This window comes from Lissotriton vulgaris, chromosome 11 (assembly GCF_964263255.1).
Source record: "Lissotriton vulgaris chromosome 11, aLisVul1.2, whole genome shotgun sequence".
Taxonomy (NCBI): domain Eukaryota; kingdom Metazoa; phylum Chordata; class Amphibia; order Caudata; family Salamandridae; genus Lissotriton; species Lissotriton vulgaris.
Genome location: NC_141699.1, coordinates 502,561,679 through 502,633,767, shown reverse-complemented (window position 1 = coordinate 502,633,767; position 72,089 = coordinate 502,561,679).

The window sequence follows — 72,089 nt, the reverse complement described above, 5'->3', positions numbered from 1 at the left end:
CGGATCCATTTGGATCCATGCCACTCAGGGCTACAGTATGAGCACAAAGTGGAGCAACAAAAGCGGACAGCCCTGCCTAGTACCAAGATGGAAAAGGCAGACTTGGGAGGCTCTGCCAATGACCACCACCTGGGCTAGATGTTCGGTGTATAAACCCTCAGCCATGATAGAAACTTAGGGCTGAAGGACATGGGGTCCAATACTTTGAAAATGTAGGGCCATTCGACCATGTCAAAGGCCATACAAGCGTCTAGCAAGAGGGCAAGAGTGCCCTCCCTGATACCATCAATCTGTCACAACTCCCCATATACACACCACACATTGAGCACTGCATTTCACCCTAGCATAAAGCCTGGTCAGAGTGTACTAGCTTAGAGATGATTTCGATAAGTTGGGGGGGCAAGTGCTTAGCCAGGATTTCTACTTCCACATTACGGAGCAAAATAGGCCTATATGAAGCATAGCTATCAAGTGGCTTACCCTGTTTGTGGGTGACTGAATCCAAGCACAGGTCTCGGGGGAGGGCTCCCCAGTGCAAGCCCATCTTGTACATTGGCAACCGATGTGGTGTTGTGGTGGTGGCTGTGAGTTTATAAAATTCTATTGGGATGCCGTTGGGGCCCATTGCCTTTCCTGCACTCATGTCATGTATTGCCCAGGAAAACTCATCATCGATTAGATAGCTCTTCATAAGCATTGTATCATCCCCTGAGAGGGTTGGAGGATGAATATATGCCAGTAGTTTCCAGGAAACTTCCACAGTAACTGTCCCTGCAGGAGAATAAAGTCACTCCCAGTACTTGGTGACAAGGTCGGCTACGGATTGTGTATCTCTTATTTGTTCACCGTCATCAGTGCAGATCTCAACTACCCATCGGTTCGCCTTTTCATGCCTCTATAGCCACGCTATCAACTTTCCCACAAATTACATTGGCCGCGCTGCAACGCAAATGGCGTTGCAGTGCGCACAATTTAATTAGTTTTATTTATTCATTTATGTACATAACTCCGGTCGACCATATGCCGGGGTTTACTACCCCCACCCTGCCCCTCTCCCTCCTCACTGCCCTGCAGCACTCCCTCCACGAGCCGCTACTGCTCAAGGTATGCTTTATCATTTTTCATCTTTATGAGTGAGGCTAGTCTCGAGGGTGAATATCTCATGCTCCTTCACCTCTATTCCGGCTTTATTGTTTCTTTTATGCTCTACTATCAGCGGTAGTTCCTGCCCCTTGATGACTGTTTTAAATGCCTCCCACAGGTTGGGATTGGAGGTCACCAAGGTATCATTTCCTGGGAAATAAAGTTTTGTGGTTTCCACAACATCCTTTCTAACACTAAGGATTTTAAAGTACCATGAACTGAGGTTGATGGTCCTAGGGTCTCGCCGTCCGCCAAGGCTGAATATTGTTCGAAGCAGAGAATTATCAGAGCTGCACGGCACCAAATGCTGGACATCTCAAAAATTGGAAAGGCGATCAGCCAAGGTAAAGATATAATCAATCCACAAAAGACTTCCATGGGCAGTGGAACATAAAGTGTTGTGCCAAATAATTGAGAGTCTGCCATATATCAACTAGGCCCATCGCAGTGAGGAAATTAGCCAATAGGCGAAAAGAGGATGTCTGTTGTTTTGGGGTAAGCAGTCACAGGAGCGCCACATTAAGTTCACCTCCTATTAAAAGCTCCCATTTCAGTAAGCTCAATAGGAGAGCACTAAGATCAGGGAGTGTGCCTTTGTGCAAAGTGGGTAGTATGTACGCTGATAATATATTCACAGTGTCTCCCTCACACGTCCCTGAGAGGGTTGCGTATCCGCTATGTTTGTGTCAGTCGAGATACCGTGCATAATGAACCGCAATTGTTTCCTCCTGAAAATCCCTATCCCTCTGGAACCAGAGGTGTATCCTGCATGAGGTACCATTTTGTACCAACACCTGGCTAGTGCCTTGCAGGCTTTGTCCATGAGGGGCGTTTCCTGTAGGAGCATCACATCTGGACCATGCCATTTTATATACTGCAGCATGAAACCTCACTTGGTTTTGCCTCCCAGACCATTGATGTTCCAAGACAGAAGCTAAATGTTAGAGGCACCTAGTGCTGTGGTCATTGTGGATAGTTAAGACCAGTGTCACCCCCCCCCCCCTCTTGAGTGTGGTCAGGTTGAATGTCCAGGACCGAGTCGTGCTTTGGGGTGTCAAATACCTGTTGTATAACAAGCCAGATTCTCTAATATCTCAGCCTGCCCTACCCCCATTCCCCCTTCAAGGCTGCTGGTAGCAGTCATAAAACTTGTCTTAAAATATCACCCCACCCTGCCTCCCTGGATCATGGACCTAGAACTGCCTGCCCCCTCAACTCTGCAGAGCACCTGTCGCCCCTACCCAACATGTTTAACCATAAGGTAGCTGTGATTTTCTCAAATCGCCAACATCCCACCCCCACTCAATGAAAGTAAGAGCGTTACCCATAAAGCTTCACCCCCAGTTAGCCCAGGCCCCAAACCCAGAGGACCAGACTCAGGGGATGAGCCGATCACTCAGACGTTGTTTGCGAGGTCCATCCCTTTGATCCAGGGGCAGTTTGCACTGTGAGCCGGTGCCTTGGGGACCACCAAATATAAAATGCAGGATTTCAAGATGCATGGTCCTGTGAGGAGTCACCCCATTCCTGACTGCTTTCTGCCGCTTCATGCCTGTCTGTTGGATCAGGTTGCCGCCTCCGTCCCCGCACAGAGCCGCTCACCATTCTCCATCCATCAAGCCATGCCCAGGCGTCCTCGGATGATGTGAAGAACTAAGTCTTTCCTTCTGCTTCGACCCTCTGTTTCTCAGGAAATATCATTGAGTATTGTATCGCCCTATGTCTTATGGCCCTTTTGACTTCCATGAATCTACAACACTGCTTTTGGACGTAAAAAGTGAAATCTTGAAAAAAGGTTACATTGGCATTTTGGTAGGTCAGCGGGGAGAGCTGCGGGCTGTCTGAAGTGCCATGTTGTGGTTGCAATATTTGAAAACAGGGATACTATGGGACGAGGTGTGGCCTCCGGTCTAGGTCGCCTACTCAGGACTCATGGGCCCACCCCCGAAAAGTTCTTGGAAAGGCCCTGGGCGGCAGCTTTTTAAGGATAATATCTTCCAGAAACAGGTCCACTGTGGGCCACGCCCCGTGACTCCTACTATGCAGATGTGGTTACGTTGAGAATGGCTTTCATAAACCTCCAAACGAGCTTTCAAAGTTTTAGCTGCCGCACTTAGTTTGACAGCCTGAGACCACAATGTTGTGTGTCACCCTTAATAGACGCTGCAGAATCCTCTGCTTCTTTCACTCTAGCGCCCATGTTGTCCGCTCTCACAATCAAGACTTCCAATGTGACTGAATCGATTCTAGCTTCCACAGAAATGTGCCCACATCCTAGATTGCAGTCATATTGTAATGGAGCCTCAGTGGACCTCCTCAGTAGACAATGGAACTGTGGTAGACTTCTGGTCTCGGGCTCCCTACATTGTTGCTGTCTCTTTGGGGAGAGTGTACTTGTCAAGCTTAGTCTGGTGTAAGCCCCTTCCACCTCTGCCGCCTATGATGACCGATGTGTTCCATTGGTAAGCGCTGCAGCTCCAAAAGATAATGAGAGGAGTAGAGGAGTGGGGCCAAGGGAGTACTCACCAGCTCCTGCCTGTGGGTCTACAGAAGCATTCCATTTGGCCTGTCAAGTTTCCTACCACATGCTCCCTGCACCAGCAGCTCCTCAATAGGCATGAGCGGATTTTGCGGATTGGCAATCCGCGAATTTGCGGATTTGCGAACTCGCAATCCGCAAAATCCGCGAATTCCCGCGAATTTGCGGATTTTTTTTTTTTTTTGTGTTCGCCCGTGTTTCTGCCAGTTCGCGAGGGTTTTTACAATTTCGCAATTTGCGAACTTACCTGTCGGGTCGCAAGTTTTGCGAACTTGTTGTTTCTACGTGTCCAACCTGTTTGGGACACTCTTCTTCATCACTGCCACTCTCTGTCACCACTGCCACTCTCTGACTACTCATGCCACCCTCTGGCCCACCCATGCCACCCTCTGTTTCATCACCACACCCTCTGGTTGTCCAGTGTACATTATTTTCGGCAAAGCAAAGCACACCTTCCCTGCCTCAAGTGACCTGAATTAATTTGGGGCTGATTAATGTGTCACAGAATATTTTTTTAGCTGGCACCTGCTTCCTTAGTGCGCCCTGATTAGTGATCTTTTGCACTTGCTAAGTGCTTTCATTGTTGCAAAATTAGTTACAACACCTGCCCTGCCCCAACTGACAATAATGAATTAGGGGCTGATTAATGGATTTTAACTTCCAGCCTGGCTCCTGCTTGTCTCCCTTAGCTGTAATTCATGACCTTTGTGGCATATGTGTAACTATTCTGAGGTTCAGAGCAGGGTCACATAATAGTTTCAACTGGCAACTGAACTCTGGAGGGGCCCCTCAGGAAGCACTACAGGAAATGGCTACTAATGATGTGCCTGAACTTTTGAACCTGGTAAGTAGTTACTTTCAGTTTTGCTTAGAACGTATTTCTGCAATTTCGCACTTATTCGCGGGGCGCGAACTCACGCGAACAGTGCGAGCAGTGCGAGCAAAATCCGCTGCTCGCGGATTTGCGGATTTTGCAGGAAATTCGCAAATCTCGCGGATTGCGGATTTCCCGAAAATCCGCAAAATCCGCGAGCGGAACGGATTTTCCGCCCATGCCTACTCCTCAACTCCATATAGCCAGACTGTCCTTTGTGTACACCAAGGTCCACCTGTTGTTCCCAGTCACATAGTTGGCCAACAGAAGGGGGCAGGCCTAGGGGCAGGGGATTGGACCCTCACACATGTTATCCTCACCCATTGCCCAGCTCAGCACCCCACAGGAAAATCACCTGCCTGCTGGCCTGGGTTAGTCTTGATGCACCAGGGCACAGTCAGAGTGAGTCTAAAAAAGGAGGATTGAGTAACTGATGAATTTGCCTCCCCTTGCAATGTGCGCTCGGGGCCGGTGGCCCAGGACCTTGCCAGGCCTCTGTGACTTTGCCGGATGTCTCACCCTAATGGTGCCATCGCCACATGGGGGAGATCCTCCTTCCTTGCTGGTAAGGCCTGCACAGGGCCCTATGGCGACCCTGCTGTTCTCACCATCTGGGTCCCTGAGGGTTTTGATACAGTAAGTTCTTTCAGTCTATTTCTTCCCCCATGCTGGCCATGACAGTGGTCGCACCTCCAGAGTGATGACGCTTCACAATATCCTGATGGGTATTGGCGCCCTGTGCACCTACTGCATTGCCTGTCATTGCAGCGGGATTCCCCCCCCATTTCCTGTTGAAACCTGCTCAGGGCTTTCCTGCAGCCTTGCACTACTTTCCTGGGGTTGGCTGGCTCATCGCCTGTGCCCTTAAAGTGAAAGTGCCACACACTGCCACAGGGGGTGCTAACGTCAAGGGCACTTACTGCCTTGCACGTCTTCAAGTCCAGCCAGATCACTGCTCTTTGGTGTCGGGGCAGAAGCAAGCCTGGATGGATGCCCAAGCGCTCATCAGCAGCCCCGCTTTGCTCCATCACAGTCCCGGTCCTCACTCAGTCTTTGTTCTTCTCGCCGGTGGAGGCTGCAGGATTCGGTGGGGCAGTGGACACTGGGCTGTCAGGGCAGTCACTGCTTCTCTACGCCTCTTTGCCCCCCCGATCACATGCTGCGCAGCAGTCGGCCTACACCACGCACCAGGTTGGGGACCCGCCCTACTACACAGGTTGCAGCTACTATTTTTATGGTTAGGCACTGATTTTTGGAAAGAAAGGTTTATTGGTAATCCTTATGAAAAGCGATTGGAAGAGTGTAAACCAATCGCTGCTTGGTGACAGATCTTTTGACTGATTTTTAGGGAATGAGTCAGCCAATCCCCAATGCCGCTCTAGGAAGCGGCCATCTTTTCCAGTGATGGGCCACTACCTGTTGGATCTTTCCACACCCCAGCTCACACCACGGAAGCGAGGATGACCCCAGCCCTCTACCCTCACTCGAATCGCCCCACGCACTCTTATATCGCGTGACAGCGACCCGAGCAAAGAGAGAAGGTAGGAAAATAATAAATCAAAGAAAGAGTAACGTCCAAGCTCTCTCTAAGAATCAGCTAGACAGCCCAGCGAGCAAAGTAACAGTCTTTTTTCCTGCAGTCAGAAAAGAAAAGAAAACACAGAAAAGAAACAGATCAATACCTCAATGTCCAGTGTTCTCTCCTCTGCATCCCCGTTCCCAACCCTGGCCCAACACCCCCCCAAATTCCCTGCTTACTTGTAGGTCCAGTTGATAGTGCCAATAGAGAGCGATAGTCCAACAAAACCCAGAAATGAATGACTCCAACTTCTAGGACGTTATTCACAGGAAGGGGAAAAAAAGTCATACGTCTGACTCAAAAAACCCCTGAACAAAACGTGCAGTCCAAAACTCCTACACTAGATTCAATAATAGCACACTATCTGTGGCCACAGACTAAAAGCGCATCAAAAATGGAAAGTTTCAGACAATGTGAAAGCTCACTTGATAAAACACTTCCCAGCGCTTACACGATAACGTACCTCGGGTACACAAACAACCCGGAAATCCGATTCCCAGTAGCTCCCTCTGATGCGAGGAAAACCATCGAGCCCAAAAAGAAACATAGAACACACTTATTTCCCCAGTTTGTAATAGCGCATTTTGACACGAAGGCTCTGCTTACGCGTCCCGTGAAGTTGACTCCAAAGGGAAGGCGTCAGTGTTAGCACCCAGCCGGGCCGCCGATACGAAGCCTCGTCCAGCGAACACGCCTCCACCCGAAGTTCGCGTTTAGCAGCAGCTCCTTCCTCCAAGCGCTCACAAAAAATACACGTATCCCAACACCAGGCTCAATCCAAGGAAAAACGCCAACCGGGTTAGAAACCAAGCACCGAGACAAGGTGCCGAGGTTTCTTTATCAACTTCCGAGGGAAGGGGGCGGGGCTACCAGAAACAAGGAAACAGAGGGAGGACACCGGGGACATTCAAAGAAACGAAGAGAAAGGATAGTTCAGTCTGACTAAATCCTAACACTACCCCCCAATAGGCCACATTATTAAAGACTGAGCAGTAGGGGTATTTTGCTCCTATTATGGATTTTTATCATAAATTTTTTTGAATATATAAAAGACCTTTCAAAATTATCTCAGTTTTCAAACTTTATGCCACTTCTTCAATTGAGAAGAAAGTCCACCATGTTTCCAGTTTTCAAGTTTCTAGACCAAGGAGATACAGGTCAAAGCAGCAGGAATTGGTTAAGGTGAACTTGGCTCTCGCGGTTGGTCAACTTTCTTACGTTCGGATTTAGGAACTCTTACAGAGCTTATTCTAGCGGGGTCTCTTCTTGCTCTTCACCAGGCCAAATTCAGTGGGGGTTTGCTGGTTTGGGTTTCCGCTTACTCCCGATCGAACTATGGAAGTCAGACCTCCGGAGTTTTTCAGCAGGATGAACCTGGGTGGCAGGCAAGTTTGCTGTTGAGGGTCGCCGGGTTGGCTGGCCAGGTCAAGTCGCTCCATCTATGGAACTTTTTTCCAAAGTTGCTCCAAACTTCTCCAAACTTCTGAAACATATTCCTGAAGTTCCCCAAGGGGTACAAATGTGTCCAAAACCTACTCCAAGGGTGTGGAAGCTCCATGATGGCCCTTGAAAGTTTGGGACTTCAGTTCCAACAATCCACTTGATCCAGGTGAGCTCTGTTAACCTGTAGCTTGCAGGGAGTCCCCTCTTTAATCCTTTTGAAGCAAGTCAGGTCTTCAGGGCTGTAGTTCAGGTTGTGCAGCATGCACAGTCTTCAGAGTGCATGGACTGGTTGGTGCTAATCAAACTCCTCAACATGGACCCTTCTTCTCTCTTAAGTTTCAAGCAGCAGATCTGATAGGTGCTACCCCTCTCAGATACTTATTCCAAGTTCTCTGGGTCAAACAGGAGGGAACTCATGTCCAATGAGGTACAGGGAAACACCCCAGGGTTTGACCACATCCTCCAAAGTGTGGCACCATTTTCTCCCAGATAGCACAATTTCTCCAACATTCTTAATGGCTGATTTTCCAGCAGGGAGAGAAGAGTTGGCTAAACACTCCCCAAGGATGGTTAATCTCCATATTCTATCCCCTTGCTTCTGCTCATTCCTTCCTCAATTCCAAAATCTGGCTGGGTTCAAAGAGGAGATGTATAAATTGAAACTGACTTATTTTGCCTTCATCCTCCTTCCATTGAAGAATATGGTTAATGACCCCTCCCCCTGCTCTGGCATTACTATGTAGCAGAACCCTGCCCTCCCAAAAGAGCTGTCTAACCCAGGAGCTATTTATTACCTCATTAAAGCAGTCTGGCTAATCTACTTAACTCTGACCCATCAAGATAGACCACTGGAAGGCTGCATTTTGGCTTACAGAGAAGAAAGTCTTATAACTTCTTGTCTGTACACTTTACATGAAATTCAACAATACAATATTGTTGGATTTATCAATACAATTCTATTAAGTCTTTGAATAGCATTTTATGATTCTCCTAGCAGGAATTATTAGGTAATAACTTCCTGCCATGTTAACCTATGTGGCAGGAGATTTGCAATGGGAAAAGTGACTTGGGCCATTTTTCCGTCACAAGGGCTTATAAAAATATATTTTATAAGGACCATACCTATAGCTATAGGACCTCACACCCATAGGATGCCTAGGAGAGACTGTAGGGGGTTTGAATATGTAAAACAAAATATTGCAGATGCTCACTCCACAGTGCTCCTAGCACAAAAGTCGATTTTGTGAAGCACTTTATCACAATGTGGGGAGTGAAATGTGCAATTTCAGTTAATCAAGGGCATATAAAACTCAGTTTTTTTAAGGGTCCTCGTTATATTAAAACATGATCCCCCACCCCTGGAACACCTAGGGGAGATCGTGGGGGTACGTAATATGCCCAAACATTGTAATTTATCAAGTTTTTTATTGCCCCAGACACCAAAGTGGAGTTTGGTTACAATTCACATTTTAAAAGCAGTCCGGCAACACAGGTCTGCTTTTAAACTGACCTCAGGCTTCATCAGTGTACACATGTAAGTGCAGAAAGGGCGGCTAGCCTCTAAACTGCCATGCCCTATTATATACTGGGGCAGATTTACAAGCCCCTTTGACCACTTTTGCGCAATTTTTAACATGGGAAAAGTGATGCAAAAGTGGCAGAAGGCGCTTGTAAATCTGCCCCTAGGTACTTAAACGTAGTTTAATCCCCTGCCCTATTATGTGCTAGGGCCTTATGGGGGAGATCATTCCAATCATAGTGGTACCTTAACCCATAGTGTATGTAGGTGTTTTCATTGTATTTTAAGTGTCTCTTTCAGCTTACCACTGGCCCTGGGCCTGATTAGGACGAGCCTAGGGTCAGTCAGAGTCTGTTACTACCAGTACTGGTCTGCAAAATGTTGAGGGTGGTTGCCTAGGGCACAATATGACTTTGCAACACTCTTGAAATTAGTGATTAGCATTATGTACTTCTGTAGTAAGTGCTCAACCCTCCAGAATATTGAAGTAAGGGCACGGCCCAGGGGAACCTTTAAATAAGTACCTGACTGTTCCAAAACCTGAATTTAGAGACCGTCTCTCTTGAGTTTTGGTACATGCGCCAGCACCACCCATTCTTCAAATTACTGCTGTACCGTAGGATAGTGTCAGATAGAATTAAAGCCAGACATATCTACTAAAACTGCCTGACAGACATGAAAACTACAGTCCTTAAACTCAGAGATGAAGATATATGGATAAGTGTCTCTCCACAATAACCTCAATTTTCTTAGCATCCCTGATGGGCGTAGGGCTTCTCTATTACTCTGTTCCTAAAATATTAGATATTGGTGAGCTTGCTCCCAAAGGGTGGGTTTCTTGGTCATTTTCATCAGCACATATGGGAAACAACCTTTATAACACAACTTTTACATTGAATTAACATTACAACGCAATCATTACATTGCAACATCCCTTACATTGCATGCCATTACAACGCAACCATTACATCACATGACACTACAACGCATACCATTACAACGCATGTCATTACAACGCCGTCATTACAACGCATACAATTACAACGCATACCATACAATGCATAGTACCCTTACACTATCCAACACTTACCCTACTGTTGCACCCCCCTGGAGTTAGAATAGTAAATGTTACCCCAACACTATCCAACATTTACCCTACTGTTGCAACCCCTGGAGTTAGAATAGTAATTGTTACCCCTATACTATCCAATACTTACAATAAATGCAATGTAATGGTATGCGTTGTAATGGTATTCATTGTAAAGGTAGTATGCGATGTAATGGAATGTGTTGTAAAGGTAGTTTCTTAAAATGCGATGTCATGTCATGCGATGTAATGGAATGCATTGTAAAGGATGTTGCGATGTGAAAAATGCATTGTAAAGGCATGCATTGTAAAAGTACGTGTTGTAACGTCATAAAACTGCACATGCAGATAGAGCCATTACCCCTAAGCCGAGGGATTACTAACCTCCTCAGGCAGTGATCACTCCATTTTTTAACTACAGGGACAGATATGCTGTATTCTAGTATATGAGAGCCTGTGGAGATGCACAATACGAAGGGCTTCCATTAATGTCTACACTTAGACATATATTCGGTCTCAAGCACATACCTATGTGTTCAGCCAAACTTAGGGTGGTCATGGATGGTAGAAGACATTTATTGGTGTCTCAAGAGACATCTTGTGTCTGGTTTGAAATTATGGGAGAGTCCTCATCTCCCCCAAGTCGCAGCATGATCTGCATTTTATTACCACCCTGATACTGGAGTGGACATTCACCATGAATTGGACATTCATGGTAATGGTGAGATTTGCCCTAACTTTGGGTCCAATATGACTGTGATAGAAGATAGTATACACACTGTGGTACCCTGAGCCAACTAGCATTGTCCACTGTTTATGTTTTTCAGTGAACAAGGTCCTCTCACTTGAACTTTGCTTCTCTCTCTATCTTAATACTTTGCATAAATATTGGTTGGATGATGTAGGTCCCAGTTTTCTAGCTGCTCCCCTTGGTTGGATTATATGGGGCAAAGCCAAAGTTGATTCTTGCATTCTTTGGCACTGCAGGGTTCTTTGTTACCTTTGGTGAGGTTTTAAATATCCGTTCTTCATTTGGTTGTGTTTTGTAATGTTCTTTTTTCATATTTTGGGTGATACTACAGGTTGGTTTCAAGGGTTGGACAGAGAGAGTTGGCATACCAGTTTATCCCCTATGATTTGTGTGGGCAGTCTTTTGTGTTACAGTTCTGCCCTCACTTCTTTTTTTGGGGCTAAATTCAAACAGCTATATTTGCCTAATCACGTCACCTTTGCTTAATCAAATCATTGAACTGTCAAGTAAATGCACTAGAATTGGAAGGCGTTTTCACTCTACTTACTAGTGCTTATCCTCCTCCTGCAACAAAAAGTAATTAATAGCTGTGAAGTTTGGTCGAATATGCAATAAGGGGATGACGAAAACATACTCCAGACATGTGACCCTCATATCTCTATTGGTGTAGTCATGAACCATGAAACATTGACATCATTGTTGTTCTGCATGATAATTAATCCAATACATCAATAAACGAAAGAGTTATGAGGGGCAAGAGGGCAGTTTCAGTGCAAGGGCCTGCTCTAAGCAAGAGGTTAACTTTAGCATATCTACTCAGAAGGACCAGCCTGCTTTACTAACCTAGAAAGGAACAAAATGAGCTGCAATATCCACAGCACTTTACAACTTGTCAAAAGTATCCAGCAAGCAAGAACCACACTTCTTGGGTTTACAAGATACCAAGAACAACTTATGTTTACAATCTTGAAATGATAACTCTAGAATTAATTCAAGATACGGTGCCCACATAACATATATGAAGTCCATTCTAGTGGAATTATGCATCCCCTTCTTATGTACATAGTACGATTTCAGGATATTATGAGGGAGATCAGCCTAATAGGAATGAGATTATGATCAACATAGCGGTAACTGCTGATACTGTAGAAAAAGGGTAGGGCCGATGTCGACCGAGAACCTTTTTAAGTATTGCCCGGCGCTAACCGCCTCTCATACCACTCGAATCTATCAAACAAAGAGGCAGGCGCTGGAGACTGGAAGGCAGGAAACAGAAGTTTTATTCCGACGGAGCAGAACACGTCAACTCAGGCAACAGGGTATCTTCTCGAGGTGCTCTAACCGCATCTCTGAGGCCTGGCCTCTTATACACAAGTTTATTGCTTTATTGCATAAAACACATCTTTGTCAACACTTTGATGTACGGAAAGACATCCTCGGAATCCCCGCTTCAAGCCCGTTTCCACACACATTTACAGTAGAAGTCCCCACCCCGGTCACAACAGGTGACGATTGTCGCGCAGCTGGGCATTCTGCCGATTCCCGGAATGCATGGGGATGATCGGATCTCATGGGGTGGGGGCTTTGATCAGTTGTGGATCCTTTGATGGGGGAAGCTTCCTACTGTATGGGGGCAATAAACAGCATCCGCAGGGCCAGGTGGTGGCCTGGGAACGAGCAGGACAATCGGGCACAGAGGAAAGGGGGTTTATCAAAAGGATACAGGATCATGAAAGGAATGGAGGGAGGGGTTGAGCTGGGAATAGGATGGGGTTACGAGGCAGGGTTGCGCTGAAGAGGGGTTTATGGCCCAAGCATCTGAGAGCGGGGGCTGTCAGCGCGCGGGAGATGCCTGCGAGGTTAGGAGAGAGAGAGAGAGACGCGCTGGCTATCGGCAGTGGGCAGAGAGGCCATGGCATTCAAAATGGCTGCCGCTTACGCGCACGAATGGGCCTAAAAAGGGACAAGATGGCGCCGATAATGTTGATGTCGCAAACTAGATTTTAACAGTCCTCCCTTTTCAACATATCTAGCCAGCTTGTCTAATCGATATCTATCTTCATCAAGTTCCTAACCTCGACGTCGTACAATGCTCTCATGCGTTCTTTTTCAAAGTCCAGAGTCTTAGGGCAGATACAGTTTGCACATAGTGAACACAGAGGCGGCAGGCATTGGATCCCTAGGCAGAGCCCACATATCACACCAACAGGAATCAGTATAATCGTAAATAACCTTCACCCCCAGTTCTTCACAGTACTCCAGAACCAACCACCAAGCGACCATTCTTCTTGTTCCTGGTGAACTTCTGAGGAAAGTCTGTGGAGGTGTTCAATGGCTTTGTATACTGAGGGCGAATTGTCCGGTATATATGTGCAGCAGCTGGACCCAATGATGCGGCATGCTCCTCCACGATCCGCTAGAACCACATCTAGAACAAGGCGGTTCTGGAGAGCCACCAAGCGGACCGCTTGAAGCTCGGCTGTATTGTTCGCAAGGATACCAGCTGTAATGTTCATCGTTGTTTCAACTGCCTGGGTCAAATGTCGGATGGCCCGGCTGTTCGCCATTGGACCCCAGAGTGGAACAAGTCCCTTCATTGCATCGAGGAACTGTGCTCCGGTGGAGTTGGCCTGTTCAATGTCCTTTGCTCGTTTTTGTCTGTGATGATTCGCTGGAGCCACATAGGTTGGAGGAAGGATGAAAGCGATATAACAGGTGCACCCTCAGCCTTGGGGGAGCCAGGTGTAAGCCTTTGTACCACAAACAAAGTACATGTTCGGAGAAGTGACAAAAGAGGGTGGATCAGTGGAGTCCAAAGTTCTGATGATGCGGCAAGCGCTGTGGCCTACCAGCTGTGTCCCAAGCCCTTCGATACACATAAGGCCTGGGACGTTGATGACGGATAGGGCCACAGTCAGGGTGGCGGATGTTCGTTTCCGGAGGTAGGAGAAGGTGGGTCTGGTCGGATTGTTGAACACCTGCATTTCAATCCGTTCTTTGACGGGGATGTCCATGTGGATAGAGTCATTGGATGTCTGTGGGCAAAAGTGTGCAGCAGTTTTCTTCGTTTTGTTCTGCCAGACCTCATGAAAGAAATGTGTCATAGTTCTGCTGGAGGTGGCATTATCCCTATAGCTTTCTTGCAAGAGGATCAGCCAAGCAAGGCAGGAGCCGTGAACTGAGAAGGGTGAAGGGATGAAGGGTATAGAGTGTCCAGTGGCGTGGGGTAGCAACCCACAGATCCAGCAGTTGGTGGCATTGGTGGCAAGATTGTGCTGGTGCAGCAGTTGCACGAAGGAGTTGTTCCAGAACTCCTTATGCCTTTCTCGGAGTTGGGGTGAAAGGGAAATCAGATAATGTTCTTTCATTGTGGTAGACTGTGCAGTGGTCAGGAATGTCTCATGAGCTGGCGCGCTCTCTTCCGCAATCCAGAGGGTGGTCATGAGGAGGAGGCAAAAGAGAAGGGCGATAAAAAGTGCAATAGTCTTTGAACTGTGGATTTTGTCAGTCTTTGGATTTCTGTAGCGAATCTTCGGATGTCCGGTTGCTTCCATCATCTTCTTATCGGGCGCTTCCATCATCTTCTTATCGGGCGCTTCCATCATTTTCAAGGGAGCTCGGTAGCGGGCAGAACCACAAACTTCGTCTGGCTTCTCTCCTGGCAGCCTTATTAGTGTTAGGCCACCGCTCTGAGAATTATGACTTAGTCAGTGGTCTGCTTAGCCGAAGCTCCTTCCTTTCGTCGCAGGTTATACCCTTCTCTGGTTGGCACCGTAGGATCGGGAAATTTTGCCAATTCGAGTGTCTCTGTATCAGGATAACAGTTCAAGGATGGTCGGTCTTTGTTCAGGAGCTCTTCTTGGGTGGCCACATCTTCGGTCGTCGTCAGAGTCGATGCGATTTTCTTGCAGTGGTGTGCATGCACCCAATTGCGCTTTCCTTCCACTCGAAGAGCTGTTTGGGTGGTGAGTAGGACTTGCCAGGGGCCCGTCCACCGGGGTTCCAGACTCTTTGCACGCTGGAAGTTGCGAATCAACACAAAGTCCCCGGGTTGTAGGTTGTGTCCGGGACCCCTGGAAGCATCAGGAATGGCATGCAGCACCTGTTGGTGGATAACAGACAGTGTCTCAGTCAATTTATACAAGTAATCAGACATTAGGACGTCCGGGACGTCATGAATGGAAGTCGGTTTTGGTTCAGACCAGACGCTCATGGGCCGGCCGAAAACGACCTCGTAAGGTGTCAAGTGGTGTTTGGTGGGGGTGGAACGCATTGATAGCAATGCCAGTGGGAGAGCGTCTGGCCATTTCAGTCCTGTGGTAGCCACTAACTTAGCCAGCTTTAGTTTCAGAGTGGCATTATGTCGTTCAACTAGTCCAGCAGATTGGGGGTGGAAGACTGCGTGGAACTTCTGTTTTACACCCAACCCCTTCAAGATGAGTTGGATAACTTCGGCTACGAAGTGGGGGCCATTGTCGCTCCACAAAATTCAACAAAGGCCGTAACGAGGGAAGAATTCTTTCAGTAGTACTTTTGCAGTGGCAATGGCAGTGTTGTCACGGGTTGGATAGGCTTCCACCCACTTGCTAAATGCGCACACCACAACAAGTACATACTTCAGACCTTGGTATCTGTCTAGCTGGATGTAGTCCATCTGCAGGACTTCAAACGGGTGATTGGGAACCCCAAACCCTCCCCGGGGTACTACAGTTCCTTTCCCAGGGTTGTGTTGCAGGCATATCAGACATTGTTGGACCAGACGTTTGGCAGAGTCTGCGATCTTGTCATTGTGCCAAACTTTGGAGACAAGCTCGGTCATAGGGGCCGATCCTATGTGTGCAGGGGAGTGTGCCATGGTTAGTATGGGGATCAGGTATGAATCGGGTCACAACCATTTGTTCGTGTCTTTTGTCCGCCAGCAGCCTTCATCGTCTTTCAGTCCCACCCGTGCCCATTCAGTCAATTCATGTTGTGAGCTGGCCATTTGGATGTCCCTAATAGTTTACCTAGCGTCTGTCCATTTCTCTGCTTGTGACCTGGTCACGTACATGTGTGTTGTCATCCTATTCTCAGCTGTGGTTCGGGCAGTGATGTCGGCTAGTGCATTCCCCTGTCCAATGATGTCTGTCACCTTTTTGTGTGCTTGGCATTTTATTACTGCAAGTTTTTTGGGAAGAAGGACTGCTTCAGTTAGGGCGGAGACTAGATCTCCGTGTAAGATGGGGGTGCCGTGTGAGGACAAGAATCCCCTCTCCTTCCAAAGGAGCCCAAAATGGTGAACCACCCCGAAGGCGTACTGGCTGTCGGTGTAAATGTTTGCTGTGGTTCCTGTTGCCAGGATACATGCTCGGGTGAGGGCAATCAGTTCTGCTGCCTGCGCAGATCGTTGTGTGATTTGGGCTGTCTCTACTACAGTTCGGGCTGTGGTAACTGCATAAGCAGCTGAGGTGGTGCCATCGGGGAGTTTGATGCAAGAACCGTCCTCCCACAGCTCTCCATCAGGGTCAGGGAAAGCCGTGTCTCTGAGGTCGACCCTACTCCTAGTCTGTTCGTCCGTGAGGGTCACACAGTCATGTACAGGGGACACATTGGGATCGTTCTCTGGTAGGGGTAACAAAGTCGCGGGGTTCAGTGTGGTGCATCTTTTCAGGGTGATGTGGGGTGCAAGCAGAGTCAATTCGTATCCAGTCAGTCGTGCACTCGTCAGGTGTTGCGTCTTAGTCTGGTTCAGGAGGGTGTCAACCGCATGGGGTACTAACACCGTGAGGGAATTCGAGAGTACGATCCCCTCACTCTGTCGGATAGAGATAGCAGTGGCAGCTACAGCTCGAAGGCAGGCAGGCAAAGCTCTGGCTACGGGGTCAAGAGTGGCAGAGAAGGAAGCGCATGGGTGTTGCTTTGGGCCAATGGACTGGGTCAAGACAGACAAAGCACATCCCTCCCTCTCGTGAGTGCAGAGGGAGAAGGGCTTCGTGTAATCGGGGGTTCCTAGGACAGGGGCTGAACAAAGGGCATCTCGTAGTTCTTTGAAGAAGGATTGGCATTCAGGGGTCCAAGGGAGTTGGAAGGGAACATCTTTAGCTAGCAGAGAAAGCAGTGGTTTTACAATGAGGCTGAAATTCGGTAACCACTGTCGGCAGAAAAAAATGAGGCCTAGTAGGGAGCGGACTTGCTTCTGGGTTTTAGGGACAGGGGTCTCTAGAATGGTTTGGATTCGGTCGGGAGTAAGTTTCCTTCCGTCTTTGGACAAGAGATGGCCTAGGTAAGTGACCTGAGGTTGGCAGAATTGCAACTTCTTTTTGGAGACCTTGTGGCCATTTTCCGCAAGGAAGTGCGAGAGTTGGATGGTGGCTGTGACTGCAATTGGAGTGGTGTTGGCCGCCAAAAGGATGTCATCGACGTATTGTATCAATACCACTCCATCTGGTAACTGGACTGCTACAGTTGTCTCTTGAGGGCCTGACTGTAGATGCTGGGGCTTTCAGTGTAGCCTTGGGGTGTTCGACAGAATCTATATGAGCGGGCTTTTAAGGTGAATCCAAGGAGGTATCGGCTATCTGGATGGATGGGGATAGAGAAGAAAGCATTCTTGAGGTCAATGACTTAAGGCGGTGGCAGTGGAAGGAATCAGAGTCAGAATAGTGGTGATGTCTGAGACCACGGGGCACTGAGGTACAACTACTTTGTTGACCTCTCGTAGGTCGATGATGAAGCGGTACGCTTTCTCATCTCCCTCTCCTTGTTTCTTTATGATGGGTAGGATAGGGCTGTTGCAAACATTGCTAACTACTTCCTCTACCACTCCTGCGTCTATCAGGGACTGAATAATCTTTACCAATGCCTTCTCGCCCTCGGGCGATATCCGATATTGTGGAAGTTTCAGGAGTATTGCGTCCTGTCGAACAGTTATGTGCACTGGGTCAATCATCATGCGTCCTACGTCCGAGTCAGTTTTGGCCCACAGATACGGAGGCAGAGTGTCAAGTAGGGACGAGTCAGCGTCAGAAATGGAAATCATGCGTCGGGAAGGACAATGTCTGAGCAGAGCCAGGTTGTCATACAGAAAGACGCGAACTCCATCTTGTGAACACCTTATAGTAGCTCGGAAATGTTTCAGCAAGTCAAGTCCCATGATGGCGTCAGGGGTATTGGAAGAAAGCAAAAACGTCGTGTCAGTGGTGTTGTTCTCTAGGTCAAAGGAGATCGGTGTGGACAAAGGGTTAGTGGAGGGCGTTCCATCGAAACCTATCGATGTTACAAGTGAGCCAGACAAGGGTGCCCTTGGAATCAGTCGTTTAGATAACGCACTACGTGTCACGCCAGTGTCTACCAGAAATGGAGACTTCGTACCCAGGACCTTAGCGGTGACATAAGGACCTTGCTGGTCAACATAGAGCTCGACTGGATCCCTCCCTTGCCCTAGGCAGTCATATGCGAAGTCGTGGGCATCGTCACAGTCAGACTGTTGGTACTGGTTCTGTCGGGGACGGTCAAATGTATTCGGTCTGCCTGATTTGTCGTTATTCGTATCATTCGTGGACCCTCGTCCCTGTCCTCTATTTCTTGGTCCACCCGCTAAGTCTTTGGGGTCCCTATTCTTATTCATCTCCAACAGAACCGGACACTGGGATTTCCAATGGCCGAATCCCTTGCAGAATACACACTGGTCCTCGCTAATATCTTTACGTCCAACATAGGGTGCGGGAGTACGGTCTTTAGGGGGTGGGTTCCTAGGGGCACTCGTCTGGTAATTCCCCTTGTACTGCTCTCGTCCTGCAGTCACCCCTTGCAACTGTGCAATCATCACCCTCTCCTTCAAGTCCTTTTTCTTTTTCTCTGTCGCCCTATCGTTTTCGTTTTTCTGATGCTCATAATATTGGGCCATCTGGAGGATAGCCGCGGGTTTGGAGGCTGCCCAACTACTCTCACTGGCCTGCAGTTTCTGAGAGACCTCCTGCGACAGACCTTTGACATAATTCTGGACAAACAGATGGTGTCCAGTTGCAGTGGTCATGTCCTGGCCGCTGTAATCGGAGAACACCGTTTCAAACCGGGAGAAGTATTCCGATACGTCTTCCTGAGGTTTCTGACGACAGGCCGTTACTATCGACCAGTCTACTTTCTTTTCTGGGATCAGGGTTTTCAGTTTCTGCACAATTTTGTCTGGGAGTTCTAAAATGGATTTCAAAGGCTTCTGTCCAGGCTCTCGTTGTCTATCTATGCCATTGAGTTGTGACCAGGTATGTCCAAACAGCTCAAGGTGGTCGACTTACCGGATTTGCTTCCACACAACAGCTGGCAGACATAACCCGAAAAACAAATCGATGTCGGCTAGGGTCATAATCGTTGAACCTAAGGCTGTACCTAATTCAGTATAGAAGGCAGTGGGGTTCTTACGTAAATTGGGCAGAGATTTTCGGAACGTCAGAATATCTTGCCGATCCCATGGTTGGTAGACCCAGTTGTACACTACCCTCCCTCTTGCATCTTGGAGGTTAACGTCATCGTGTGTTCCCTGACCTCGTGGGGGAACCCAGTAGGGAGCAGCCTCTCTTATTGGCATCATGGCGCCAGCTTGCTCTATTCGTGGTTCGGTCGTTACAGAAGTCGTAGGCTTAGCTTCCAACTCTTGTTCAGTGAGGTGGCGGAAAACCCCAAGCGTACGCACAAGGAGGTCCGTCACGTCACACTCGCCCTCATCCCCGATATCGACCTTTCTATACAGAGTCGTTAGGCTCTCGGGACCTTAGTCTCGGTATCGGTCCTCATACGCATTTAGGGCATGGTAACATAATCGTACAGCAAAGTGCCGTCTGTGGCTCCCAGCATATGAGTTGAACATATCCATGATGTGCTCCTCACTCTCTTTTCGTTCTACTAGTGTCCTTACTACCTTGTAAATCCCTGCTCGCTCATCTTTGCTCAACCTGTTCGTTGTTGTGGAATCTGTCTTTCGGGCCTCAGGGTCATCTAACATTGTTGCTTGTGCTGTATCTAGTACAAGGGGTTCGGCCGGCGCGGAGGCCATGGGGACCGAGGCCCTGGTACTACTCTCGCCTGTGCTTGGGGGGCGGCGGGTGCTGTGCTAAAGGTTGGGAAGGGGCATATGGAGGGGGCTTGTAGATGATCGGAGGACCTAATAAAAGATCATCGTTGGCTCCTATTTCGAGGGTAATTCAGGGTAGAGCGTAGAGGGTGTTCTAACAGGACACTGACTCGATGTTTCGGATTCTTGCTTCCGTTTGGCTTCCTCTCTTTCCTTTATCTCTTCTTCTAATTTTCTAGCAGCTAGGTGAGCTGCTTTTGGTAGCTCTTTCTCTAATCTAATTTCGTTTCTCTTTTTACGTTGTTCCGTTTCTTTGCGCCACATGCCGAGACTATCAAGCATGGTGGGCATTGTCTTGTTGTTACAAAGGGCTGTTTCTAGTGCGCTTATTTTATCTCCATCGAAGGATCCTATCAGTGGCCACTGACTTTTCTGATCCTTTTTCGTATATTTATGCCATAGTTTGCTATAGGCTATGGCGATTAATCCATGCTTCATGAACATGTCCTTATTAGGGGTGCCTTCCAGTGGAGCCGGATGGTTCATCTCTAATAAGCAGTCCGGGCTGAACCAACTACCAATCAGTGGGGAGAAGATAGGCATGACAGATTACATCGGGGGACAAAGGTCCGCACTACCTATCCTTTCTCTACTTGCAAAGACTAGACAGAATATTTCTATTCTACGTTATTTGCAAGCAGAGAATATCTCAAAGAACCAATTTCGAACAGTCAATGTCCGAACAATCAAACAATCAGTGGGGAGAATGAATAGGCACGACGGGTTACAACAGGGGACAAAAGTCCGCTTTACCTACCCTTCACTACCTGCAAAGGAAGAGAGAATCTTTCTATTCTTCTCCGTTTGCAGACAGAGAATCTCCAGAGAACAATCCGCGAACAACAATGTTCGGGCAAACAATCAATCAGTGGGGGAGAGAAATAGGCACGACGGGTTACAACGGGGGACAAAAGTCCGCTTTACCTACCCTTCACTACCTGCAAAGGAAGAGAGAATCTTTCTATTCTTCTCCGTTTGCAGTCAGAGAATCTCCAAAAAGAACCAACAATCAAAGAGTCAGTTACACGCGCACTCCTGAGGCGGAAGCCGGGAGTTTTTTAAACTGCTCACTTCGTGAAATTTGTCTTTGTTAAAACTGCTGATTTTAATGACTCTCCATGCGCTAGCAAAGCGCCAGGGCACTCACCTAGAGCACAGCGAGTAGCGGATCTATCGCTCGCTCGCAGACCACCTATTTCCTCTCAAAACGCCAAAGTCGGCGAGGACTGAGGCCACGCCCCCTGTAGGCCACGCCCCCCTGTCGCATTACTTAAGCGCTGACCACAAGCGCTTAGGTCAGTTACACGCGCACTCCTGAGGCGGAAGCCGGGCGTTTTTTAAACTGCTCACTTCGTGAAATTTGTCTTTGTTAAAACTTCTGATTTTAATGACTCTCCATGCGCTAGCAAAGCGCCAGGGCACTCACCTAGAGCACAGCGAGTAGCGGATCTATCGCTCGCTCGCAGACCACCTATTTCCTCTCAAAACGCCAAAGTCGGCGAGGACTGAGGCCACGCCCCCTGTAGGCCACGCACCCCTGTCGCATTACTTAAGCGCTGACCACAAGCGCTTAGGTCAGTTACACGCGCACTCCTGAGGCGGAAGCCGGGAGTTTTTTAAACTGCTCACTTCGTGAAATTTGTCTTTGTTAAAACTGCTGATTTTAATGACTCTCCATGCGCTAGCAAAGCGCCAGGGCACTCACCTAGAGCACAGCGAGTAGCGGATCTATCGCTCGCTCGCAGACCACCTATTTCCTCTCAAAATGCCAAAGTCGGCGAGGACTGAGGCCACGCCCCCTGTAGGCCACGCCCCCCCTGTCGCATTACTTAAGCGCTGACCACAAGCGCTTAGGTCAGTTACACGCGCACTCCTGAGGCGGAAGCCGGGAGTTTTTTAAACTGCTCACTTCGTGAAATTTGTCTTTGTTAAAACTGCTGATTTTAATGACTCTCCATGCGCTAGCAAAGCGCCAGGGCACTCACCTAGAGCACAGCGAGTAGCGGATCTATCGCTCGCTCGCAGACCACCTATTTCCTCTCAAAACGCCAAAGTCGGCGAGGACTGAGGCCACGCCCCCTGTAGGCCACGCACCCCTGTCGCATTACTTAAGCGCTGACCACAAGCGTTTAGGTCAGTTACACGCGCACTCCTGAGGCGGAAGCCGGGAGTTTTTTAAACTGCTCACTTCGTGAAATTTGTCTTTGTTAAAACTGCTGATTTTAATGACTCTCCATGCGCTAGCAAAGCGCCAGGGCACTCACCTAGAGCACAGCGAGTAGCGGATCTATCGCTCGCTCGCAGACCACCTATTTCCTCTCAAAACGCCAAAGTCGGCGAGGACTGAGGCCACGCCCCCTGTAGGCCACACACCCCTACCCCCTACATCATGTGTTGCCAACGGAAGCGCAGCGGACGAGCGCAGCGGGAGCGCCGTTTGCGCGCCGAAGGCGCGCCTAAGGCAAGCCCGTCTGCGCCCGTCCGCGGCAGACCGGGGCCTGGGGCCAGAACCCCTGGTCAAACTTACTCCTACTCCTCCCTAGACCTGCTACAACTCAGACCTCTTGATAGCCCGGGACCAGCCATACCTGCGTACGTACTAAAGCGCGCTGCCACATATGGCATTTTGAACCCTAAATACACGGCTAATAAATCCACGCACCCCAATCCCTCATCTCCTCCTCTTCCCTCATCCAACTCAGAGACCACTTTCAAATGTTATTATTTAAACACTAGATCCATGGTCAAACACCACATGGACATATTTCTCCTGCTTCAGGCCGAGCAACCCGACCTCTTACTCCTCACAGAGACTTGGCTTACTGCAGACTCCTTACCCTATATTTTGGCAGCAGTTCCTTCTGACTACTATATTCTTAACGTTAACAGACCTGCCGACAAAAGGGGTGGGGGTGTTGCAGCGATCATTCACAATACACACAAATTCTCTCTCTTACCGTCTCTTGATCTCATAGGATCTGATAATATGACTTTCAAAATGGACACCAACAGCAGATCACTACTTATGATCCTCATTTACCGTCCCCCTCAAAACATGCCCACTTTCGCGGCATCTTTAGCAGAACATCTTGCTCCTTTAATTATTAACCACAAAAAAATCGTGCTGCTGGGCGATTTTAATCTTTGGCTGAACTCTACTAAGTTGGACACTCAGGCAGCCGCGCTGAAAGAGTCCCTATTAGATATGAATCTGACCCAACAAATACACCTACCCACCCATGAAAAAGGGCATAGCCTTGATCAAATTTGGTCACAGAACATTCCCTTGGCTATTAATTCCATCACCCCTTGCATTTGGTCGGATCATTTTCTGATTCATTTTACTATCACCATTGCAAAAAATCGAAAACAGCCTTTTCAGAAAGGAGGGAAAGTCAGAATATGGAAGAACGCTGAAATTTCTGCCTTTATTGATACTCTAACTTCATCCCTCCCCCCATTAGATCAGGATATTGATGGGACTGAAGAAGCCTTCTCCAACTGGCTACTTCAGGCTGCCGATGTGCATGCCCCTTGCTCTAATTTTCCCCGCTCCCGCCCCAATGACGCTCACAGGTGGTTTACACCCCACCTGAAAGCCTTAAAACTTGAAGTTCGTCAAAAGGAGCGGAAGTGGCGAACAGCATACTCTGAACTAGATAAAGCCAATTACTGTAGGGCCCGAAAGGATTATCAGAAGCTTATCCAAAAACACAAAACTGATTACTTTTCGGCAAAAATCCTTAATTCCCGCAATAAATCAAAAGAACTGTTTAACATCGTGGAAAGTCTCAGTGGCAGTGACAGGACTTCTCAACCAGTGGCCCCCACCCAGGACCTCTGCAATTCTTTGAATTCTTTTTTCTTTAACAAAATTCACACTATAAAACAAAGTATCCTCATCACTCCGTCCCCCTCCCTTCTGGCTGACACCTACTACAACCCTTCTATCCTGGAATCTTTTCCCCTCATTGACGGTGCCACCTTATCTAAACTCCTTGCCAGGGTCAAATCAGGCTCACCTGATGATATCTGCCCCCCACACATTTTGAGAGAGGTGGGAACTACCATTCCTGAGGGCATGCTTTCCATGCTGAATGGATCTCTCTCACAGGGTAAAGTCCCTGACAACCTTAAAAAAGCTCTCCTCATTCCCCTGTTAAAAAAAGCCGGAGCTGACCCGTTGGACCCTCTCAACTATAGGCCCATTTCACTGCTGCCTTACTGTGCCAAACTATTGGAGGCTCACGTCTGCGATAGTATCTCCAAATTTGTTGAAGAATCAGAGTATCTTGCACCCAATCAGGCGGGTTTCCGCCCTTGTCACTCAACTGAGGCAGTTATCCTCGCGGTGCAGAATACTCTGAGGCGGAATGCTGATGGGGGGATCCGCCAGGCTCTGGTACTATTGGACCTTTCGGCGGCGTTCGACACGGTTGACTATGCCATCTTGGTCAACCGTGTCGAGCAAGCAGGTCTTAGGGGCCCTGCACTGAGCTGGATTTGCTCATTTATCACTGGCGGCACTCAATCTGTCAGATTGGGTTCTTTTACAGCCCCCACTATACCTACCACCTGTGGAGTACCTCAGGGCTCGTCATTATCACCTTTGCTTTTTAACTTATACCTACGCCCTCTTCTGTATTCTCTCAGGGAAGCGAATGTTACCATCTTCAACTATGCGGATGATGATTTGCAGCTCATCTTTCCTTTAAACACCAAGGACTCAGTGGAAGATTTTCAAAACACCATGTCTCACATTCTGAGTTGGATGAGCTGCAATCATTTGAAACTCAACCCAGGCAAGACTGAACTGGTCTTGCCTGGGCAGAGTGCACTTAGTTGGAACCCTAGCTTCTGGCCATCTAGCATGGGAGCCCCTCCGTCCAAGTCATCTTCAGTTAAGAGCTTGGGGATTTTTATCAGCGAGGATCTCTCCCTGAAAAGACAGGTAGGCGCAGTTGTGTCATCCTGCTTTTTTCAACTGAAGAAAATTAAGAAAATTGCCTGCTTTTTCTCCTCGGCTGCCCTTACTCAGATTGTCATTTCTCTGGTCCTGTCTAGATTGGACTTTTCCAATAGCCTCTACCTTGGGCTCCCAGCTGGAGAGTTAAAACGTCTCCAGTTGGTTCAAAATCAGGCAGCGAGACTTATTCTGAACCTATCTAAAAGGCAGTCTGTCAGATCAGGGCTGAAACAGCTACACTGGCTGCCTGTTGAGCAGCGAGTGGCCTTCAAAACCGGGTGCATTCTATTTAAGTCTTTACATGACTCTGGCCCTCAGTTTATTAGAGATCTATTCAATAGATATAACCCTTCCCGTAATCTCCGGTCCACTCACAAATCCCTTCTGATCATTCCCTCTTATAAGAGGAAGCGTCTCGGAGGCTGCTGCTTTGACCACCTTGCAGCCACCTTCTGGAACTCCCTTCCTCTTCAATTAAAACTGAGCGATAACATCCTGAGTTTCAGACACTCCCTTAAAACCTGGCTCTTTTCCCAGGCGTATTGCTGAGCTGCTCCATCTCTGTCTCTTACCGGTGCGCTGTGTTTCCTCTATAGCGCCTTGAAGCCACCGGGCGTGCGAGCGCTTAATAAATTTATATTAACATTACCATTAACATTAACATTAATACTAGTATTTTCCAAACAATCAAACAATCATTTCGCAATTTGTCGTGTTACACGACCTTACCCGGACCGCATGGACAGTTTCTTGTCTTCCGAATCAAGCGCCCGATCGTCCTCTATTCTCCGTGACTGTCGCGGCACTCCTGATGGTTCCCATTCAGGACCGTAGATCACTCGAGAGAGGTCTGTTCAGAACCAGTGAAGTTCGGATGATGGCTGTCAGACGAGGGTCTATCGGACAGGAGCTCTCCCGATCGTTGCAGTCGTTCACTCTGTCGTCAGGACCTCTCCCACTGGATCCACGTGTCGCTGATGGGCCCCACGTTTGGGACGCCAATTGTAGAAAAAGGGTAGGGCCGATGTCGACCGAGAACCTTTTTAAGTATTGCCCGGTGCTAACCGCCTCTCATACCATTCGAATCTATCAAACAAAGAGGCAGGCGCTGGAGACTGGAAGGCAGGAAACAAAAGTTTTATTCCGACGGAGCAGAACACGTCAACTCAGACAACAAGGTATCTTCTCGAGGTGCTCTAACCGCATCTCTGAGGCCTGGCCTCTTATACACAAGTTTAATGCTTTATTGCATAAAACACATCTTTGTCAACACTTTGATGTATGGAAAGACATCCTCGGAATCCCCGCTTCAAGCCCGTTCCCACACACATTTACAGTAGAAGTCCCCACCCCGGTCACAACAGGTGACGATTGTCGCGCAGCTGGGCATTCCGCCGATTCCCGGAATGCATCGGGATGATCGGATCTCATGGGGTGGGGGCTTTGATCAGTTGTGGATCCTTTGATGGGGGAAGCTTCCTACTGTATGGGGGCAATAAACAGCATCCGCAGGGCCAGGTGGCAGCCTGGGAACGAGCAGGACAATTGGGCACAGAGGAAAGGGGGTTTATCAAAAGGATACAGGATCATGAAAGGAATGGAGGGAGGTGTTGAGCTGGGAACAGGATGGGGTTCCGAGGCAGGGTTGCGCTGAAGAGGGGTTTATGGCCCAGCATGTGAGAGCGGGGGCTGTCAGCGCGCGGGGGATGGCTGCGAGGTTAGGAGAGAGAGAGAGAGAGACGCGCTGGCTATCGGCAGTGGGCAGAGAGGCCATGGCATTCAAAATGGCTGCCGCTTACGCGCACGAATGGGCCTAAAAAGGGACAAGATGGCGCCGATAATGTTGATGTCGCAAACTAGATTTTAACAATACTGCAGTAACTCTGTGGTGACTCTAGGAAGTGGAATTACAACTGAATTACATGTAAACACCAATTATTAATTAATACATCATTTATTTTGATGTAAATAGATCACAAAGCAAATCAAACATTTGAAATAAACACACCTAAAATATTTTTTTAATGATTCAGAGTAACAATGATTTCCATTTCATCACCTTTTATTCCAAACATTTCACAGGCCACATTACTTCTCATTAGAAGCCAATATTCCTATAGTCTGTTACCTCAGTGCACACAATCTGTGTTTTGACCTCGTTCATCTATCGTTCAGAAATAATTCCAAATTGTTGCACAAGTCTTTCAATCTCAATCAAACCAGTAGTAGGATCTAGAGTCACAACAGCCACATCATCTGCATATGCAAACATTCTGTATTCTACCTGATTCTGAGATATGGATTCAATACCAAGACTCCCCTCTAGTTTAGCTAAAATGGTTTAATATACAATGCAAATAATAAAGGGGAAGAGGGACAGCCTTGCCTTGTTACCCTTGAAATGTATATGATATCAGATTCCAGAACTAAGGCTCGTACTCTAGCGGTTAGAGACTTACATAGAGCTTTAATAGTCCCTATGACTCCTTTCCCAAACCCTTTACATTCCAGGACTGACCATAAAACCCCTCAAAAGACACGGTCAAATGCATTTTTGTTGTCTAATAAAATCAGCCCCAAAGGGGGTTTAATGGACGTCAGCCAGATCAAATAGGATAATCACTCGTCTGAAATGGTCTTCTGTACCCTTGAGGAGATAAATCATTGTTGCCTTTATGAGACTGAAGGTGATATAACTGTGCCCAATCTTCCCATCACAATTTTAAAGTTATATTGGTCTAAATGCCCCAGGAAGCAAGGGGGTGCACTGACAAAATATCGACACACAAAATATCCCCATACAAAAATATCATGATCAAAATATTGATGTAAAAAGTATCGACATCCTATACGTATATTGGTAAGTACAAAAATATTGGAAAAAGTATCGGTCTTTAATATAGTTGTATAGAATATTGCTTTTTAAATACATATAACTTAAAATAATAAATATTAAATATATTAAATCTTTTTTAAGTGAAAAATATGTCATATATACCGTAACAAATATAATAAATGAACCTAATTTAAAAAAGTGAAACACACATATATAAGAATGTACATATATTTACATATATCTACTTACAATTTTATATTTTATATGTATACTAGCTTACCCGTAGCGCTTTGCTGCGATCTCAGAAGAAAGGAAATTTAATGAAACTTGATATGATAACATTCAATTTACATTGTGTCATTTTTATTGAAACTTATTCATTTTATTATGGAAAATATTTTAAAGTGTTGTGTTAATTCTGTTTGTTTATTCGACTGCTTCTGGATACACAGAATTTTTTGTTTTTACGTCTGGTGCGTACACAAATAAATCAGAAGTTTTTCCGACGCGTGAGCTGGCCACATACAGTTGTCTATGTGAGAAGCACGGATTCTCCAAATCTAGTCCACACACTTGCAGCGATTGTCCTTGTGCTTTGTTGATGGTCATTGCAAAAGCGAGTCGCACCGTAAACTGTAAACGTTCAGTATTGGAAAGATTATGAAGGCCCTGGGAGGCCGGGGGCCGATAATTAACATTTTTTTTTTTGCCAGAAACCTTTGCGGAGTGTACTCAACAACTTATAATACATTTTTTTTTAAATTTTGATTTATTTATTTATATATTGTTTGGCTAGAAACCTTCGCGGGAGTGTACTCAACATCTTCCCAAAGTTTCATGGCGATCGGATGAATGGTGTAGTAATTTTTTTTTGTAACATCGTTTTTATTGCAGTACCAAAATAATTGCACAGACAACATATTGATGAATAGCAGAGCAACATAGCAGTAAGGCACATAATCATTTCGCCCCCCCCCTAACATGCTACTCACGTCTCCAGGTAGAAGACTAAGCAACAAATATAGTGAGTCCATTTCCTGCTTCATTGTCCAATGTCCATAGCCATAAACACAGGAAGACGCGGACTGCTTTTAAATTTTCGCCCCTCCCCCACACCCTAGCAACCACCCCCCCAACTCCCCAAACTCCCGAACACCCCCCCCCCCGTGGCAGCGCTACAGTAGAATCCTAGAGAAAAAGTAAGGTCTGGTGTGTGCAAGGAGGAGTTAAACATTCGCTAAAGGTGTGCTCCTAGGTGCGCTAATGGGGTCGTCCGCTTCAGAGTTCGCAACCTCTCCTTCCTCCTCATCATTATCATCCCGGAGTGCCTGTACCATCATTTCCCATGCTGTTGCCCTCTCCATGGCTTTCTCATCATCGGTCCTCCTAGCCATCTGGTATCGTAAAGTGCTTTCACAGGCTGCCCACCTCAGACATTCACCATACCAGCGCTTGTATGTGGGCCCCACTTTCGATTTCCAATTCTTTGTTATTTCCCTCTTCGCCAATATCAGCCCCATGTCTATGAATCTGCTGGTTGTCTTATTTTTGGATGTGTGTGGAAACCAGTGCAGCACCCCCACTGCTTTAGTGTACTGTATCTCCCTATCCGTGGCGTTGTTTAAAGCCCTCCCAACCTCCTGCCAGTATTCCCCCAAGGTAGGGCAATCCCACAGCATGTGTCCCAAATCCGCCCCCAGTGTGCTGCACCTAGGACAGGCCGCCTGTTCCACTCCAAAGTACTGCCGTAGTTTCCCTGGCGTGAGGTATGCCCGATGAATAATATAAAAATGTATGAGTTGGAATCTAGCGTTCCTCGTGCTCTTCCGTGCCCTCCGCAATAGTTGACCCCAAGTGGCGTCAGGAATCTCCATTTGGAGGTCCAGTTCCCACTTAGCTTTTAGAGCTGTGAGCGGCTGCAAGGCCTCCCGCAACATTCTGGAATACAGACAGGTTACCGCCTTAAAGGTTCCGGCCGCCATCATCGCGTATTGGCACGCCATGGAAGTCGCAGGTTCCTGCAATCCCTCTCCCCAGTGATCTTGCATGGCGCCCGTTATCGCCGCATGTAATAAATAGTCGCCTCGTGGAAGGTCAAAACGCTCCTGTAGCTCTTGAAACGGAAGCAATGCACCGTCTTCATACAGATCGGCCAGCATCTGAACCCCAGCCTCTTCCCAACCCAACAGTCTCGACCAGTCTCCACCATGAGGCAGGGCTGTGACCATTCCCAGCGGGATCTCCGGAGCATACATGCGGCGGATTCCCGCTCGTTTGCGCGCCCGGTTCCAGCAAAGTCAGAACGTCTGCTCTTCCACTGTTAGATCTCTAAGCAATAACTTCTGATGTAGCGTGATATACGCAAGCACATGCAGCGAAGTGCCCTCATCCCTAGAATGCTCCGGGCCTCGATACACCCTCGCCAGCGACGGCTCGTGGAGGGAGTTACGGTGGGGCAGGAGGGTGGGGAGGGGGAGGGGCAGGGTGGAGGTTGCTAAAAACCGGCATATTGATAATTGCAGGTAAGTAAACAATTTAATTAATAAAACGAATTTCGTAGCTCGCACTGCATTGCATTTTGCGATGCAAGGCGCACTACGAAATTCGTTTTATTATTTAAATTGTTTACTTACCTGCAATTATCCATATGCCGGTTTTTAGCAACCTCCACCCTGCCCCTCCCCCTCCCCACCCTCCTGCCCCACCGTAACTCCCTCCACGAGCCGTCGCTGACCCTCGCGACCTCCTGTGTGAAAGTCTGCAGTTGAGCCGCCAGGTAATAGCATTCGAAATCAGGCACCGCCATGCCTCCCTCATCTTTGGGTCGCAAGAGGGTTTCCAGTGCTATTCGCCGCCGACCCGTACCCCATAGAAACGCTATGATCAGCGATCTCAGGCGCCGAAAGACTGAGCCTGGTACCCATACCGGGAGAGTTCTAAAATAATATAGTAGCCTAGGTAGTGCTACCATCTTAAGCAAGGAGACCCGACCTGCCAATGAGAGTGGGAGAGTAGCCCAGAAATCCATACACCCTTTCAAGGCATTAATACAACGAGTGATATTACCATCCAGCATATCTGCCGGTGTGTGGTACACATAAACGCCGAGGTAGTGCAGGCAATGAGGCTCCAATCGGAGTTCTTGCGCCGTGAGGGGGCATGGCTCTCCCTGTCTCAGCGGGTACAGACAAGATTTGGGCCAATTGACCTTCAGGCCCGACATCCGCCCGAATAATTCTAGCAAACGTCTCGCTCCCAGCAACTCCTCCTCCGCATCGGCCAAAAACATCAGCAAGTCGTCCGCATACAACGAGATGACATGTGGCCTGGCCCTGTAGACCAACCCCTTATAGTAGCGGCCGGACCTGGCTTCCGCTGCAAAAGGCTCCATTGCCAACGCGAACAAAAGGGGGGAAAGGGAGCACCCCTGCCTAGTGCCGCGTCGTACCGGATATTGCTTCGAGATCAGTGAACCCACTCTAACTCTAGCCGTGGCTTCCGTATATAGGACTTTGGTCCAGTTAATATAGCCCTCCCCTAGTCCGAAACGCTGCATCACTTCATACAGATACTCCCATTCAAGACTATCGAAGGCTTTCTCGATATCTATGGAGAGCACGAATGGAGTAGTCCCCTCCGATAACCGAGCCCCCAACAGCCTGGTCAGCCTGCGAATATTGTGGGTGGTATTTCGCGTTGGGATGAAGCCGCACTGATCTCTATGGATCAAGCCTGTCATGTGAGTCAACAATCTATTCGCCAGGATTTTGCTCAGTATCTTGTAATCCGTCGTGAGCATAGATAATGGACGGTAAGATGAGAGGGCTTCACTCGCTCTACCAGGTTTTAACAACGGGATCATAAGGGCCTCGCACATTGACCGCGGGAGTCTACCTCGCGATTGCGCCTCGTTGTAGACCAATTGCAGTTGTGGGGCCAGGTTCTCCAAGTATTTGCTATAGAACTCTATTGGCAGACCGTCAAGCTCTGGGGTTTTATTCCTGGTCATCTGTTTCACCGCACTCCCTATCTCTCCGACCGTTATAGGCCGACCCAGCTCCTCTGCTTCCGATTTCTCTAGCTGTGGTAGCTGCAACCCCCCAAGGAAGGTGTCCAATTCTTCCGCCCCGCCCGTCAGCCCGCTCTCATACAGACCCTCATAATATGCTCTGAACCTATCCAGGATCCCGGCTTGGGTGTGGCAAAGCCCGCCCCCCTCCTCCTGAACAGCCATGATTGGAGCACCCTGCCTGATCGGGTTGGCAAGCCACGCCAGCATCGACCCTGCCTTATCGCCCTCCGCATGCGCTCTCGTCAGATATACCTTGTGGTCGAAGCTACGTAACCGCTCTAGCTCCACCGCCATCGCTTCTCTGGCGTCACTAACCCCCTCTTGGAGCTCAGGATGATTCGGGCGCTCTCTCTCCTTCTCCCTCAACCGCTGCTCCGCTCTTTCAAGATCATCCAACAAAGTCTTACGAGCACCTGCAGCGCTCCCAATACAGTGACCCCTGATCACCACCTTAAACGCATCCCACTCCACAGCCCTAGTGGAGGCGGAGCCACTATTCTCCTCAAAATAACATGTCACTCGCTCCCCCAAGGCCTCCCTAAAAAGCAAATCATCCAATGTATCAGGTTGTAGCCGCCATGTTGGGATACAGTTGATTTCCACCATCCAATTCAGGGACAACAACAGAGGGTTGTGGTCCGACAACGTGCGGGCCAAATATTCCGCGCTTCCCACTGCTGAAAGCATATGCGAAGAGCACAGAAACACATCCAACCTAACATGCAGGCCATGTAAAGTAGAATGGAAGGAGTAATCCCTCGTGGTAGGGTGCAGTGCCCTCCAGGTGTCCCCCAGGTCCCAACTCTCCTGCCAATCTAGTCGACGTTTCGCTACCCTGTGTACTGGGGAAGCATGCAATGGGGGATGGGATCTATCCAAATCAGTATCCACTACCGAATTGAAATCCCCTCCCATAACCATCGGCCCTGCCAAATAACTCGCCAGTTTGCCCGAAAGCGCTGTCAGGAAAGCGGGAAAATGTACATTCGGAGCATATACACTACAAAGAGACACTATCCGGTCCCTAAGTCTCCCCTCCACAGCCACAAATCTACCCTCTGGATCTACCACTTTTTTAGTGACCTGGATGGGAACCCCTGCCCGTATCCAAATCAATGCCCCCCTCGCAAAGGCCAGATACGTTGTATTAAATAGCTGTCCCCTCCACCTCCTCTGTAGCGCTGTCCCCTCCTGCTTGGTGAGGTGCGTCTCTTGAAGAAAAGCTATATGCACACCCCTACGTTTCAGATACGCATGGACCTTGTGTCTACGCACCATGGTATGGAGACTCCGCACATTCCAGGTCACACATTTCAAAGCCCCCGTACTAGCCATACCCCCCTGCACCCGCAGACAGAACAATAATAGCCATCGACCATGCGCTCGTGCCAACATAATACTGACCTCCCCTCCCACTCCAAATAAATGAACCCCACAGCCCCCCAAAACCAACCTGAGCATCCCCAACTACTCTCGGTTCCCACCCCCCCAGGACAGGCCCCCCCACAATTGGAAGTGAACCCATCCAAACTGTCACAACTGAATATCCCCTCAAAGAAAGGCACTAATTCTCGCAGTCTCCACTGCGATGACCGTAAGGGCCAGTAGGGCGCGGACCGCTGCCGAAGTAGTTCGTCAAAACAAATCAGTCCCGCATATCCCACCCCATGATCCCCCCATGAATAACTCATGAAGTCCCATATATTGGTAAACTGCGCACACGGGCACAGCGCCCCAGTGTCTGACCATCAGGTCGCTCCTCAAGTCCAGCGTTTCAAGCCTCAACTATCTCCCCAGACGTTTGAGGCGTGACGATGGGGCCCTTGGCTCCTCTGAATTCCGAAAGTTCCGTCTCCGATCCCGTGCCCTGCTCCTCCGAGTCCGTGCCCTTCCCGGACTGGCTCCTCGTCGTGCCAGAGAGGTCCACCACCGCCTGTAGAGCTGCCTTCCTCTCTGTCTCCGTCTGTGACACCGATGGTTTCCCAGTTCTCCGCCTATTCTTGGGAATACGTTGTGACTTCCTGATCGGCTGTTTCTCTCTAGCCTCCTCCGCCCTGACCCTAGCTCCATCCGTACCAGCCTTGTACGTGTCCCACCAGGCCCAAGCGTCCGCCGAGGTGGGAAAGAAAAGCGACTTGTCGTCCACAACTACTCTCAGCTTCGCTGGAAAGAGAAGGGAGTATTTTATGCCCTCCCCACGGAGCTCACGCAGGAAATTGGCCCTGAGTCTTTGGGTCTCAAAAGTGTAATCCGGGAACAGGGTGACTCTGTTATTGTCAACTTGAAAGGGTCCTGCTTCCCTCGCCCTCTGTAGTAGCCAGTCTCGATCCTTGTAGTGAAGTAGCTTAACCACCACCGGGCGAGGCGGCAGGCCCGGGGCCGGAGGTCGGGCTGGAACCCTGTGGGCCCGCTCCAGGGAAAAGAAAGGAGATAGTCCCTCTGGCGCAACTTCGGTGCGTAGCCAATTATCGAGATAGCCCACCATGTCATCGCCCTCAATTTTTTCCGGAAGGCCCCCTAGGCGAACATTGTTGCGCCTACTCCTATTTTCCGCATCCTCGGCCCTCCTCTCCAACACCTTCAGCCTGTCCAAAGCATCCGCCATCTGTGCTTTCACCACTGCGTGGTCCGGGGCCAATTCCTGAATAGATATCTCCATATTCTTAACTCTGTCTTTAAGCTTGTCATGGTCCGCTTTCAGGAGACCTAGGCCCGTCGCCACCTGGGCGATGTCCTGCTGCAGGGCGTCTTTCGTGGTCGTGATGGCCTCTAGTATACGGTCCTGCATGCGCTGGAGAGCACAGTGGTCTCGATCCGCTCCATCCGTCGTTTCCGATTCAGCCGCTCCATCCCCCTTCCCTTTTGGTTTCACCATCCTGGCTGCGGTAGGCACTGGCTCCCAGAACCCCTTTTGTTCTCCTCGCTGTCTCCGCACTGCAGGACCTCGCCACCGGATAGCCCCCCGGGCGATAGGATCAGGGATCCGTGGGGCCAGTTCCCGGAAGTCCTCTGCCACAACGGGGTCTCGAGGTGCCAGTCTATGCACGGAAAGTCAGGGTCGTCGTCACAAAGCCGCCGCCATTTTGGGGCCTCCTCAGAGAAATTGCTTGCGTTCTTGTGTCCCTGTAACTCGCCACCAGAGCGAGGAGAGGCCACCTGTGCCTGCTGACAGGGTTAGGGGAGGTCCTCCGGTCCGGTAATCCCCGCTAGTACTGGGTCAACAGGAGAATCAGGCCTCAAACCACCTCCGCCGACTGCGACAATCGTCCAGGCCTCAGGACGCCATCTTAGATCGATGGCTATCACACCCGATGCATTTACTCGAGGTCGATTTTCAGGACGAGGAACAGCTCCAGGTCGCCCACTCTGAACGCCGCTGCCTCCGCGATGCCTTTAAATCACGGATTTTCCAAGTTTCACTGGAATTCGCGTGGATAATCAGGATGATATCTGGGATCGGGCGCGGAGCTCCGGGCTCACGCAGCCTACCTCCTCGGCATCCAAGCCACGCCCCCCATGAATGGTGTAGTAATGTGTATAAAGGACAAACAGACATACTTTCATTTATATATATATATATATATATATATAGTTATAGTTAGGATTTTTTTTATGTTAAATCTCAAAATTCTATTTGTAATAACTTTGGCGCTGGTTGACGAATCTGCCTGAAAATTTCCTCAAAATGGCCTCGTCGAGCTCCGGTCCTTCCCTGAAAGTTTGGGGGGGATGCGTCAAGCGGGGGCCAAGATAAAAGGGGGGTCCCAAAACGCGTTTTCCCCATGTTAATTTCCATAGGGCGGTCGACCTCACTTTTAGCCGAACGGCTGAATGGATTTACACCAAATTTGGCAAAATTGTAGGGACTGGTAGCCCGATGTGCCTTTGCTATGTCTCAAGATATGTGCTCCAGTGGATTTTGAGTAATTTAGGTTAAAAAAAATATATATATCTATGACAGCGCCCTGGTACGCGCTCCCGGGAGCGGACCGGGCGCGCCACGCGACTTGCGCGCAGAAAGCTGATTGGTTCTTGGTTGTCTGTAAACATTCGAAACAGTCCGGAACGGCCGCCATCTTGTGTCTCGGTAGGATGGAGACACAAGAGGTGGCCAAAAGAAAGGGGGAATTGACAATAAGGAGGCAGAGTAGACCCTCCCTGACCCCCTAGGTTTGATGTGGGGGCTTTAAAAGGGCCCCGCGGGGCGAAAAAAATATATATTTTGTTTCGATTTTTGCGTGGGGAGCGCCCGGTACGCACACCGGGGAGCGCACCAGGAAGCGCACAACAGAGAAAAAAGAATGCCAGAGTTTAAACATTTTTGGCAATATTTTATAAATGGGAGGTAGTTTTGTAAAGACTTTTTTTTATTCTTTTTGTTGTTTTATATTTTTTTTATTTTTTTTCTGAACATTTTTTTAATTGTTTTGTGTTTTTGAGCAATTTTATATTTTGGGTTTTTTTTTTCAGGGAACAAACAAAAAACAGGGAATTGGAAATGGCTCAACAGGAGCAAAAACAAAAAAAAAGAATTACTGTTTTCTTTCCTTGCTGCATTTGTGGTTGTCTATAGCAGTATTTATTAAGGTGACGCTAAGTTCACCATAGCATAAAGTTTTGCCACACAAAATGCAAAGAAATTTGACCTTGCCAAATTTTGGTTGAATATTTGGCACCATTTGCCGTTCTTCTGGTCCAGAAAGTGAGGGTACTGAAGAGGAAGTGCTGGCCACAGGGGGTGGGTTGTGACGAAGTTCCCGGACTTCAGCCTGGGCCAAATTATTGGGATGCCACCTCTCCATGTGGCGGATCATGGTATAGTTACCAAAAGAATATTTCTTGGGGGGATTGGCCGTGGAGAGAACTTTGTCACAGATGATACAGGTGACTTTGGGGACGTTCACCTTTTTTTGGTCATCTGGAAAAGAAAAAAATTGCCAAATGAAGTGCACTTTGACGTGCCTTTGTCTTGGTTCTTCTGGGAGGTAGACCCTTTGATGTTGATCCTCCTCCTCTTCTTCATCCTCTTCTTCTTGTCCTCCAAGAAACTGTGGTGGCGGACCTTCTTTTCTGGGTGGTGGGGGTGGTGGTGGGGATGCACCAGCTGCAGCAACAAGTGATGCCATTCTTTCCTCCAAAATAGCTCTTGCTCTCTCAATGAAGAAAGTAAGAATGAGGAAAAAAGGAGGGGGCTTTCATTATTTGGAGAAAAAAATGAAGAGAACCAATGAAAAGTGTTATTGTCAAGTCACATGACCCGATGCGCTTACGTTACGCGCTCCGGCGCGCTTACGTTACGCGCTCCGGGCCGTGCCGCAGAGCGCTTCCGGGTGCGTTATGCAGCGCGTCATAAGACGCATCACGCGGCTACGCGATACGTCACGCTTACGCAACGCGTCACGATGTTGTTTTCGATCGCGACATTGGCGCTAACGGGACGCTTCCTGGTTCGCGCACCGGGGTGCTTCAAAATAGTACGCATTCCGTGGCGCTCACCGGGGCGCGCACCGGAAGCGCTCCAAGACAAAAAAAATATATATATATTTTTTTTAAAAATGAAAAATTGTAAGGACTATGTCTCAAGATATATGCTCCAGTTGTTTTTAAGAAAATTAACTTTTAAAAAATATATATTGGCCTATATTTGGGCTTTATATATGTTAGAGCCCAAATGTAGCCCAAATGTAGCCCAATGTAGCCCAATGTAGCCCAATGTAGCCCAAAGATGGCCACCAGAGACAAAAAATACAAATGTAGCCCAAATATCAGCCAGATGTAGCGCAACTATAGCCCAATGATAGTATGTACCAGAGTGTTCTAAAGAACAACTAGAGCGGTAACAGTCTTACTTATAAAGTGAGACTTTTAGTTAGGAATTAGCATTAAAAAAACCTTTGAAATTCACTGAAAAACCCATAGGTTTCACACCAGTTATAGTTAGGAATTAGCATTTAAAAAACCTATTAAATTCACTGAAAAAAAACAGTTATAGTTACCTGGAAATTTTACTGGCATAAAACCATTGAAATTCCCACGTTATAGTTAGTTGGACTCACTATAACCTGCGCGTGTAATGCACTGCTGATGACATGACATATTACATCACTCATGACATAGTCAGTGACATCCCGTATGACATCACTGATGACACCATCCTTGTGACAGAGTGACAGACCTCCTTTCAGTGTAATGTAACCCTTGAAACACATATTCAAAAATAGAAACTAAAATTTTCAAACAAATAGAGATACCCATACCAGTTTCAACAACCAATTCAGTAATACCACCATCTATATACACATCCACTCATTCACCAACAGTTCTATATAGTCACTCATACATATATTCACTCATCATAAGTAGTGAAACACCAATACATCCTGTTACACACCGACAGTCATCCAAAAGTTGCTCACACACATAATCACACATGCAAATAAACTATTGATCATCCATTTATTTGCATATACAGCTATACACACGCTACCACCTTACTTCTAAGGAAACTTACACATACTTACTCTCTTAAACAATCACGTATAGAAACACATACTTATTTAAACAGGAACTCTTAAAATCTCTCACTCTCACATATACTCACTTATATACATCAATACTCACATATACTAGATTAAAACATATGTAGTTACTCATTAAGACACTAGTGAGACAGTCATTCACTCACTAACACACACATATACACACTCATCCACCCATACAGTCCTGCACATATGCTGTCTTCAAAACACATACAAACAGTGAGTCAGTCATTGATGCATCTATGTGCTAAGTAACACCCCACCAGACCATACAGACACTCATACTGATACTAAAAAATATAAAACAACAAAAAAGAATAAAAAAAACAGTGACACCATGCTTGTGACCGAGTGACAGACCTCCTTTCAGTGTAATGTAACCCTTGAAACACATATTCAAAAATAGAAACTAAAATATAAAACATGTTGATTTTTCAGAAAGACACACATTCCCTGGATGGTGTCATCAGTGATGTCATGAGTGATGTCACTGACCATGTCATGAGTGATGTAATATGTGACGTCATCAGCAGTGCATTGCAGGCGCGCAAGTTATAGTGAGTCGAACTAACTATAACGTGGGAATTTCAATGGTTTTATGTCAGTAAAATTTCCAGCTAACTGTAACTGGTCTGAAACCTATGGTTTTTTCAGTGAATATATATATATATATATATATATATATATATATATATATATACCACTGCACTGTCCTGAATGCCCAGAGTTCATTACATATGTGCCTCTTGCATTCATAAAAGTTTTAATCTAGTTACATATGCCTCTGGGCAATTGAGCTGAGAAGCGCCGCCATTTCTCCCTGCTAAGTAACAAGTAAGTAGTGTCAAAGGGCATGTGAGTGAGGATGAATAGCCTATTAAATTCCAACTTTAATCCCTGTATCTGAATCACAGCATGAAAACTCCTATATTCTTCACACAGCTAACTGTTCCTGACCGATGTTCTCTTCTTAAGGACATTTCATGTAATTTGGAGACAGATTTATGTGGCCTTCAACATTAATATCTATGTTTCCTCAAACAACCTTTCATTCATCTTCTTCGTCATGACATCTAAATCCATTCATCTCAGTGTAATGTTGTTTACTTGTCTGACTTGTCCTCTGATTAGACACTGATTGTTTCCTTGTGAGACAAAGTACAAATATCAGTACAATCGTTGTTAGTGTTTCAGGATTATCTGTGGTAATGTCAATGGGCCTCATTTACAAGAAATTGCAAAACGCTGCGCTGCGGCAATGATGCGCCAAAATCACTTATGAAATGCTGCGCCATTTTTTTATAATATGGATGCACCATATTTAAAGTATGGCGCACCATGTTGTGAGCTGCAAGCTACATGGAAAAAAATTATGCTGGTGCCTGCAATATGGCTCAGTAAAAACTGATGCATCTGCTGTAAAAGTGTGGTAAGGCAGATTAGCATCACACAACTTGACACAAACCACCTTAGTGTCAATTGCATGAAAAAGGCTTAATACTACACAAATTAAAAGAAACAAAAACACACTTCACAGCAGGCAGCCATGAAGCAGGGAGAAGAGACCAGCAGCTAGGGAAAGAACTCCAACAATCCCAGTACCACCCAGGATGTCCAGGCAGACTCCGGGGGATGTGAAGGAGGAAGTGATTATCAAAGAATTTGGCAGTTCATATTGGCCAAGGTCCATACGATTGGACAAGCAAAGAGAATAGTGGCTGACTTGAACAAACACTGGCATGACATAAATCCATAAAGAGCAGGACGAAGTTAAGAAAATGGCAAACAACCTGAAGGCAGCAATGCAAACTGGAGGAGGGACCCTAGAGCCCCGGGATGAGCTGGATGCCCTGGCAGAGCAGGTGGCAGCTGTGGTCCGAGAGGAGTTGGTGGCAGGACCTCAAGAACAAGACAGTGCAGCTCATGAGAAACATCAAGTCCTACAGGGTAAGTCGCAACAAGAGGCAATGTGGGCAAAAAGGTTACGTGCTGCAGTGCAGCTAGCTAAGTATCAGTGCTCCTCTGTGCAGTGTGCTGGGCAAAGGACAGATATGTCGGTCATGCACTAATAAAGCATTATATAAATGTAAGTCACACTACCGATTTCCATGTTGCACAGCTCACTCCAGCTCCGTCATGTTTATCACTTCCATGTGTGAAGTGCCGTACCAGTCCACGATCACCTCTGTAAGCTGCCACTTGTATTCATGTGAACAACATGAGTCACCAGAGCTACAGGTCCCACAATACCCTTCAAAAAGCATGGGACCTCAGTTACAAGAGGCCTGTGCTGCCAGAGCCTCAATTTTAATTACACTCTGGTGGTGCAGACCTCTCAATCATATTTGTGATGCGCTGCTAAGCCACCCTGCATGGCTATGAATTACCTCATTAGTTTGGATTAAGGCTAAGCTGTGCAAAGCACTTCCTTGCTTTACTCTACGTCTTCAGTGTGAAATTTTGGACGTCAAGAAAAATGACCCTTTGGGAGCTCACTGGGCATGTAATAGGCACCTGGGTGTGGGGGTGAATGCAAGTGATGCATAACAGAGGACCCAGTGGTTTTGAAACTAAAGATGGTGTTTGGCCCTGGGGGCCTGTGGTAGTAAAGTACATTGTAGGTGATGGCTGAACACATACAACTGTGTGTGTGGATGTGGAGACGTTGCATAGAAAGGAGGTGAGAATGTATATGTGTACAGCAAGGTAGCCTAACAAATACACATGCACTGCTGTGTCTGACAGTGTTGCACTTGTGTCATAGTTGGGAAGGCATGACAGAAAGGAACCCCTTGGGGCCCTACATCCTACATATGAAGTGTTCCTGGTTGAAGATGGAGCACGTGGCAGGAAGGAGTCTGGAGGCAAAGTGTCTCATCATGTCACATATGTTAAAGTAAGAGGATGTGAAACAGGGATCAGTCAAGGTATAAGAAGAATTAGTTTGCCACCACAAAGCCCTTGAGTCAGGGATTGAACGAGGCTGAGGTGAATGTGCCCAGTTGTGTGGCAAACCTGGGTAGGTACATGTCACCAATTCCAGCACTATTACTATGTGGATTCCAATTGACCCAGAGCCCCCATAAACAGGCTGCCATGTCAGTCTATTGGCTACGGTCATGCATATTGTTGGTGTTGTAGGATCATGAGACTCAATATAGGATCTGTGCTACATCAGTGTGTGGCAATACAATGTGTACCGGTTCCAGGATAAGTGCCAGAGCAGACATGTACACATGCAAGTGAGGGGGCCTGAGTCAAACAATGTGTGATAGTCTGAAGATAAACTACTCTTGCAATGATGAAATGAGGTATGTGCTAGTAATCTACATAGTTTTATTGGGCCAATCCCCTCAGAGTTGCTACCCTGTGCCCACTGCCTAGTAATATGGAGTCAGGTTTGTGTAAGTAACTCACATCAGAATCCACCACTCAGAAAACCATCTTAAGAACATACCCTCACACATTCCTGCAGTGTTTCAAGGTTGTAAGTAGTGTAGAGGATATGTATGAAATACAGACCCCCTGCCCACATGAATGCACAATGTGCATGCAAGACACCACAGCAAGGAAGAGTGCTGTGGTGTACTGTGTGAAAGGCAGACTGCAGGTACATAAAAAAATCATTTCTCAAGTCACATCACTTCCCCAGGAGCAAAGGGCTGATTACAGGTCACAGGGAATGCAGGCTACGTGGGGATTATGATGCAATGTGCACAGTACTGGTGTCAATACGTCCAAATACATGGGGGCATATTTACAAGTCCAGTGCGCCACTGGGGCTACACTCATAAAGATTTTTCAGCCATGCACTAGGCTTACCCATATCTACAAGGTCACGGAAAAGCCACCCTGCTTTGCTCTTTATGGCCTTCAGGATATGGAGAGAGGCAATGCAGCTCAAGTTGGTGATATCCTCACACTACGATGGGGAGGCCTGGCGAGGGCCTCATGATGGGTATTCTCAAGCAAGACTCATGTCATTTCAGAAATTTTCAGATTTACAATCTTGAATCCTGTGAATGTTTCAATATCTAAGCCTCCCAGGGTAGGTTTAGGGGAGGCGCAACAAGGTGAAATAACATAATTTCAATACAATGTTGCCTCTTCCTATGTATGCTGCATTTAGCAGCACAAACAGAAAGAGGAAATTGCCTCCATAGCTTGATTCTGGTCAGGAAGGTGCCCCTCCCTGCATAAAAACAACCATCCCTACAATGCAGGCCCCATTGCACCATAGTGCTAGGGTGCCTGAATTGGTTCATGGCAGCCATTTGTTCACCAGCGATGTGGGAGAGGACATAAATGGAAAGTATCTCATAGATACTGGGCATTCATGCCCTTTTCTGTTTGATGTAGGACTGCGCAGCAGGAGGCTTGCAATGCTTATCTATGCCATAAACATGTAAATGAGGCCATCATTGTCAATCTTTTGATTCATGTGAGCAACTGACATGGATTCCCATCAACATAAATATTTTCAATTCAAGAAGTTGAAATACCTACTTCTGACCAGCTTCATATCCTGGAAGTGGATCCTGCAGAGAATGACAGAATGGCTAGCATTGATCAAGACACCCTCCACAAAATTCTGGACTCCCTCTAAACACCATCTCTAGTCACAGGATGGGTCGACAGCATTGTGGGGTCTCCACATGATTTGCTTCTCACACCCCAAAATCTAACTGCCAGCCATCCCCAACACAGGACTGATATGACCCTCAAACAGTTTTCCAACATTGTGTGGTAGGAGTGCAGCAGGAGCTGGTAAATGAGTTGTTGGCTGGGATGGAGACTGTGGCGAGGACGCTAAAGGGAGTCCTTAGGTGCCTCAGTCCAATAAGCACACTTTAGAGGTTGTAAGTGGCACCTACTCTCTGCTCCATGGCTTGGATGGTCCATGACTGACATCACTGATGTCGTGAGGTAGAGGCATGAGCAAATGCCCTGCCAAAGTGGCACCAGAGAGGTTGCCAACCAGCTGGGGGCAATATGTAACATCCTGGAGTCAATAGAGCGGAAACAGGACACCTAATTTGGAACAATGGGTGCCTATCAAAGAAAGGTTGCTGTTGTACAGGCAAACCAGCAGGCCCTTTTCAGTGCTTTGCTGCCTTACTTGTTGGTGCTGGATACAGGAGGGCCACATCTTCAGTCCCTGTGTGTGTGCTTCCATCGGCTCCAGGTCCTTTAACACCACCCTCCTGTGTGGCACCATACACATCAGAGGACAAAGATGTGGACTGCAGTTCTTTGCAAAGGAAATCTGCCCAGTAGAATATCTCTAGGCCACATTGCCAGTTTCTCCAATGCCGTGGGCTTGTGCCCATGCCAGTATGGCTCTCAACAGGTACTGTCCTCCATGTTTGGATTGTAGGCCTGGGTGGCAAACTCTGCTCCCTTTGCTCTGTTTTTGGTGTTGTCCTCACTCAGCGGAGCACACAGAGGTGTGATTTGCAGAGCAGAGTTTTTTCCCGCTCGCACTCGCCAACTTTAAATCTACTCGAGTGGCAGAAAGAACCAGTACCTCATGCACTGCGCATGGTGCCATATAAGTGGATTTTCCAGTGCAGGACAAACACCTGGTGCTAAAAAATGCGCATCACGATTTATTTACTAATGCACTTCGACGATCGCTGAACTCCGTGTAACGCGTCAGGATTTTTTGGTCAGTTAACTCTGCCAGGTGGATTGTCTTAGTGGACTTTCTTTCATTATGGCAATTGGATCTTCCTCCTTAATGGAACATTACCCTCCTCAACATGTCCCATGACATGTATCTCCCATGGACTCTTTCTGGACATCCAATGGCTCACAAACGATGTTGGAGTTGTTGCCCCAAGGACTGCCACTTGCACTTTAGTTGATGTATAAATAAAACTACTTTCACAAATCAGCATGTTGGATTTCTGGTCATGATTGGAGAAAGTACAACATGGTGGATGTGCTGACTCTTAGACACTTCCTAACATTTAAAGGATAATGTGGTCTACAAGCCAGGGGTAAATATGCACAGTCTATGCTAAATCATTGATGTGATCCCTATTTACTACTAAAGTAGCAAGTCGTAATCCAAGGTCACATACATGAAATGCAACAATAGTCGATCAGTCAATGGTAAGAGTAAATTGTATCCTGCCCATGTGCGTGATACAACCATCAGGCCCGGCCATTACAGGCAAGAGCGGTGGGGCAGGGCAAAGGGGGGGGGGGGTCAACAGATGACGGAATAGGGAAAATAAATAAATAAATGCAAACACAACTTGCGTTCGCCGCATCTCCAACTCCGTGATGCAATTAGTGCAAAGTAATTGGTTTCATTTATTTTTTATTTTATTTTCCCTATTCCGTCATCTGTTGACTTCCCCTGGCCCCGCCCTTCCCCTCCTCACCCCAACTCCTACCAATCTTATCTGTACCAGCCGTGTCTGACAACCATGCATACTAGCCAGCAAACAACAGTGATGTTACTACAAAATAGTGCTAGGTAGAGAGTGTAAGTGACTGCCATCAGTGTGGCAACAAACACATTCTAGATTAGTCACAATGGTTTGACTATCATCTATACGAAACTTGTAACATCACATACACACACATTGCTACATTAAGTTAATACCTGTTTTGGCCGAGTGACCATTCATATCATGAGTGCCACTTACAGTGAACAATAGCATTTGAATATCGCTTAACTGACTCCCATGTTAACTTCAAATGATTGACTCCTTAGGTGTTTCATCTAGCAACAAGTATGTAAACACTGGCAGGAACGCCTACAGCATGTGCTTAACCCAATAGAAGCAGATGTCAACATTGGCAAGCATGAAATAACGAAGCAGTTGTGAAAGTGTAAAACAGGATTTATTTCACACACTAGTAATTTTTAAATCTAAAAACTGAGACCCACAGTAATTATACCTATGTAAATAATCTAACTGACCTACACTATCCTCACTGAAAACTAACCAAACCTACCTAACCTTAACTTATCCTTTTCTACACATATACGACAAAAGACCGGTTAACCATCAATCCGACACCTCCCTTATAAGACATTTGCACATAGGACTATCATCAACTACTGATATACACAAACTACCTAAACATTAAAAGCAAAACAAATATATACATTTTTTGTATTTTTTTACATTTTTGGTGTTTTGTTTTTATAATCACATATTAACTAAACATCAATCCCCCACCCACTTAACAACTACCCACCCATAACCTCACCTAAAAACAGATAAATAGTAAAATATATAAAAACACTAAAGCTGCTCTAACTTACCACTATGCTAATAACTATTCTAACCTATGGTAAAAGTCTATACTATGAAAAAAAATATTAAGAACTAGGAAGGGCATGAAAGTTGGAGGGGGGGCTTGCATGTTATATTCGATGCAGTCCACAGTTTGCTGCAAAGTCTTGACCATTTGCAATCTATACTTGAAGTACTGCCAACTTTAAACTGTTTTCCTGCTGGCTCTACAGCAACTGTTGTTAGAATGTCCATTCATTGCTATGACTGTGTGGCACCCAGCTGTGTTGCCACTGCTGTTGGGGCTGTGGAGGCTACTGGTAGTGGGGCTGTGGAGGGGCCTGATAGCGATGCTGAAGAGGGTCCTGCGACAGGTCTTGGAACTCCACCATGCAAGTGATCCTCAGGATAACTGGTTCTTGCTCTTTTGGAAACTTTCTGTCCAAGAGCTGGTGACATCCAGCTCCCTGCTGCCTTGGCTCTATCATCTGGACCCCAATTACCTGTTGTCTTTTGACACATGTTGAATGTACCTGTATCTCTCCAGGTGTACCAAAAGCCTTTTCCTCCGCTGAGGTCATGTTGACTATTGAAGAGGAAGAACACATGAATCAGACATAGCCTATTTGTTACAATTGACCACATTTACATGCATTAATCACTATTATCAGCACCAGTGGCGTTGCCTGCCCACAACACTTACTTCTATGTACCGTAGAATGACCAACTATCATGCGAAGCATGTTTTTCCCCTAGGATAACAATGGTAAATTACCCTGGTTTTGACCATGTGGGTACAGCAATCTGTGTAGCCCTAGTGAGCATTCTTTTGTGCATTCTGCCTACCTGATACTTCTTGTTGCCTGCCCTGGTCCGCCGTGTCCATTGTGGGCATTTGTTTGCGGAAGGTGAGGAGCCCAGCACTTCCAGGCACTGCAGGAAGCAGGTTAGCGCTCTAGTCTCGCTCTCCTGCCCCTTACTTAATGAGGGAAGGACAGCGGCCGTGCTGTGGATGCAGGTCTGTCTGTGGCAGCGACAGACGCATCCATTTGGAGAAATCAGGTATCACGGGTGTGGCATGTGAGGCTCCGGGAGCTAACGCTAAATCCTGTACTATTGTACGTGTTTTTGAAAACAATCACTGTTTTTAATTTGTAGCCTTAGTGAACATTCTTTTGTGCATTCTACCTACTTGATACTTCTTGTTACCCGCCCCGGTCCGCCGCGTCCATTGTGGGCGTTTGTTTTTAGGAGGGTGAGGAGCCCAGCACTTCCGGGCACTGCAGGAAGCAGGTTAGCACTCTAGTCTCGCTGTCCTGCCCCTTACTTAATGAGGGAAGGACAGCGGCCGCGCTGTGGATGCAGGTCTGTCTGTGGCAGAGACAGACGCATCCATTTGGAGAAATCAGGTATCAGGGTTCTGGCACGTGAGGCTCCCAGAGCTAACGCTAAATCCTGTACTATTTTACGTGTTTTTTAAACAATCACTGGTTTTAATTTGTAGCCCTAGTGAGCATTCTTTTGTGCATTCTGCCTACCTGATACTTCTTGTTGCCCGCCCCGGTTCGCTGCGTCCATTGTGGGCGTTTGTTTGTGGAGGATGAGGAGCCCAGCACTTCCAGGCACTGCAGAAAGCAGGTTAGCGCTCTAGTCTCGCTGTCCTGCCCCCTACTTAATGAGGGAAGGACAACGGCCGCACATCGGACACGCGCAGCAGGCGTACCGCTGGCGCACAAGCCTGTCTACGCCCGTCCGCCGCCTGGCGCGGCCAGGGGCCAGAATCCCTGCTCAAAATAACACAGTGGGACCTAAATGTCTTCAAGATACGCAAGAACAGCTGATACGCTGGTGCCCTATTATTAAAGAAGCATGCAGGCCTGGTATGCATGCAGAAATGATGCCTGATCAGTGTAAGGTATGCCTTTACGACCCCTTAGCTCTTTTGGGTGATGAAAGGGAGGTAGAGAAATTAAGCATGATTCAGGTGAATTGCCGCTCCCTTAAAAAGCACAGATTGGAAATCTATGATCTTCTAGTGGACTGCCAGCCGGACGTGCTGTTTTTAACGCAGACCTGGCTTGATGAGGCGTCGGCCCCGGAGATTTTGGAAGCCCTCCCACTCGCATATGGCTTGTTGAGAATTGACCAGGGGCCCCAGCGAGGGGGTGGAATAGCACTGGTGCATAAACTGGAGTTGACATGAGCCCTAGAACCAGTGAATATCATAAATAGCGAAGCAGGTTTCTTCTCCATTAAAGTCTCCCCTAATTACACCATAAATGGCTATATAATTTATCATCCTCCAGGGATATCCACACAATTTGTGGACAGCTTGTTGGAGGTGGTGACTCAACCAGCTCTACGATATAGCAGAGTTTTAATTTTGGGTGATCTGAACCTACATTTCGAGGATGCTAGTTGCAAGGAGGCTCAAGGGGTTATTGCTTCTATGAAGTCTTTGATGTTTGAACTCCTATCGGTGACACTCACGCATCTAGCGGCCATCTTCTTGACCCTATCTTTGCTAACTGGGATGAAGTGAAGGCACAGTGCCCTATTGTAAAGAAGTTTAATGGTGAGTTGTAAGTAAAATAAGTATTTATTGTAGAATAGGATCCCATCCACAGGATACACAGTCACCAGTAGCAAGGTCCAAGCTTAACTGCCTGGATACTCTAAACTAAACAATCTCAGAACCTGTACAGAGCATTCTAATGCATGTGGCAACCTGGCAACAAGCTGCATCAGCAGGATGCCACACATCTCCCTTCATATAACAAATAGCAATAAACAGAAAAACATTATTTTACAAAATCATTAAAATGAGTAGGTACAAGTGTAATCCTTGAAGATTTCCTCACGATGACAGGACCAATCACAGCCCGATGAGATGAGGTACCTGTTGAAGGTTTCTTCGGGATGACAGGACGATGAGATGAGGTACCTGTAGATGAAGAACTTGACACAGGAGACTCAGAGTTGTCAACAAAGTCTTTCTTGATCACCACAACCCTGTTCAAGTTCCAAATGCGATGATCAGCTGTTTTAATGGCATTACCTAAAACCTTGATAACTTGTATAGGTTTCAAAAATGAAGCATATAACATCTTGTTCTTCTTACATGGATTTTTTATGAGGACCCAATCACCCACATGCACCACCGTTTGCTTTAAGAATTTCTCAAATCATGAATCCTCTTCCTAGCTTGTAGCTTTCTTTCCTGATCTACCTTCCACTCATCATTTACAGTTGATACTTTCAGATGTAAATCATTTACCCAAGGCGGAGTAACTAAAGTGTTGGGACACCTACACCTGAAGAGCTCAAAGGGTGTTTTACCCGTTGTGGCATGTGGTGATAAACTGTAAAGCTTAACCTTTTTAAAAACATCTGATCTCCAATCTGAACCTGCAGATTTAGGTATTTAGAAAGTAGAAATGGTGTAAAGATTAAAATATTACGTTTTGAAAAACTGTCTCAGTGTCTCTTCCCTTTCTTTTAAACATAAAATAAATCACACAGTTTGATACCTGTTGCTGCGCGATATTTCTGTGAAGAGAAGAGCACTTCGGAGTGAACTTTAATGAGAATCAGAATCGTGACGAATGTGCTGCTGTGGAAAGAAAATGATTGCAATCGTCACCAATATGCTGCTCTGAAATGAAAATGGCCGCCACGTCGTCGTAAGTATGTCATGACGCTCCTGCGTGATGACAATTACTCAGAAGGCTGTCCATGAAGAAGAACTGTGGAGCTGGAATTGTGGCATCCATGAGGGAACACGTTGCGCTCAAGCAGTAGGCACTGTAAGCTTTTTTTTAAATGTCGATGCTAGAGCCGATGCGGAGTTGCAGATCGGGAACGCTTAAAGTGGCAAAACTGAGCAAATGAGCGCTGCGCTTAAAATCACAAACAGGAGCAATTGCATGCTGCGCAAGGAAAGACTGCCAAATGGTGCTGTGCAGAGAAACACTGCCAAATGGTGCTGCGCAGGGAAATACTGAACAAATTGTCATAAGATGCTTTTGCCAAATGGTGCTGCGCAGGGAAACACTGAAGAAATTGTCATAAAATGTCAAATAAAGTGCTTTTCCCAAAACTTCACAGAGTAGCATTCAGCCCAAAACTTCTCTCCTTGCATGAAAAGAGCGCTGTCTACAGAAGTGGTTCAAGGGAAATAAAAGTTCCTTAATCCATGAAGGGCTGAATGTTTTCAAAAGCTTGAAAGTATTAGTTTGAAAGTTTAAAATAACAGTACCTTTCATTAAGTTTCAAAATGAAATAATAGGAGATATCCTTGTCCTTGTTGAGATCCTTCCTTCTTTTGTTGACAAATCCCACTCTCGTCGCCAATGTAAAGAAGTTCAATGGTGAGTTGTAAGTAAAATAAGTATTTATTGTAGAATAGTATCCCATCCACAGGATACACAGTCACCAGTAGCAAGGTCCAAGCTTAACTGCATGGATACTCTAAACTAAACAATCTCAGAACCTGTACAGAGCATTCTAATGCATGTGGCAACCTGGCAACAAGCTGCATCAGCAGGATGCCACACATATCATGGTTCCCTGGTCTGATCACTGCCTTGTCCCATTTTCTGTCTTAAGTAGGTCGTTAGGGGCGACATCGAGGAGACCCTCATTTCCCAAACGTAGGAATTGGAAGAAATTTAACCTAGAAACATTTGAGCTTGCCTTTAAGCAAGACTATCCTCTAATAAGTGGGACACTTAATGAGGCTTGGAAAGCATTTGGAGATTGGATGACTAGGGCATTAGACAAAGTGGCACCATGGACCAACAGGCCCCAGCACGTTGTACTAAGTCTGCTCCATGGTTCAATAAGGAATTAAGAGCTGGCAAATCCGTTTGTAAAGATCTAGAACGCACATGGTGCAAAGACTATGGTACAACCCATAAGCTGCAATATAAGAACAGCATGAGGAAGTATCATAGGCTGATAAGGAAAGTGAAAAGAGAATTCTTAAAGGAGAGAATTGAGTCAGCCGAGAATTCTTCTAAGGAACTCTTCTCAATATACAAGGAGTTAACGTTGCCCAATAGAATAGTGGCCCAGGATACCTTTTCCGAAGAGATCTGCGAGTCTATTGCGGACCACTTCGTGAAGAAGGTGGAGAAGACATACGTGTCCTTCCCGACGGGGGCTGGTAAGGACATATTTGACCTTGACGGAAGTACGAGGAATACAATGGACAAATACTTGAATCAGTTTGAGGTTCCTCCGAGATTGGAATGGCTGAGAATTGCGCTTAGCATTCAATCAGGATCTCCCACCGATGCTGCTCCGCCCAAAATTTTTAGGAATCAGTTGGCTCTCCTGAAAAACCATATAGGTCATATGGCCACTCTCTCCTTTCAGGAAAGGTATGTGCCTGATGATTGGAAAATGGCTCAGTTAATCCCTATAAAAAAGAAAGTAAATGTAAATATATCCCAACTGGATAATCTCCGCCCCATCTCGCTCCTTCCTTTCTGCATGAAAGTAGTGGAGAAAATAGTTGCTATCCAGCTAATGAAATTTATGGAAGAAGGCCAACTTCTCCACCCTTCCCAATCCGGCTATAGGGCAAGCCATTCAACGGAAACCGCCCTTCTCTTCTCCACAGAGATGCTCCGGCAAAAAGTGGACAAGGGACAGACAGCTGCCTTAGTATTACTAGACCTGAGTGCGGCTTTTGATACCGTCTTGCACTCATTGCTGCTTGCACGTCTCAGTGAAGCTGGAGTGGCTGGATCAGCCCACAATTGGCTGTGCTCATTTCTTGCGGATAGGAGATTCCAAGTTTACTGCCCCCCGTTCAAATCAGCATCTCGGTGTTTAAGGCAGGGGGTCCCAAAGGGCTCTATCTGAGTCCTACGTTGTTTAACCTTTATATGGAACCCCTTGCGAGGATTGTGGAATCATATGGTGTGGAAATTGTATCCTATGTCGACAACACACAATTGGTGGTCACTTTATCCCAAAGCCCGGTTGAGGCGGCAGCCAACTTCTCCGCCTGTCTAACTGATTTAGCTGGCTGGATGAATATTAACTGCCTCCCCCTTAACAGGAATAAAACCGAGTTGTTAGTGATCGGTAATATACCATCTATTTGGTCGTCAACTTGGTGGCCTCTAGAACTAGGTCCCACACCTACTCCTTCTGTCCTTGTGAAGAACTTAGGTGTATACCTGAATACCAATCTCTCCTTTGAACAACACATTGGAAATATGACAGGCAAATGCTATGGCATTCTGAAAACTCTTCGTAAAGTCTTATATCTTCTTCCCATTAAAGCAAGAAAAACGTTGATACACGCCTTAGTCACCTCCCATCTGGACTATGGAAATTCTTTGCTTATTGGTCGTAACAAGAAAAGGATGCACCAACTCCAATGTGTCCAAAATGCGGCCACAAGACTTGTACTTAACTTGCCCAGGAAGTCATCAGGGAAACGAGCCTTAGCCACCCTGCAATGGCTCCCCATACGGGAACGTATTAGGTTTAAAACTATGTGTATGGCTCACTGTATTGCACAGGGTGAGGGCCCTCCATATCTTCAAAACATGCTGACCATTTACCGTCCTCAGCAAATTTTGAGATCTCTTGGAAGTATGCAATTCCACGTCCCTCGCATTCATAAAGCTCGGATGGGAGGTCGCTCCTTTAGATACTTAGCCTATGGAAAGAACTACCCATTGAACTCTGGATGGAGCCTTCGGAAACAAGGTTCCGTCTGAAACTCAAGACTCACCTTTTCCCGAAAAATAACATTTTATTCCGTTTCTTTTTACCTCTACTTTCCGCTGATTGCCTTATTATCTGCCTTCTCCTGGACTGCATTCACAGTGCAGGGACACACTGATTATAGTGTAACCAGGTGCTTTACAAATGTTTTTATTAATATTTATTATTATTACAGCAAAGGGCAGTGACCGGACTCATTACCATGTACCCATTTGCATATGAAGACAGAATTAGATTTTTGATTTGATGTAAGCATGGAGTAGTACACATAATCCATATATGTGCTTCCTGTGAACTGACATGAAACATGCTAGAGAGTACAATCTGTGGCCAATCAGCTAAGTAAAATGAGTGATGTGTAGCAAGAACATGTATTGTGCCCCACAAACGCTTCACTGTTATGGCATATACACAAATCACACACATAGCAGCATAGATTGACTCTGTGCAGGTAGTAGAAACATAGAAAGAGTGTTGATATCTACATCACATTCAACAGACTGTAGTGTAGTTCCTATTTTCCCTATAGGCCCTGCGCATTGGAATAACATAAACAGCAGTATAGACGTAGAAGTGCGGTCTTCCAGGTCTCTACTGACTATGCAAAACTTAATTGGGTTTGTTACCAACTAGCTCAGAGGTCACTGGAAACTTTCTTGACTGAATAGGAAGTGATCAACTTCCCTGGTACAGACAAGAAGGGATTCAGTTTTCCAACAACCGCATAAACATGACAACTTTGCTCCTTAGAATAAGAGTCAATCTCTAGAGTCGTGTGAAACAATAGACAGTTATTTTATCAGTCAGTTGGGCAGATTACTTTCACCAAGATGCAGAGAATAGAGAGACGGGCGTTTTCAATAAAAGGTATTATTTTTTGAACAGTCTTTCTTCTCATGCAAGAGAAATGAATTGCCACAATTGCAAGACTAGTTATTATAAAAAGTGCGTACAGTAAAATGAGGATTGCGAAATAGTACTGTAAAAGCATTGATATGGTTTCTTAGCCATACAATGGTTAAAATGAATAAAATATATACATTCATATATACATTTAGCTAACGTACTCAACTGGTGCTTCTAACTACGCCTACCCCAGTGTACCTGACCTAAGCCTAATATGTGGGAAGGAGTAAGTAAGTAGCAGTTTTTGTTAAGTTGGTTTTGCCAAGGTTTGCTTCAAGAATTCTCTCTAAGGGTTTAGTCAACACCATACCTCTGGAATAGAATGTTGGAGGTCTTGTATCTCCTTCCAGGACTCGATATCCCAGTCACTCGCAAGAGTGGGCTGGAAACGCCGGAGCTGGATTTTCTCGGCAGGAGAAAAGACAGCGTCTCTCTCAGCGCGTCAAGGAGGAGGAGGGGCAGCGTCCGTGGGCTGCTTGCATCTGCTGGGCTCTGCAAGGGACAGCTGTTCTGCTCCTGTGTTCACCACACCATCGCTATCATCGATGTCGCATTTGCTTAAGGCAACGTTGGTAATATTTATACCTGAAAGGTGTTTTGTTTGACGTAAGTTTTTGGACATAAGACGTCAATAAAGATGTCACTAGGAAGTGATCGTCCTTTCAGTGCTCATTAGAGTTCTATTACTAATCAAAACATAGCAAGCGGGGCTTTCCCAGGTTGCTGAGTTTTATCTTGTTGAAGAACTCGGAGTGTAATCTAGGAATCTTAGATAGTGGCTTCTGCTGTGTCATGTACTGTAATGAGCTGCAGAGGCGAGTTTCAGAAATGTGGCTGAAATATGGCTCTGATCGTTTATGCCATTATAGGGGCATGAATGGATTATAGCCGTATGGGGGCATAAGGTCACAGTATTGATCGGGGTCCTAGATTAGAACGCGACACCCACTCCACGAATTTATGTCCATCAAATTACTAAAAACTAAAGCAATAAGATGCATGTGTAACATTGCCCACCCAAAAATACATATTTGCATTTGAAATGGCGTATTTGAAATACATGAAAATATAGGTACTGTACGTCTTTAAGCATAGAAATCATTCAAAAATTATAGCATATGTAATCAGTGAACGATTTTGTGAAAAAATTACACATGAAATATCTCTTTATACAGAAAAGAAGGGCGAGATAATTTCATCACATATAAATGCATTTGCTGTAACATGTGCTAGAGGCTGATGTAAAGTTGTTTAGTCTATAGATCTACCTAAAAATAGAAGTTCTGTTCTTTATGAATAGGTCTACTTTAAGCAAAGAATTTTGTGCCAGAAAAAAGGTCAATATTTTGAAAAAGTGTTCAATTAAAAAAAAAAATCTTGGTGAACGGGGGAATAGAGTTCCAACGCTTTTCAGCAGTTTTTGTTGATCAAAACTGAAGGCCGAATTCAGAGTTCATGGGAACGCTGTGTGTCGGAATGCTTTTCAAAAGTTATTGTTTCTGTTCAGGGGACAACATCATATCAGACAGGCTCTTAAAAAATTGGTCTACAAAATCAGGTGACAGTTCGACCAAGTTTGATAACGCTGTAACTTGGCAGGTGTGAGAATGATTGCTATCATCAAAGTCTGGATCAGCAATGCTCACAGAGGGTCGTACCTGGGTGATGTCGCTTTTATTTCTCGCTCCACTGTTACCAATTTTTCAATTTTATTTATTATGTTTTGGCTCTCAAAAGAGGGCCACATAAAATACATAATACAAATACACAAATGGAAATAGGATAGGATACATAGAAAACCAAAAGACAGTTTACAACAATTAACATCAGACAAGATAATCAGCAGCAAACACCTCCATATTTCATTAATAAATAGCTAAAAAACCTTTAAAAAAATTAAAAATATAGAAGCAGAACATTTCATTTGGGGGGAAATACAAAGCCTGTAAAAAGATGTTCGCATTAAAAATGCCTAGTTGAAGACAAATCGGCTTTAACCATTTCAACCGCAAAGAGCACAATGCAGGACATAAAAACAACACATGAGTTCGATCCTGTACAGCCATATTGCATAGGTTACATACCGAAGAAGATCCATACCATTTTGATAAAAGGAGATTTAAAGGTAATAAATCATGTCTTAGGAGAAACCATAGTCTTCGAACTCCATGTGGAATATTCCAGGTGACATACGGTTGGGCAAGCTTTATTGAATAAGTTTTAAAAAGGAGATCACATCCCCTCTTTTCTTGTAGAGCATTCTTATCCAATTTGAAACAGAGTTCCCACGAAGCCTGTTTCAGCAGGGATTTTAGCTGAGTCTGAGAATTTGTAAAAAGAGTACTTTCATCCAATTCTACAAGTGTCACAGCTTTTCTAAAATTCCTAACTATTTGAGAAAACTCTTTAAAGCTGCCCAACAATTCTCCTTTAAGAAGAGCTCTCAATGATCCCGGTTCTCCTCTGGCCAAACTGGCCACCCATCTAACCAAAGCACACAATCCCTGAACCCAGCTACTCCTAAGGCCGAATTCAAGCCTACATGCGGCCAGCGAACAAGCTGTGTTAAGAGTAGATAAAGACCTTAATAATTTTCCTTCAACTGTGTGACAGAAACCCCAATGCTTCAGCTCTACAAGTTCTATTCCATATAGAAGCGTTGCAGGAATTTTTGCCCTAAACACCTCCAGTAAACAAGCAAAAAGTCTTTTCCCTGTAGCAAAGTAAAGGGAACACAAACCTTTGCCATGTGCAAGGGCTTTACGCAAGTTATGATCAATATGGGGCTTCTCACTCAAATTGGCCGAAATTATTTTACCTAAAAAAGTATAAGATCTAACTACCTCTAATTTCTGGCCACCAATAGACCATCCAAAGTTTTCTGACCTGGATTTCTTCTTTCCTGAAATGCACATAATTTTGCTTTTGGAAGCATTTATCCTCATAAAATGGGACTCAGCGAATAAATGTAGAGCCTGCAGACGATTAGCCAAGCCCTTAGGTGTTAGGTCTAGGATGAGGATATCGTCTGCATACAGCAAACAGGAGATAGGAGAACCCCCCACAACCGGGGCAATGCCCGCACAAGCAGACAGGGAAGCTGGGAGATCAGCAATGTACAGGGAGAACAATAGTGGGGCCAAAAGGCAACCCTGTTTAAGTCCATTCAAGGATGGAATTAGTTGTGAAAGACCCCGTTCTCCACCTTGAAGCACACTCCACTGTTACCACCTAGTCGTAGCACAGGAGTCTCAACGAATGCCGTCATCAGGATTGGTAGCCTCAGGGGACAACACAATGCGTGAGCCGTTACAGGACTTAGCAAAGTATCGATATCCATTGGTACTGCTGATGGAAGTGCAAGACAGGTGTCCAACACACATTCATCTCCGCATAGCATACATCGAAGCACAGGTAAGATGCAGGTCTGCCATATAGGTCTGAATGAAAGAAACCAGGTCATGTTCAGATCTCTCACCCTGGCTAATCCAAGGACTCTAGTTATTCGGTCCCGGTAGCGTATTGCTAGGATCGTTTCTTCCATCCCTGCCGGAGTCATGTCTGTATTTTGGCTTGCCATATTGGAGCAGGAGGGTCAAAAATAAAATGCCTGCTACAAGTCCCAAAAGTAGGGGTATGCCGCCAAAGACTGAATGGACAAAATTGGGAATGATTCCCAGAATTGCTTTGAATGGTGTTAACAGTCCCGTAAAAATCGTCTTAAATATGCCTGGGATACCTACGGCATCTGACATGTTTAGAATTTCGCTAAGCATTTCTGTGAAATGCACGGGGCAATTTGTTGATAAAAGATCATGTATCTCCGAAGCCGTCCTTGCAACTTGGGGATCATACGTCTCTTTTGATGACGTGATGGGCACTGTTGTCTGCAAAAGCACAGACTTCATTCTGCTTAAAGTATCAATTCGTATAGAAGAGACATTCAAACGAGGCCATATGGGAGTCTCGGAGTCTCCAGGGCCGTTTGGAAACAATGCTTGCATACAGCATTTGACCATGGAAGTTACTTGTACGAGATATGCTTTCCCTGGCAAAAGGCCACAACAGCTGTGATCCGTTATTAGAATGTAACTCCCGTTCGAGAGTTGCTTAAAGAAAGGCTCTATCTGCGTTGCAGGTGTGACATGTTGGTGGCATGAAAGGTTGTTTGAAGTTCCTTCACAGGCCCCATGTAAATTAATACCCTGGCACAAAAGTATACCGCTTAGTGAATGTTTGCAGTTTTCACCACTAAGAAATACATTTTTGTTGCTGTCACTGTAGCATGTGTGTGTATATGGTAATTTCCATGCTGACTTAATGTACCCTTTACCCAAACGTTCATACTGGCCAGTCGGTATGTATTCAAGGCAATTTTTAAATCGGAAAGTTGTTATCGGAATTGTGATAATCCCGTGTATTATCCATTCAATGACAGGACTTTCTGACATTGTCAATGGTAATCTCTCAAGTTTTTCGATGCTCAGGATTGTATAGTCTGCACCTTTCTGTGCCAAGCTGATTTGTTTATCAGTAAGGTTAAAGATGGAAAACAATGACGTTGTGTTGATTAAACGCCAAGGCACATAGCCTGAACGAAGATTTTGCAGTGTCCAGCCTAACTGTACAATAGAACGCAATTGTGACTGGCCATGCTGTAACATTAGCAAGTCTTTGTCTATTATATCTATGGCAGATGATACAATACTGTCCAGTGAATATATTCTGGAGGACAGAGTCATTAACCCATTGTCCACTACAGAAAGTGATTTTTTCAAATTAATACGATCAATTTCTCGCATTTTTTCAGCTGTTTCAATTTGTGTGACTTTCCAAGCATTGTTGTAAGCCGCATATATAGTGGTCGCTATGAAACATTTTTGACGCTGTTTGCGTGGTCCCAGAATGAAATCACGCAAATCAGCACCATCTTTAAGTAAAGATAAGTGTTGCTTAATTTCTGCCAATGTGGATGTTTCTAGCCAATCAAGGCACAGCTTCCCTACACTGTATGTTGTTACTATCCCTGGATGTTGTCTCTGGGAGTATCAAGGGTCTGGTCTGGTCATTGTTAACCCATGTGTTTTATTCAGGAATCTATCTTGACAGTTATTCGTGTCAGTAGACCAGATTAACCACTTTTTCTAATCAGGATGTGTTCTGTTTAGATGTAAAATTTTGGATACGTCTATTTCAATATCTGTAGTTTGATTATCAGGTATTGGTTTCGGAATAGACGGTTTGTTAAGGTCTTTAATCTTAGCTAGGCCAAGACAGGTTGTTTGGTGATTTGTGTCATTTAAGAACATTATTTGTTCTGGGATCATGCAGGCTCGAAATAATGCTTCTAGGCCTTGTACCTGCCAATCTTTTGTACCCTAGATGGTTTTTGTTTCAATGTTATTTTTCCAAAAATCAAAACCAAATGTCATCATTTTTTCATAAAATGCTTCTGAATATATCAATTTAGTATTTGTCAGCATAGTTTTCAATCCTGTTTTATCTAACAGTTTATAATAAAACGTTTCTGCATTACTGGTGTTAAACCCTGAGAAGTACTGGAATTTCTCATAGAATGTTTTAGAAGTGCTTTTAGGTGGAGTAGCACAATGTTCCCATTGGTTATATTTAAAAACATTTCTAGGTTGTGCAGATTTATGTAAGTAATGATCTCCGTAATGTGAGAAGCAGTACAGTTGTTCATAACTAGACAAACCTTGTAAATATTCATGTTCTGTAAATCTTGCTGACAACACTAAATCAGACATCATATTATTAATACTTTCAAAATCCCAATCATCAGAAAATGTACTTGGTTTTACAAAGTCACTTAAGGAAACCTTGAACTGGTGAGGATATTTCAGGATTTCGACCGGACCATATACTTCAAAGTCAGTTTTGTCCCATACTAACCCGCCGGGTATTGGAATGGCTGTGACATTTACTGTTGATAGTTCTCTTTTCTTCACGTGGGATGATCTGTGTGGTTTTAGGACTAAGTTGATGTTCTGACTTGCTGTGTCCATTGAATTGTAATAAACTTTCCTAAAATTAAAACCAATATTAGGCCTAGTAGGAGTATAAGTACCCCTGATATAATCCAATGCTCAATCAATGGTGCATCCAGATATACTTCTTTGATTTGATGAAAGAGTTCTGTTGCTTTTTCTTTAAAAGTCTTTGTTTCTGGCGTTATTTCAGGGTTGCTTAGATCTTCAGAAAAGGTGTCGAAATTGATGAAGTAGCCAGAGGCAGTTCTGTAAATTGCTGGAATTGTTTTCTCAATTTGTCTTTCAGTAGCACATTCTGATGCCACATCATTGTAGACTGGTGTTTCTTAACGAACTGTTTCAATCTGTGTTCCAAGTGGCACGAGTTCCATAGCATTATTGCATAGTCCCTCTCTGTGCACTGCAGGTTTATCAAATGTGATTAGTCTGTCAGTTTGAACCTCTTGGATTGTTGCAAATTTCGGTATTCTGTTGTTTCTCGGGAGTCCACTGGGCCTACTGTTGATTATAGGCCACATGCTTGTGGTTTTACCAGGTCGATTGATACAACTCGGTTCTCCTTTTTACCAGCAAGGGGCGGTAGTACTACTGATCTTGTTCCGTTGATTGCCAAGACAGGCACTGCTTTTCTGTAAGAAGGCCCAAATTCCTTCTTCACCGCTATTTTTTCTCTGACTAGATCCCCAATCTTTGGAATCCAGACAGGCCTTGCTGGGGCTGGTGGTGCCTCGTCAGTGGTAGCCGGCTGTTGCTTTAACTTTATGTTGCTTAAGGATTTTCTTGTTTCATTCAAGTCCTGTAAAACAGCCAAACGCTCTTTGATGTCAAAGTCTTTATTCTTATCTTCTACCACTGATACCTGACTATCTAAGTCCTGAATGTGCATTCTAGTTCCGAACAATAGTTCGTATGGGCTGAAACCTTTTAGAGAATTTCTTGGCAAATTGTTAAGACTGAGCTGGACACTTATTAAATGTTTGACCCACCCATCACCCGAACCTAATACCTTCGCTGTTATAGATTGCTTTATGTCTCGGTTTTTTCTTTCCACTACACTGTTCCCTTCGGGGTGTGATGGACATGAGTATCGCAACCCAACGCCCATACTGGCCATGGCTTCCTTATAGGCTCGAGAGCTGAAAGCAGGACCCTGGTCAGAATGGAACATGGCAATTGCGTATGTGCCGATAAAGACTCGCAGATCCTTTATAACCGTTCTGGCGTCAGCCGAGCGCTGGGGCCACATTTTTAAGTGAGTTTTAGTCTTAATAATTAGTAGGACGCTGGATGGCATGTAGACAGCATTACCCTGTCTATAAACGGTAACTGGGCAACAGACTGGACCCATTCATTACTGCGATCCCTGTCACAGTCGGGACAGTTCTTTACATATATTTGATGTTGCACACTCATCCCCGGCCACCAGTATACTGATTGTAATTCAGTCAGAGATTCCTTCATCTGTTTGTGCCTTGGACCTTCACCCATGTGTGCGTCTGCTATTAATAACTTTCTCCGGTTCATGATTGGAATTACCCTATCCCCCACTCCAGGGATTCGAGCAAAAGGAATGGAGTTTGCATCAATTACGTATGCATAATTGAGTGGATAGTTCACGGGTAGTGCTTCACAGTCGCCTTTTAAGGACGTTTTTACTGCCAGCATAGTTTCCCCGTCTATGTATTTTTCTGAACGCTTTTTTGTGGCTACAGAAGCCGGTTTAGTTGCTTCCGCTGTGGCTGTATTAGCCAATGAATTCCCTGCAACGTAAAAGCCATCACGTTGATGACTAGAGTGTGTATCACGTGAGTCTTTTGCAGTTCTTTCTATAAAAGAAATACCTGTTTCCAAAGCATTTTATGCTTGATTGTGGTACCGGTGTCATCTTTGGAATCATTTTTAACCCAGCTCTACAACTTATTGTTATAAGAGTTGACGCAAAAATGCGAATCGCACACGATTAGTGTCGGGAATTCACGTTCTGCATTTTCAAGCTCCATCTTTAAAGATCTGATTTCAGCTCTCTGAGCCGAACAGTTTCTAACTGATTCAGTTTTTGTTATTTTCGGTCTGAATTTACCGCACAGCCAGCGACCTTTAACAATCGCGCAGGCTGCATCGTAGGATTTGTTCTCTACGTTGTAATGCTGTACGAATCTGTCTGTATAGATTATACATGCGTACTGTGGGAGAGGCAGAAGTTCGATTGGCAGGGGATATTCTTCTTCATAAGTCAAATCATTCAGTTTTTCGAATTGCGGAGCAAAATAGTATTTCACGTCGTCCGCAGCAAGAGAATATTCCCACTGTATCCATTTCGGATCCAGTGACACTGTAGGCAGGTTTACTGGGCTGAATAGCGCCTCGAAGGCGGATTCCGCTGTGAGGACATTGATCCTTTTGCCATGTGCTAGTTCTCGTTCATTTGCTAATGCAGTTTGTACTGCTTTTACAGTATTTTTTGTGAGACTGAATGTTTTTTCTGCTTGTGTGTACAAGTGAGATTTGTAAGCTATTGGTACCTTTTCTCCCTCATTAGAGGTCAGGTACGTGAATCCGCATCTTCCTGGGATGACTCGGATTACAAGGTTACGTGTGTTATTACGTGTTTCTAATTTTTTTTTGCTAACATGTCTGTTTGCAGTGATCTCAAAATTTCTGTGTGTTTTTGAGTCCAGTTGATTTGTTTAAAATCAGGTTTAATTAGTTCGTAGAGAGGTTTAACCCTCTCCGCATAATTTAGAATGTAAGTTCTACCGAAATTCAGGAAGCCTAGAATCGATTGTAAGTTCTTCAGCGTTTTCGGTGCTTGGAGTACAGCGCACTTCTCTAAGAAGTTGTCCGCTAGGCTTTTTCCTTCACTTGACAATTCGTATCCTAAAAATAGTACTGTCAGATGGGCAATTCTAGACTTTTGAAAGTTGAAGTTGTAACCCTCTGCTGCGAACCCAAGTATAATGGTGTTCACTCTTTTGAAGTGAGTCTCCAAGTCGTCGTCTGTTAGATGGATGTCATCGACATAAGATAATGCCTCATCATCATACATTTGTAGTAACTCAGTTACTCTATATGAGAATAGTCCTGGGCTGTTCTTGAATCCCTGTGGGAGCCTACAGAAATGTTTCTGAGACCCCATTACTGAGAAAGCGGTCAAGTATCTGCTTTCTGGTGCAATATTTTGAAAAAAGAAACCATTAGATATGTCTAATGTTGTTTTATATTTTTTCCAAACTATGTTATTCATTAGTGCAGCACTATGCGAATTCTGTACTGCAAACGTTTTGCAACATGAGTTAAGGTGTCTGTAGTCCAAAACTAGACGATATGAATTGTCTGGTTTGGAGACAGGAAACAAAGGATTGTTCATTTGAGAGGTGCATGTTTCAATCACCCCCTGGTATTCAAGTTGATCCAAAATCTCCCTGACTTGTTTTTTAGCTTCTTGCTTAATGGGATACTGCCTTTGTACAGTCGGTTGACTTTTTAACTGGATTTTGTGAGGAGGAGAGTCCTCATCCCATCCTACATGATTTTTATATAGTGCCGGTGCATGGGCTACTGCCCATTTCCTTGCATATATATATTTAGTGTGAATCGGAATGTGATTCGAGAAGGTAGGCATAATCATTTCTTCGCCACAAGGGCACTCCCTGACAAACTCTGGGGGCCAATCTTTTTCAGCTAACAGGATATCATAGCCTTTTGAGAGTTTATCCCAAAATAGACCCCTTATTTTCCTAGTCTTATCTCCCTCTATACGCAATGTTATTTTGTATATCTTATGACGTTCGCTAACTCTGGTGTCGGCAGTTTCTACTGGAATGTATTCATTCGTGTCCACTGTCTCCAGATGACTCATCAGGATCTTGCGAGCTATACTGATTTCTGCTGCACTGTCTAGAATTGTCTGTGCCCACTCCCCGTTTTTCAACTGTGTCCTCAGTATTCTCGGCATGTTCGATTACTCTAATACTGGCTACCTTCTTTCTTGAAAATTGTAACTTTTTACTTTGAGCAGGTTCCTTGTCTTTGGATTTGGTTGCTCTCCTGGGTCTGACCGTCCTCTTCTTTCCGATTTCTGCGAAAAAGATCGAGAGGGACGTGTATCAATACTTTGATATCTATCAGGCTTCTTCAAATTATCCCTATTTCTAAGGTTATATCTTTTCTCAGAGGGCTCCCTCTGGGGAGACTGGTGTTCTCGAGTCGGAGTTCTTTCCCTCCGTCGAGGAGACCTTCCTCTGGACTGGAAAACTTTTTCCTTGGAAGTGGATTGTTTATTTCCATCCCAGCTCTTTTTAGGAGTGTTTGAATTATTTTTAATAAATAATTTTTCAGGATTTTCGAGCAGTTGGGGCTTTACTGGTTTTCCACCCAAGCTGTCTCTACCTAGTTCTTCATAACATTTTATTATAATTCTGGCAAGCTCAATTGGTTGATCTGTTATATCTGTTTCTTTCAATTTCTGGCGGATCGCCACAGATGCTGCTTCTCTTTTTATATTGGCTAGTAATATAGCCGAGACCTGCTTGAAGTCTTTCAGTAGTTTCATACCAAGAGTTAAAGCAGGTTCTGGACCGTATTCATTCTGAATCTGTTTTAGCACATCTGGTATTACCGCCATTGACAGAACACCATGTGTTTTCGTGTAAATGGAAGCAAAGACTGTACCCCAAGTGTCACAGACCTCCACGTGTGCTGCGACCCCCATTGGAAGGCAGATGATCAGAATTCTGTGTTTCTCAATAGGGGTAGTATTCGGAAATACTGCCTCTATTTGAGTAATTTTCTGCGCTAACCAGAAAGGAATTTGTTCCCGTTTTATGGGTGTTTTACCAAGACATGATTGTATGTTCTGTGGTGTAATTTTATTTGTGTTCCCCTGATGAGGGGTAAGCTGTGGAACATTAACAGCTGTTTGGACTGTAGCAGTCCGCATTACATATTGGACTAATTGTCTATGTATTTTAATTAATGTTTTTAGCTGAGCTAACAGCTCTTCTTTTGACATTTTTGCAATGTCCGGATGTGGTGTGTAGCTGGCTAGAACCGGCCACGTTGCTCCTGGTCTACCTAGTGGACCGAGCCTGGTAATATGATCATTATGTTTTAGGGCGCCTTTAAACCAGAGCAAATGCTCTTGGTATTTTAATGGGATTTCAATCTCCTCGAAAGGAGCGTACTCTTCCGGTGGATCCCCTATTTTGTAATAGTGGAACTCGTGTGTTGCGGTGTTTGCCGCTGGAAATTTTATCCAAGAATTGAATACCTCTGTCTGCCGATATTCATGTGCCTCTATCACAAAGACGACTGTGCCACCTTGTGTGGTCAGTCCATTTTCTATACGTTTTGACGTTATAGTTTTTCTTATGTTGACCGGGATGATTATTGCACCCGGTTCAGTAGTCCCTGTACCATCGGGACCCTGCTGAGTCGCATTTACTGCGGCATCAACGGTTCCGTTTTCAGTGTCTGACATTTTATTGTCAGAAAGGTTTTGCAGAGCAGGTCTCCAAGGAGACAAAGATTAGGTGCACAATATTTTGGAACACTGTATCCTTCAACGTTGAATAAACCAGAGCTTTACATAGGAATCTCTTCCTACTAAGTTCGGGCGGATTTTAACCTTTCACCCACTCCAGACGTCTATTGGAGTATTTACGGGAGAAAGGGTCTGTATGAAAAATGCACGACTGAGTTCCTCTATCGTCTTGCGTTAGTTTTATTGCCTTACCAAACGTTGGGCGCCATGTAGTGTAGTTCCTATTTTCCCTATAGGCCCTGCGCATTGGAATAACATAAACAGCAGTATAGACGTAGAAGTGCGGTCTTCCAGGTCTCTACTGACTATATTAAACTTAATTGGGTTTGTTGCCAACTAGCTCAGAGGTCACTGGAAACTTTCTTGACTGAATAGGAAGTGATCAGCTTCCCTGGTACAGACAAGAAGGGATTCAGTTTTCCAACAACTGCATAAACATGACAACTTTGCTCCTTAGAATAAGAGTCAATCTCAAGAGTCGTGTGAAACAATAGACAGTTATTTTACTCAGTCATTTGTTCAGATTACTTTCACCAAGATGCAGAGAATAGAGAGACGGGCGTTTTCAATAAAAGGTATTATTTATTGAACAGTCTTTCTTCTCATGCAAGAGAAATGAATTGCCACAATTGCAAGACTAGTTATTATAAAAAGTGCGTACAGTAAAATGAGGATTGCGAAATAGTACAGTAAAAGCATTGATATGGTTTCTTAGCCATACAATGGTTAAAATGAATAAAATATATACATTCATATATACATTTAGCTAACGTACTCAACTGGTGCTTCTAACTACGCCTACCCCAGTGTACCTGACCTAAGCCTAATACGTGGGAGGGAGTAAGTAAGTAGCAGTTTTAGTTAAGTTGGTTTTGCCAAGGTTTTCTTCAAGAATTCTCTCTAAGGGTTTAGTCAACACCATACCTCTGGAATAGAATGTTGGAGGTCTTGTATCTCCTTCCAGGACTCGATATCCCAGTCACTCGCAAGAGTGGGCTGGAAACGCCGGAGCTGGATTTTCTCGGCAGGAGAAAAGACAGCGTCTCTCTCAGCGCGTCAAGGAGGAGGAGGGGCAGCGTCCGTGGGCTGCTTGCATCTGCTGGGCTCTGCAAAGGACAGCTGTTCTGCTCCTGTGTTCACCACACCATCGCTATCATCGATGTCGCATTTGCTTAAGGCAACGTTGGTAATATTTATACCTGAAAGGTGCCTTGTTTGACGTAAGTTTTTGGACATAAGACGTCAATAAAGATGTCACTAGGAAGTGATCGTCCTTTCAGTGCTCATTAGAGTTCTATTACTAATCAAAACACAGCAAGCGGGGCTTTCCCAGGTTGCTGAGTTTTATCTTGTTGAAGAACTCGGAGTGTAATCTAGGAATCTTAGATAGTGGCTTCTGCTGTGTCATGTACTGTAATGAGCTGCAGAGGCGAGTTTCAGAAATGTGGCTGAAATATGGCGCTGATCGTTTATGCCATTATAGGGGCATGAATGGATTATAGCCATATGGGGGCATAAGGTCACAGTATTGATCGGGGTCCTAGATTAGAACGTGACAAGACCTGTAGTAAACTTTTCAATGATTGACACATGGACATACCTGGAACAATAGACCATAGATCACCTACTGACATTTAGACAAGAACATATGCTCTATGACATACATAACAGTCTGTCCCAACCTTCATGTACAGATAGTTACAGAGAAGCACATCAACTCATATTTAGTCCATGTGATGAGTGTGTGCATGCATGCTGTAGAGTACATTTTTGTGAGTGTTAAAAGCTGTATGTGTCTGGTAATTGGCAAGAAATTGTTGGATAGAGAAAAGTCCAGGGTATAAAATATGGATAACTACAGCATTTTGAGGAATGTGGAAGGGCCTCTATGCTGACAACACAGTGCATACATACCTGTAGTACTTTACCCATTGGCCTTTTGTCTCACAAAACCCTACAAAGTTATGGAAATGTGTATATCACAGGTCCCTTGATATGTGGGACAGAAGCCAGGCATGTTACAGCATTGCCATGTGTGTGCTGTGGACATATGCCACATGCACTCATACCTATTCAATGCCTCATTTACAAACTTTTGAGGATAAGACAGCACCGAAAGCCTTCATGCTCTGCTACCCTACCGTAAATAGAAATGGCAGGAATTCACAATACCAATCAGATACATCCCATTCATGTCCCTTTCCCCTGTTGGCTAAGGGGTGAACCCAAGTAAGTCATTGGTATGGAGAATGGACTCATGCACTCACTGCAACAAATGTGGATACATGACTTGACCACTGGTCATGCCATCTAGAAAAATACATGTCAGCTATGCCACCTCACTTAATCATATGCAGAAACTATACTGGGATGGAATCATGTTTTGGTATAGGGAGCCTGCTCATATGCTCCACAAAGTCCATTGTAGTCCACACTTTGGTTAGATGTTGTACTACAGGTACATGTATTGAACATCAAACAATATGTTGTTTGAGTGGTATGAATGTCTGACATGCCTTCAGTCATTTAGCTTGTACCGATGTTGGTAGGGTAGAGGTAAGCAATGGGAAGTCATGTGCATGGTATGAAGTGAACAGGTCCATTGTGTACATATCAACCTCCAATGTGCTGTTGAGTATTGGAAGTTTGGGATATGTGTTACATCTAAGTATGGGCGAAATGCGCGAATTTGCGGTACATGAATTCGCGCGAAAGCAAATTTGCGATCCGCAAAATCCGCGAATTCGTACGAATTTGCGTATTTTTTTTGCGTGTTCGCAGGGCTTTTTGCGTGTTCGCAGGCCGCTTGCAGCGCATCGAGCGCGAAGTTACCCATGCGGTCGTACATGTACGTGGCCATCTTGTTCGCGTTGCGTATTTCCGTTTCCGGTCGCGTTGTGCGCGGGGCACGATTACGCGTTCGCAGGTGTTTTTGCGTGCTCGCAGGGGAAATATCGCATAAACTTTCCCACACTGTCCTCAATGGGTGAGGCCATTTTGTTTTTCATTTATTGCTAAGGTTCTGGGCATGCTTTTCCAATCCTCTGCTAATCTTTGCAATCCTTTGTTTCTTTTAACTTTTTTTTGATCTTTTTTACTCATTATCTATCCCTCTCTTTTTCTACATCTATATTTTGTGTTTTTTTCTACTTTTAGTTACTTTTAAAGCTACTTTTTTTACTCTTTTCTTTTCTTTACTTTTTCCCTATTCTTTCCTATTTTTTTTGCAGCTGTCCAGGACCATGGCAAAGGGAGCCGGGAAGAGTAAGGGGAAGGGTCCCGCACACCGTACCCGGCTCCCATGCGGGCGCTTAAGGGGGGAAGCAGTTGTAGCCCGGGTGATTTTCAGTGCGGTCGAGGTGGCCGCACTGATGTTCTTCGTTCAGCGCTACCTCCCCAAAACCGTCGTGGCAGGCTCAGTGCCGGGTACGGGCTCCGGGAGCGTCGCCAGCTATGAGGGAAGGTGTGCCATGTATTGTGAGTCTGGGGTCCGGCGCACCTACAGCCAGGCGACGCACCGGTGTTCTGATGTCCTGGACTGGGAACACGACCTGCTAGGCGTCGAGGTCCTTGGGCTTCGTGAGTAGTAGTAGCTATTTAATCACTACTGTTTTCTCCTGCTCTATGTTATCATATTGCAAATGTTTGTTTTTTCCGAAAGCAAGAATGCTGCCGATGACATTGCAGGTAAATTATGTTTCAAAAGCTTCTGTGATTGCAGGTGGTGGCCTGCTCACTGGCGGTGCTACTATGCTTACTTGTTTTCAATTTTGTGTTCATTTGACCTGGGTGGTGATTATGTATCAGTGTACTTTACAGAACTGCGTAATGCTAGACAATAGAGACTCAAGTCCAGTCCTTCCTTTGTACTCCTGCCACTAAGAAGAGATAGTGGCGGTGATCATGACAGACTGTGTCTGTCACTTCGCGTGCTGCGGAGTGCTGCCTGCTAGTCCTAGTAGAACCTTTATGTAGTTGGTTTAGTGAGTAACATAACTTTCCAAGTAGACGGTCCGCGAATCCAGCAATATCCTATTAGCCCCTTCGATGCTCATGACGGTACGGTTCCGTCATGAGCATCGGTTGAGCTGTGCTCATGACGGAACCGTTCCGTCATGACCACGCCCGTTTCCATTAGGGCTCAGCACCCGGCGGTAAATTGTACCGCACGGATGTGGTTAAACTACATCAGATAGGCCAATACATTTAGTGCAATTGTTGTCTATTTCCCCGAAATAATTTGTTATTGTTTTTTTTGAATGTTTGATGTGGTTGACAAAAATCATACATGTTTGTGTCTTTCTTTCATGTTGTACATCAGCTTCCCCCAGGAGCAAGGGGACAAAGGAGGAGGTAGCTGCGCCGGCGGAGCAGGGACAACACCAGGAAGGCCAGGATCGGTCTGGCGAGGGCTCCTCTGCTGGCCCCAGTAAGTTTTCCTGTTAATATTAATAATTATACTTTTCTATCTTTTACCGCACCTGTATTTTTTCCAAACGTTCCTCATTCTATTTTTTACTAAATCGTCTTTGATCTTTTTGTAGACTGTTTCTAAATTCTTATCCTGCCTCTAGTATGACTCCCTGTGGTACTACTAGATTATTATTAGTCTGTCTGTGTAGCTAACTAAGCTTGCACAGTTGGCAAAAGGTGTTATACAAAACTCCTATTCTATTCAGCAATAGCTCTATGCACTGAGTGCAGTCCTCTGGGTTGTCCGTACTGTCTATTGAAGTCTTCTAAATGTTTATGCTTTGACAATTCCCAACAATAAAATGTCAATGGCCACCAAGAATAAGATACTAGTTTACTTTTTGATTGGATAGGAGGACAATCCATACTACTACTGTTGCAGGGACTATTCTGCACAAACAGAACTATGGACAAGAAATAGGGCATTGGTTATGAACTATAATAGGCGCAGTTAGACTTTCCACATACCTCAGTCATAACAAAAGTTGAACCCCCAATCTCCTTACTGACTAGCTAGTGTGTCAGAGTCATTATTTTAGCTCTCGAATGCAGCAATGATTGAGCCCCAATGAGTATACAACCCAGGACATAAGACTACGGAGCAGGGGTCCCGACCTCTCTGAGCCACTGACTCATGCATGCAAATTGCAAACCCTTTCGCTCACTCACTCATGACCAAAAACCAAAGAGTCCATGTAAGTTTTAAAGCGTTATTAAAAGAAAAAACATTTATTAAAATCAACTTCATCATATAAGATAAACGGTGAAGGATTCAAAACTGAAAAGTGGCTGCTTTCACACATTAATTGTGGTAGAGCCCTCACCTGGTTGGAACTTCATGTCTTCTTTGTGGGGATGAATCGTTGCTGACTCCAAGTGATGATTATCTGATCTTGCTCTTGTTCTTAGAAGGGAAGCTTCTGCTTCTATCTGTTATGAGAAAAATGGTGGGTGTTAAAAAGCAAGCATTCATCAGTTGTGCCAAAAAAGTGTAGCAAGACATGTTACGGCTAAGCATAAATTTAAAAAAGCCTTCCCTGAAGAAAGGGAAATTTGTAGTTTTGAGACTAGAGAGTCACAAATGATTACATTTGTTTATGTAGTACTAGTAACATTTTTTCATTCCTAGAAAAAATAGGGAGTGGTGTATATGGCATCTAAGAACATGAAATGTATTTTCTAGGCGGAACATCGTCACAACCATCCAACATTGCCGGGGCCAGCGCGGAAGTGGGCACTCCTGGGGCGGAGGCGGTGGAACAGTCATCAGGAACTGCTGTGGGGCATGCCACGGTAATGGCGGGCAGTGGTAAGCTATTATATTCCTTACTTATTGAGATTGCAGACTGCAGAGTGTGCTCTCTGCACGGGTGTATATGTTGTACACCACATCCAGACATTGAAAAGATGTCAAGGGAAGAACGTTTAGCACAGCTAAAATGACTGATTAAAATACATAGACAATTAGTCCAATATGTAATGCGGACTGCAACAGTCCAAACAGCTGTTAATATTCCACAGCTGACCCCTCATCAGGGGAACACAAATAAAATTACACCACAGAACATACAATCATATCTTGGTAAAACACCCATAAAACGGGAACAAATCCCTTTCTGGTTAGCACAGAAAATTACTCAAATAGAGGCAGTATTCCCGAATACTACCCCTATTGAGAAACACAGAATTCTGACCATCTGCCATCCAATGGGGGTCACCCCACATGTGGAGGACTGTGACACTTGGGGTACAGTCTTTGCTTCCATTTACACAAAAAAACATGGTGTTCCGTCCATGGCGGTAATACCAGATGTGCTAAAACAAATTCAGAATGAATACGGTCCAGAACCTGCTTTAACTCTTGGTATGAAATTACTGAAAGACTTCAAGCAGGTCTCAGCTATATTACTAGCCAACATAAAAGGAGAAGCAGCATCTGTGGCGATCCGCCAGAAATTGAAAGAAACAGATATAACAGATCAACCAATTGAGCTTGCCAGAATTATAGAAAAATGCTATGAAGAATTAGGTAGAGATAGTTTGGGTGGGAAACCAGTAAAACCCCAACTACTCGAAAATCCTGAAAAATTATTTAATAAAAATTTTCAAAATACTCCAAAGAGAAATTGGGATGGAAATAAACAATCCACTCCAAAAGAAAAAGTTTTTATCAGTCCAGAGGAAGGTCTCCTCGGCGGAGGGAAAGAACTCCGACTCGAGAACACCAGTCTCCCCAGAGGGAGCACTCTGAAAAAAGATATAACCTTAGAAATAGGGATAACTTGAAAAAGCCTGATAGATATCAAAGTATTGATACACGTCCCTCTCGATCTTTTTCGCAGAAATCGGAAAGAAGAGGACGGTCAGACCCAGGAGAGCACACCAAGTCTAAAGACAAGCTCAAAGTAAAAAATTACAATTTCCAAGAAAGAAGGTAGCCAGTATTAGAGTAATCGAACATGCCGAGAATACTGAGGACACAGCTGAAAAACGGAGAGTGGGCACAGACAATGCTAGACAGTGCAGCAGAAATCACCATAGCTCGCAAGATCCTAATGAGTCATCTGGAGACAGTGGACACGGATGAATACATTCAAGTAGAAACTGCAGACAGCAGAGTTAGCGAACCTCATAAGATATACGAAATAACACTGCTTATAGAGGGAGATAAGACTAGGAAAATAAGGGGTCTATTTTGGG